Source organism: Dipodomys ordii, unplaced genomic scaffold (assembly GCF_000151885.1).
Source record: "Dipodomys ordii isolate 6190 unplaced genomic scaffold, Dord_2.0 Scaffold61, whole genome shotgun sequence".
NCBI lineage: Eukaryota > Metazoa > Chordata > Mammalia > Rodentia > Heteromyidae > Dipodomys > Dipodomys ordii.
The window spans coordinates 5,112,714-5,184,802 of NW_012267277.1; the positions used below are offsets into that span (position 1 = coordinate 5,112,714).

General features: G+C 37.1%; 1 protein-coding gene across 1 annotated transcript; it reads left to right on the forward strand.

Annotated features, from left to right (window-relative positions):
• Positions 1 to 18,577: 18,577 nt before the first annotated feature.
• On the forward strand, positions 18,578 to 56,770 carry Mysm1 (Myb-like, SWIRM and MPN domains 1). Its single transcript, XM_013022281.1, has 20 exons — positions 18,578 to 18,651; positions 22,517 to 22,592; positions 24,147 to 24,217; positions 25,779 to 25,856; positions 25,953 to 25,976; positions 27,180 to 27,258; positions 30,081 to 30,179; positions 32,321 to 33,081; positions 36,897 to 37,027; positions 38,143 to 38,246; positions 39,835 to 39,912; positions 42,403 to 42,491; positions 45,138 to 45,192; positions 45,587 to 45,637; positions 46,272 to 46,346; positions 46,862 to 47,050; positions 47,833 to 47,965; positions 52,234 to 52,339; positions 52,518 to 52,575; positions 53,756 to 56,770. Exons 1-20 carry the CDS (start codon positions 18,590 to 18,592, stop codon positions 53,912 to 53,914), a joined length of 2,478 nt encoding a protein of 825 aa, XP_012877735.1. The 5' UTR covers positions 18,578 to 18,589; the 3' UTR covers positions 53,915 to 56,770.
• The last annotated feature ends 15,319 nt before the right edge of the window (positions 56,771 to 72,089 follow it).

Genomic DNA, 72,089 nt, shown 5'->3' on the forward strand with positions numbered 1-72,089 from the left:
TGGACAGGCCATAAGCTTACTGACATACCTCAAAAGTCCATGCTGCCTGGAAACATAAATTATCTGTGTGTGGGGGGGGGCATGAACTCAGGACTTTATACCTACTTGGCTTTCTTGCTCATGGCTGGCTTTCTACCACTTGAGCCATACCACCAGTCCAGCATTTTTGCTAGTGATTTGGAGATGGAGTTTAGCAGACTTCCTTTGCCTGGGCTAGCTTTGAACAATGATTCACGTCTCAGCCTCCTGAGAAGCGAGGATTACAGGTTTTAGCTACCAGCACCCAGCTCCAAACAAGTACGTTCTTTTTGGGGGGAGGGGGAGTCCGGTCATGGGGCCTGAACTCTGGGCCTGGGCGCTGTCCCTCAGCTCTTCAGCTCAAGGCTAGCACTCTACTATTTGAGCCACAGCGCTACTTCCGGCCTTATTCTTTTTGCTTATGTGGTGCTGAGGAATCGAACCCAGGACCTCATGCATGCAAGGCAAGCGCTCTACCACTGAGCCACCTTCCCAGCCCTAGACAAGTAAATTCTTCCCTTGAGGATATAAGCAAAATTCTTTAGGGGCCACTTAGTAACTTGTTTCATGCAAGAGGCTTTTCTGCATATTACCTCTTATTTCCTCTTCACCATGCCTTGCAGCTAGCTGAAACAGAGAAACTCAAAGTTGAAGGACTACAACGTCTCATGTATCCCAAATGTCCATGTAATGTTAGCCTTCCACATGCCCTCCACTGTAGATCTCCATGGTCTAGTCTATGAACAGCTCTTCAGGCGTAAGTGCACACTCAGCACCACAATCCCAGCAGCCATTGCTCTTAGCTGGGCTGCGATTTAAAATGTAAGAGCTTACACAGCCAAATTATCCTCAGAGAAAAATAGAGCAAACAGTGTATTACCTTTGCTTTCTCCTCATGAAAAGAGAATTTTAACGTGCTACATAAAACTGCTTGTCCAACATTTTCATGATATATCAGTGTCCAACTCTAGTAGAAAATGTCATCAAGTATTTGAGGTCGATATAATTTGTGGAGGGGAAGGGGAAAAACAAGTCGTTTAAATAAGGATACAGGTGGACCTGTTGCAACAATGAGAAGTACAAGCTGTCATGTCGAAAACAAACTTTACAACTTGGGGCGGGGGAGGATTGGGTAGGGGGGAGGATGGGAAGGGATGGGAAGGATAAACAAAGGAGGAGGCTACAATGCTTGATAAGAAATGTACTCACTATCTTACCCATGTAATTGTAACCCCTCTGTACAGTATTTTCACAATAAAAAAATTAAAAAAAAAGAAAATGTCATCAAGGCTCAGCAGAAAAACACACTACGCTCGGCCGGGCTGCTCTGACCAGGGCCTTCTTCAACCTGCTCCAGTTCCAATCGTCCGTGTCTCAGCAGACAGCCCCTGCATCCCGCGCACTGCTCAAGCCAAAAACCTACAAGTTATTCTTGTTTCCTCCCTCTTTCTCACCCCCACAGCCAATCTGTTACCAAATCCTGTTGATTAGATCTCCAAGATACATCTCTATTTTACTTACTTCTCCCCACTGCCATACAAACACTGGACCCCTGATCTCCCCCATTTACACAATAGTTCCCCTAAATGCCCACACACAAACATCATCCATACATTCACACAGACATGTATACACACATGCACACATACATACATCATCCATACATTCCTACACACATACATCATCCATCTATACCTTCGTACATACATACACAAATACACACACATATATCATCCATCCATACCTTCATACATAAACACACATACACACAAATACATCATTCACACACACACACACACACACACACACACACACACACACACACACACACCATTCAAATGACTATGCAAAACCCAAAGTGATCTCTTAGGATACTATCCTAGGTCATGCCCTTTTTTTTTTTTTTGCCTAAAACCAATAAATGGCTTTCTCTTCCTGGCAGAATGCCGTTAAATATCCTCCCTGTTGCTTTCTGAGATTCCTGGGATCTGCCTTCAGCAGATTCGTTTTGTTTCAGTCTCAACAGTCAGGATTCAACTCTTGCCTGCCCTGGGGTTCTCATTATAACAGGCAACTTAGAAACTCTTTTGCATCTGTCTTTGCTCTGATCCATTTTCTCTGAAGTCACCTTGAAACTGATGAAAGATGGAAGTGATAACTATATTTTAGCAAGACTCACACTGATAGATGAAACATGCTTTGTCGTGGGGGTGGACGACGAGAAGGAGGTCGATGAATGGAGAGAGGAAGAGTAGGCAAATACAGTCATGATAGTCAATGCACATATGTGGAAACAGAAGCGCTTAACTTGAGAGCATGGGTGAGGTTCCGAGAGGTGAGGAGAACAATGGAAGCAGTGACATTGAGCAAGATGCACTGCGCTCATAAACTGACTTGTTGAACTGGAACCCCTCTGTACATATACTTAGAGATAATTTTTAAAACGTTTTTAATAAGAAAGAGTCGAAATGCTGCCTAACCATCTTGAGATGATTATCTATCAGACTGTACCTATAACCTGGAATGTTTAATTTTGCATACTTCTTGGACCTTGCCCCTCTTCTTCCTCTATTTAAACCTAAAGCTCAGATCGATACTTCAAAGATAGACAGAAGTACTTCCTTGGATTCTTCCCATGGTGTACCCAGGCCACATAATACATCTTCTCTACCTGTCCTTTAATACTTTAATATTTGTATTTACTTTTATACTTCCATCTGTCCTTTAATATCTTTAATAGTTCAATGATAAACCTGTTTCCCACTGTTCATCCTTTTATCTAACATGTTGGAGTGAGGAGCTGGGCCTGGCATGTGGAATCCTTAGAGTTGGGTCTCTGGTCTAAAACTCCTACTACACCATCACCTACCATCCTGCAACATTCTTCCCCTGCACTGTCTCTCCTCTCGGCCATTTTACTCTGGTCACCTTCTAGTCTTACTTCAAATGTCAACTTAAATGTCACTTCCTCACAGATAGCTTCAGTGTCTTCCCAAACTGCATTAGTTCCCTGTGGAAGCCAGGGCTCTTTTCTTCTAGATATGAAAAAAATACAACTCCAATTGATTTAGTCCTAATCAAATAAATAAGCAAAAGAAAGTTACTGAATCATGGTACTCAAAAGTCTAGAATTAGTCTTGCTTCAGGCGCAATGTATTCAAATGACAATGTCAGAGCTGGATTGCGACCTCTGTTTGTTCAATCTTATACTCAACAGGTATGCATTATTATAAAATAAATCTAAAAATGATTTAAAGTGTTGAGGAGTGTATATATAAGTTATATGCACATACTACATCACGGTATATAAACAACTCCATCATCTACAGACTTTGGTATCTTAGTGGGACCCTAGAACTAATCTTTTATGGACACAAAGGCACAACTATATTAGAAAATATATCTGTTGCTTTTTAAATAGAACCATATGAAACAAATTAGGTGTGACAGAAGAGTAAAGCTTGAGATTTTAAATAAGGTACTCATGGTAGAACTATGAGGTGACATGAACTAAGATCTGAATGAGGTGGGTGAGTTATCTCAGGGAATATCTGAGATAGAGGGTCTTGCAGGCTGAAGGAATGACCTGTAAAAGGCTTACACAACAGTGGTCCTACCATCTGGAACTAGCAAGAGAGAGAGAGCATCTTGGAGAAAGTGAGATAAGGAGGAGAAATGGAAGAAAAGAGGCCACAGGTAGCCAAAATCCAATCCTAGATGCCTCCATAGGCCATTGTGAAGTTTTGAGCAAAGGAGTTTACAATCTAGCTTAAATTCTAAATTATGGTCTATATATGTTGAAGGAAGGCAGGAATAGAAGAAACTGGTTATGTGGCATTTGCTGACATTTAGACTAGAGTGATAATTGCTTGGTTAGTTGTGAAAAGTGAAGATGATGAGTCACGGTTGGATTCTGGATACACTGAAGCACAGGGGAGTCATCTAACCCTACATTTTGGCTCATGAGTTATTAGCAGAAGCAGGTAAACCACTTCTCCGAGGGAACAGAAATGGCTTTCCGCTTGCCTTTTCACCTGGTTTGCTGGCTGGCATTCACTGTCACTCTGGCAGCCACCTTGGATCATGTCTCAGGGAGTCAACAAGTGACCCATCACAGAATTCTTTTACTAATCCTAGTCTAATAATACATTTTTTTTAAAAGACACTTTTACCAGACTTAGGCCAATTTTCTCTGATGAGGTCTTTGTAAGAAAAGTCAAATTTGGGTCTGGGGAGGTGGCTCAGTGGAGCGCTTGCCTTGCATGCATGAGGCCCTGGGTTCGATTTCTCAGCACCACATAAGCAAAATGAAAAAAGCCGGAAGAGGTGCTGTGGCTCAAGTGGTAGAGTGCTAGCCTTGAGCTGAAGAGCTGAGGGACAGAGCCCAGGCCCAGAGTTCAGGCCCCATGACCAGACCTCCAAAAAAAAGAAAAGAAAAGTCAAATTTACATCATACCTCAGATAATGGACATAAGATGACCTTTACTTCATGCATTCCTGTAGTCTAACAATCTGGGTAAACCCAATGGGGAACGTTTTGATATAGAAACTAAGCCATATAGAAGACACTTAAAAAGTGATAAAACAAAAACAAACACAACTTTGTCTAATCCTTCCCCTAAGAATTTATATCTAACTTTTCATAATAGGCTATTTAATAGTTCAGAAACACTTTTAACTGCAATATATTTAATTCTTGAAACAACAATGATGAGTTAAGTATTATTCTCTACTCTCCTGTGACCATTCAGTGAGTAGTGAGCATATTTCAATATCTTTATGTCCATATCTCTTATATATTCAGTTTAGGACCTGTCGTCCCTTTCAGAGGGTTAACTTGATTAATAAATGAATTAATTAACCAATTCTTGGATAAGTGAAAATATGGGTTTTCATTTAAAGATCAAAAGACTCACTGGACACCATGTTGAAAGTGAACTATACAACTTATGGGTGGGGAAGGGAGGGAAAAACAGAGAGAGTGAGGGAAGGGGTGACATTGATAAATGTCTTTATATGACTTTCATAACCGTAACCCTACTGTAACCCACCTTTTAATAACAATAAAAACATTTAAATAAAATAATTCTTATAAAGGCCAAAAAGCCAAAAGAGTTAAATGACTTGACCCAGATTCCACAGTCCCAAAGTAATAAAGAAAAAAAAATCTATGTCCTCTGAGTTGACACACAGCTTCACATTTTACTAAGACTAAGGGGAAAGAAGATAAAGGCAGAGGAAAGGGAAATAATGCTGGAGGGGAATAAAGAAAGCAAGGAGAAAAGCAATGGTAAGCATCCATCCTACCATCTTCCTGGGATATATGGTTCGAGGATAAGGAAACATGTGATATGGTCTCCTTGCCTCTGGGTGGAGCAGAGCTACATAGTACAGGTCTCAGAATCCACTGCCTATCAGGGCAAGCATTTGAGCCATTCGCCACTTGAACCCCAGATGTCTGCAAGTCCTTTTACCACAGGCAGAATCCTGATAGCAATACTTACTCTGGCTCACAGATACTTTTGAGTTCCAGATCAGCGAGGCATGAGCTGCTTGTGTTTGTTAGAAGCAGAAACAATTGTATGTTTCCAATAAGATGCTACTTCTATGTCTTTAAATTTTATGGCTTTCCACAATATTAGAAGAAGTATTAGAAAAAGTTGTGTATATTTGATTATTGTCACTTCACTGCTTTAGAGTCTAGGTACCCTGTGAGCACTCTCTCTCTCTCTCTCTCTCTCTCTCTCTCTCTCTCTCTCTCTGTATGTTAGTCTTGGTGCACTTGGACTGGAACTTATCCTTGGGATTTTTACTCAAATCTTGTACTGTACCAGTTGAGCCTCTTCCACTTCTGGCTTGTTGGTGGTTAATCAATGATAAGAGTTTCATGGACTTTCTTGTCTGGGCTTCCTTTGGATCTTGATCCTCAGATCTCAGCCTCCTGAATAGCTAGGACTACAGGTGTGAGCCACCAGCACCTGCTCTACCCTGTTCCTTTTATAGTCAGAATGCAGACAGAGTCAGACGATCTCAGATATAAGCACCAATCCCAGGTGAGCCCTTTCCATTCAACAGCAGCATCTTCATTCATTTCATCTCATACCACTCCCTCCTTCTGACATGACAGATGGTAAAATTGAGGTCCAGTGAGCCCAAGAACAACAGTCCCCCTTATCTGTGGTTTCAGTTTCCAGTGGTCAATGGAGGTTCTAAAATGTGAGGTAAAAAATGCAGAAATAAACAATTCATTGGTTTAAAATTGCATGTAGTTCTGTGTGGCATGATAAGCCCTTGTACCTTCTGCTTTACTGTGCCTAGAGGGTGATTCTTCATTTTGTCTTACATGGCAGGCTGTGGATACTACTTCCCTGACAAGTCACTTAGTAGCTGTGTTGGTTCAGGTTGACTGTTCAAGTAATTCTTATTTTAATTAATGATAACCCAAAGCACAAGGATAGTGAAGCTGGAAATTTGGGTATATTAAAGAAAAGCTGCAAAATACTTATTGAATAGAAGAGGTGACACTTTACCATAGGGGTGTGGAGAGGGGTGGTCTAAGGTTCAGTGCTATCCATAACTTAGGGCATCCACTGAGGATACACCTCTCACCGATTGAGGACCACTATTTCCAAAGATACACCAGAAATAAAGGATAAAGCCAGAATTACAGGTTATTTGCTTCTACTCTGCTACCATTCACTCTTTACCCCAGCAAATATCACCTTTTTCACTCTGAGAATCTGCCCGAACCCTTAAGTAAGAACAAACTATTAGCAGACAAAGGAAAATGAAGGCGAAACCTAGGTATAATGGCATATGTCTGGAGTCTCAGCATTCAGGAGCCTGAGGAGGAAGATGGTTGGTTCAAGACCAGCCTGGCTTCTTTGAGAGACCTTGTATCATAAGAAAGAGAAACTCATACTCAAGGAGGAATTCCTGCCATAGAGTAGGGAAGGAGATATCTATAACCTCCCCTGGGAGCCATCTCTGATGGCTCTGTGCCCCCTTCCCATGGCCCAGGCTGCCTTGGCTCCAGGCCAGAATGAAAGATGTAGAGGCCCAAGGGGAAGAAGGAAGGGAGCCCCTGCTCTGGCGCTAATGAGGTGTGACCATTGCACCACAGGCATTGGAGCCTTCCAAGTCTCTGGCTCCTTTTATGCTAGACCCAGACTAAAGCTGAAAAATCCTAGTGGTCATAGTATATTTTCAAAGGCTTAGTTGGATTGGTAAGAAGAATGCCCCAGATGCTTCCCTAAAGCAGTAAGGTCTGTTTCCAAGACATAAAGCTTAGAAGCCAAGAATCTTACCAAATATCGTCTGGGCTGCTTACCAGAAGAAAACACAGAGAGTTCAAGGTGTCAGTTTCTGGGATGGAAACAAGCTTCGGTGAGCGTGAAATTAAATAAAATAAAGGCATGGAAAACTTTGAAAAGATCCCTTCCCACCCTAAATGAAAACCACAGAAATGTATATGAGTTATTCCTTGATGTCCCACTTCTTTTCTTCCAGTGTAAATCCTTTCAAATGGTTAGTGCCATTACAAAAAGCATATGACCTTCCAAATACACCCTTACATAAAAATTATTCTTCCTACCACATTTAACAAAACAATGATTTGTTTAAAAAAGAGAAGTCCTTGGTTTTCTTGTAAATGTGATAAGATATAATCCATGACATGGAGACAAACATACATACAGCACGTTGTGGGGAAAATCCTCTATATTGGAAGCTCTCAAGTCTGTATAAACAAAAGGATGGTAATGTGAGATTTTTGTTGGTGCTGACAGTTACTGGGAATATTCCATTTTACTATACAGAGTTCTGATCTGGATGGTGAAAATTTTCATCCTATGAAATGTCCTGTGTCTAATGTATGTTACTGGGAGTTTTGTCAAAGTGGACAAAAGGGACCTGATCATTTTGATGTACTAAACATTTGAATCTACATGAATGGGAACTGCACATGTACCAAACACTGCACCAAATATTAGAGTCAGTGGCTCAATCAGATCTCTGCCCTCCAGAACTCGGAGAGACGGGAGAAATGAAATTACAGGTATAAACTTTGAGCTACAACTGGTCTCATCTGAAATTGGGGTTTATCTTACAACTAACACCATGTCAAAGCATGACTGGCAGAACTCCTTTTTTAGTGGCACACAAAATAACAGAATAACTTACAATTTGTTACAAGCAAGTTTATGTGTGTGGAATAAGAGTACTATTGTGCAAGACGGAAGAACACAGTGCAGAAACAAGTTTGATATTCTATTTCAAATCTAAAATTACTACCTCTCTCTAGAAAGGAATTTGTAGTTGAAGAACTTAAGTCCTGATAGATGAATAAGAGAGTGAAGTGAGGAATGATTTCACAGAAGCATTTTGCAAAATTTGTTCATAATAATAAAATATATTACAATTTTTATAACTTCAGTTGATAACCATGGATATTACTCAACTGATTCCTAATATCTTTACTTCCTTGAAAATTTTCAAAAGCCTCCTCTTTCAGTCACAGTGAAACTGTACTCACCCGAAGTCCTTACATGACTTTTATTTTCCAGAACCTGAACTTTCACCCAAACATTCTATCATGTCTTGATTGACTGGCTCAATCTCATTACTCAGTCCATGGACCACTGATTCCTAGAAAAGAAAGAGCAATACTTTGGATGAACAGCTTCTCCAATATTCTCAGCTCAGTGTATCTGATACGTTTTCTCTATCAACAATAATGTAATTTCTCCTATTTAAGCCTTCCATATATCTCGTGCATAGATTCATGACATCATTGGATGTCCATGCCTCCTTGTCATTGTTCAAGTTTTCTCCCATTGCCTAGAATGCCCTTTTCTTATCTCTCCACACATTAAACTTCTAAAACCATGTCCAACGCCAGTGTCTGTGCTTATACCTCTGCAGGAAAGTAGAGCTTGAAAGACAGTCCTTAAAGACAGTAATTTATTTTGGAAATGACCTCAAGGATCTTGAGGGAGGACTGAGAAGTATGAGAGAAAGTCAATGCAAATCATTACATTGTCCCCTTCTGTGGGACCATTTAAAGATTTGTGAAAAATGCACTTCAGAATTGTTACTGGTAGATTTATCAGCTCCTGCTCCCTACTGGTCACAGTTGGGATGTTAACACCCTTGCATTTCCAAGTTGTATATAGGTCAGAGAAGTCCTAGTGCAGAAAATGAAAAGTGCACTAGTGCTGTCACATCTGCCTATTTGATTCTGATTGTCATGGCAGTAAAATACAAGGTCAACTGAAAGATGAGGGGCAGTGCACAAGAGGTCACAGAGTTAACTTGACATGTTAAAGCTTCATGGTGCCCAGGCAGCTGTTCTGTTGCTTTGTAATGATCAGTAATTTATATATTGGATATGAACTTCTTAGCAGTGGTGATAAGATTCTGTTCACCCTAGTAGTACTGTACACAACACAATTACTAGCACTAGCATATATTCTTAGGACCAATGGACAGAAACCACAAATTTAAAATGAATGAATCACTTACTGACAGCTACTCCATTTGTCAAGCCGTGGATTCTTCAAGGGAAATCTTATAAATAAAGATATGCAGGTCAAAGGAATTGATTAAAAGAATTGACATAGTAAAAGATCATCTATGATCATGGGGAAAAAGGAATTATTTTAACAAAATTATCAATAATAACTGGTTGAATTTTTTTACAAAGAAACCTAACAAAAGAAATAATTATACGTAGTACTAATAAATATATAAGCATAAGACATTCCAATGAACTCATATTGTTAAAACCTATGTTTAATCAGGAGCTGGTAGCCCACGCTTGTAATCCTACCCACTCAGGAGGCTGAGATCTAAGGATAATGGTTCAAAGCCAGCCTGGGCAGAAAGGTTCACAAGAATCTTCAATTAACCACTGAAAAGCAGGAAGTAGAGCTGTGACTTAAGTGGTAGAGCACTAACCTTACACTAAAAGCTCAGTGACAGTACATGTCATGGTCCTGAGTTCAGGCCCCAGGTCTGCTACACATACATACACACACATACACACACACACACACACACACACACACACACATACACACACACCCTACTCCTTTACAATACTTGAGTCATTTAGAATTTAAAGCTCATATTCCTTCTATGACACCTATGCCCTAAAAATGTGCCTTTGCCTCCTATTTAACTTCCTTTTGCTCATTTATCTCCATCTAGGTGGACTTCATTAGGCACACTCCAGCATGGGGACTTTGCATGAGGTTGTTAACTTCTGCCTAGAATTTGATTTTCGAATATTAGCTTGGCAAATTCTCTCACCTTTTCCAAGATGGTTCAAATGTTACCTTTCCTGTGAGGAATTATCTGGGCTCTCTGTTTAATATCTAAAGCCCCCACTGTCTGAACACTAGTGACTCAGTGATCTTTTTTCACTAGAAATGGGGATCAAAAAAACATGAAAAAACGAATAAGCTGTGTCCCAAAGGATTCAAATATGAAATATGAGACATGCATTTTATTGACTGAATGTTCCCTTACAACAACCGCGAGGGTTTACAGGCAGTTTATAGACCTAGGGAAGAGAGGTTATTGATAGTTACATAACAAAATTTGTGGTGGGGAGGGTAAGTAGTAGAAAAATGAAGAAAGGGGTAACAAGTTTTAAAAGAAATGTTTACACTCCCACCAACAATGTAGTACGGTTCCCTTCTGTCCACATCCCCTCCAGTATCTGTTGTTATTAGAGTTCTTGATTATTGCCATTCTAGCTGGGGTGAGGTGGTATCTCAATGTTATTTTGATTTGCATTTTTTTTATGGCTAGAGAGGTTGAGCATTTCTTCATGTGTCTATTGGCCATCCTTCTCTTTAAGTCTTTAGCCCACTTATTTATTGGGCAGCTGTTTCTTTGAAGATTTGTTTTTGGGGGATTTAATTTTTTAAGTTCCGGGTATATTTTAGATATGAGACCCTTGTCTGTTGTATGGCTAGTGAAGATCTTCTCCCAATCCATGGGCTTTCTGTTGCTCTTGCAAGCTATGTCCTTTGCCATGCAGAAGCTCTGCAATTTCATGCAATCCCATTTGTCCAAACTTTCTTTGATTTGTTGTGTTTCTGGATCTCTATTAAGAAAATTTTGGCCTGTGCCAGGGAGACCTAGGGTTTCTCCTATTCCATCCTGTAATGTTTTCAGAGTGTCTGCTTTGACTCCAAGGTCTTTGATCCATTTGGAGTTGATTCTGGTGTAGGGTGATATATATAAGGATCTAGCTTTAGTTTTCTACAAGTATTTAACTAGTTTTGCCAGCACCATTTACTGAAGAGGCTGTCTTTCTTCTATTCTATTTTTTTAACTCCTTTATTGAAGATTAGATGGCTATAGGTCTTTAGGTAACCACTTTGGAAAGCAGTATGGAGGTTCCTCAAAAGACTCCACATAGAGCTCCCCTATGACCCAGCAATCCCACTTTTGGGCATTTACCCAAATGATCACAAACAAGACCACACTAAAGCTACCAGCACGACTGTATTTATTGCAGCATTATTTACCATAGCTAAGATATGGAACCAACCCAAATGCCTTTCAGTAGATGAATGGTATATGTGGTATATATACACAATGTAATTCTATGCCTCCATCAGAAAGAATGACATTGCCTCATTTGTTAGGAAATGGAAAGACTTGGAAAAATTATATTAAGTGAAGTAAGCCAGGCCCAAAGAAACATAGGTCCCATGGTTTCCCTTATTTGCAATAACTAGTATACGTCTGAGTCAAGCAGAAAAGGTCAGATAAGTTGGTGTTAGGGGAATGAACCCCCAGATAAGTATTCAAATTTTTTTTGTTTTTTCCTTTCATGCAATTGTTTCTAACATATTTATAAGATGATTTCTATGTTGCTTTGTATGTCCCTCCCCCATGGTATAACCCATGCTTTCACTGTATTTGATGTTGGTATAATTTGTGGAGGGGAAGGGAAAAAACAAATCATTTAACTAGGGATACATCTCATTGTAAGAATGAGATGTACAAGTCGCTATGTTGAAAAATGAACTTTACAACTTTGGTGGGGGGTGGAGGGAGTATGGGAAGGGTTGGGAAGGGGAAACCGAGGAGGCAGCAATGCTTGATAAGAACTGTACTCGTGATCTTGTCCATGTAATTGTAACTCCTCTGTACGGTATTCTCACAATAAAAAAAGAAAAAAGAAATGTACTTATTACCTTACTTATGTAACTATAACCCCTCTGTACATCATTTTGGCAATAAAAAATTAATAAATTTAAAAAATGTAAACTCATGACAAGGCTCTCATCCTCAAAATATACTTTCTAGACTCCTAATCCTACTGCATATTTTCTTTTTCTTAGTATTTAAGCCCTTGCACAAATGTATAATTAATCTAGTGTGTGTATTGTTTATTGCCTCAATCATCTATTAGGAAGTCACATCAGCATATAGGACTTTGTCTTTCTTATTCGTCAGCAGATACTAAATATTACATGGAATTGCTTGACTATCTTGAACCTTGGAGATAACAATTGACTTCATAATAGAAGACAAGCCAGTCAAACTGATGGGACATCTGCTAAGGATCAGGAATGGATCACTTAGATACAACCCTGGTATACTGAAAAAGCTCTCCAGCATGCAAGGCCTCAAATAATTACCATCCAGAGTGATGAGTGCTGGGCAGCACATGTTGAGTGGCGTAGGGTCACACAGGAAGGAGGAGAATAGCCAAAGGAACCAATATGAATGCTAATTTTTTTCATAAAGTGTTGCTTGATATTTTAATATTTTCTGAAGATAAGGCATGCTATTTTCCATAATGGCTGCATCAATTTACATTCTCATTGACAAAGTACAAAGATTCCAATGTTTTCATAACCTGCTCAGTATTTATTTTCTGATTTTGACAGTGGCAATCCTAAGGAGATAAGGTATCAGTTGCTTTCAGAATTTTTTTTTGTTATTTGAAAAATCAATTACCTGTATACTTATAACTAAGTTTTCTGTTTTTAATTTTAAAACTTCTGGTCTTATTATTCCCTATTGAGTCACTCATTCAACAAAAATCACTTAGTTGCATACTATGTAACAAGCATTATGCCAGAACATAGATACTGAGAAGCAAAGGCATGTTTTCCAAACTTCTTATTCTCAGAATAATGGGATAGGCAGGCATATCAGCCAATAAAAATAGTGATTAACATGTGGAACAAGAGAATGGAGGTCAACAATGAAAACTGTGGGTCAGACGTGGCCCACATGAGTATTTGATTCAATAGGTTACGTTTTTTTAAGGTTTGAGCTAGTTTTCACAATTAATCTTGATTTCTATCTTTCCTTACAAGGAAAATCAGAACATCTAGCAACTTTGAGCCAGAGTTCCAGAAGGTCAGATATTGTGGCCCATCGAAGATAGTGAGTGAGCCAGAATCCCTTTGCAAATGTGGATGGACTGGGAATGGGAGAAGAGGTAGGGACTCCAGGCATTTTGACTCTGGTTCACACTTAAATAACCAGTGACTACATAGCTATGCAAACTCCAACACTGCCCTACCCTGTTATGATCAATAAATGTCAATTTGTTTGTTCAATAAATGTCTGGCAGATCAATTCAAGAATTTTACTCTTGGGTAAGATTATTTTATAAGCCATTTGACCATTTTGATTTTAGAAATGGAGAAATGAGAATCTATAGTAGTTGAACAACTTGTCCAATGTTGTACTAAGAGAGGTCCAAAATAACTAGCCAATAAATTAAAGGGACAATAGGGAATTAGAACATAGACTAGCACAGTTGGCATTGTTGTTTTGCCTATCCAACATCCTTTCCCTCCTTTCTGAAACCATACACTTACTTTGGTTAAAAGGCACCATTCCTCCTTAGTCCATGTAGTCCTGGTAGAGCTGATTCAAAGTGAGCATGTGTCCCACATTTGGCTCTGCCTACCCACCTGGAGCTCCGCTGGTGGCTGAAAAGTCTGAATGATGCTATTGGTCCCCAAGCTAAGACAGCATAATGATAGATAAGCCATATTTCCAAGCTACCCACTTAACTATTCTGAGCCTGTTAGCACATCTGTAAACAGAGTAACAATTCCAATCTCAAAGGCCTGATGCCTGACTGTAAAGAAATAATATATGTAAAATGCCTGGGCACAGAGTAGGAGCTCATTAATGCAGGCATCACTTTTTTGCTCTTCCAAATAATGTCAGAAGGATGTAGCATTACTGTAATTAAAATGTAAGAGAGGCTTGGCAGACTTTCCTTACAACATACTGAGGACAGCTTTTTCAGTAGCTACCTTATGTGATTTCAGGGAATTGGAGAGGGCAAGGCAAATAAAATGCAGCTTGATTTCCTGGAACAATTCAAGCCATATCCAATTCCTGCCAAGTGTAGCCCATGAATCTATGTCTGCATTCATCTGTTCTCTCACCTCTGTATAGATAGAGCGGTTTTCCTCCCTACATACCAGCTATTGTACTTTTAAAATGCAAACTGCTTTTAATCCCTGGCAGTCATTTAGCCAACAGTTTCAGCTCATAAAGTAATGATAACATTAGGAGCAGTTGTACCACACTTCCTGCTTTTAAAGTACTTTACAAATCTGAACTAATTAGCATGAATGCCAACATGCCAGCTTTTATGGATTAATGTTGCAATTATACTTTGTCTTTTCAATAAAAAACCAGTGATCTTTTCTTCCACTAGAAATGGGGGGATGAGGGACTCAAGAAGTGAGCAAGCTGTCTCCCAAAGGATTCAATACCAATGTAGCTGAAATATGAGACATGCATGTTATTGACTCAGTGTTCCCTTACAACAAAAGTGAGGGTTTAAAGGCAAGGAGCCTTCTGCTAACTTTGTTTTAAGGCCAGCAAAAGGAAGAGAGCAAGGCAAAGGGGATAGCTGCATTTAGGAATTTGTAAACTCATGGGACAAAGCTCTCATCCTTAAAATATACTTTCTACTCATTTCTTGACTTCAGCAACTCAAAAGAACCAGAACATCATCTACTTGTGATTTATTTTTATGCCAAATAGAATGTTATTAGCTCACAGAGCATTGCAGATATATATATATATATATATATATATATATATATATATATATATATCCTATTTTTTCCACTGTAATGTGAAAATACAATGGAATAAGCATAGAGGGCCAGCAAGGCTCACATGTGAATCCCAGATCTGGTACTCATTATCCATGAAACCATAACTCTCTGAGTTTTTAGTTTCCTTCCCTTTAAATTAAGGAGTGATAATGCTTTCTTGGAAGAATTCTTGGTAGGTTCAAAGAAGATACTGCCTTACATATCAAAGAGATCTGGTACTATTGGTCCTCATATGCCCTGTCTGTCCATAAGTAATCTTCCTCCTCTCTCAGAGCACTATAGATATGTTATTCATTTTTAAAATATATAATTATAGATTTAGGGATACAGCCCAGTGGTAGATCATAGTATGAAATAGGACCTGGGTTTGATCCCCAATACAACACACACACACACACACACACACACACACACACACACACACACATTTAAAGGGAATTACACTAAAAATAATAGTACATTTTAATGAGAAAAGCTAAATGTACAGTCATTAGAATATTTCCTGGGCTTAACATGGTATGAAGTTAGAAAGATGCTGAATTAGAGTTTGGTCCTTTGGCTCTTAGTCTTTAGGACAAAAATGAAAAGTGAAGGGACATGGTACATGTACAGCAGTGGGAAGCACGTGTGGGAAGACTGCAGCCTGGCTGGGCCCCTCAATGTGCAGAGTGGCCAGACTTCAAAATTTGTCAAGAATGATATGGCCATCAGCCTGACAAATGATTCCTTGCATCAAGAATTAAAACTGCCATTTGCAACTGGCTATAAAGTGTGATCTGTCGTGTGTGTGTGTGTGTGTGTGTGTGTGTGTGTGTATGTGTGTGTGTGATATCGACAGTACTGAGTTTTGAACTTGGGGCCTTGAACTTGGTAGGCAGGAGTTCTACTATGTGTACCACATTCCCAACACTTTAATGCTTAGATGTTTTTCAGGTTAGGTCTTGAATTTTTACCTGGGCCTGGCCTAGACTACGAATTATTTGCCTACAGCCTTCAGTATAGCTGGGAGGCTAGGCACACACCACTATACCCGACTTATTAGGTAGGATTTTCCTAACTTTGGGGCTGGGCTAGCCAAGAAATTGGTTTTTCAATCTCAACCTACCAAGTAGTTGGGATCATAGGCATGAGCTATTGTGTCTGATACAGTCTTTTATAAAAAGACAAATCACAACATCTGAAGGTTGGCTTTTCTCTGGGTGTGGTGTTAAAACAAAAAGAACTGGATATGTTTCCAATATAATAGCTTCAAGCCATTAATCATGGATTTTTGTGGGTACATATACAACAAATAATTGATATCTCACTATAAGGCCAGTTCTGCTAGAGTCATAGGAATAAAGAAATAAATGTAAAAACAGGATCATGTCATAACATAGGGAGTCTGGCTTATGAGATGGAAAACATTAGAATCTTCCTTCATACTAGAATCAGAAATCTGTGATTGTCCATCCAGTTCCCTTTCCCTAAGACCTGGCATGTAAAAGAACTGACAGCACTTATTACTATGAATTTAGGTGTGTAAGTTTAGTTGTGAATTTATGTGATTTTCCATTTACTTGAATATTTCTGCTCTGCTGAGATTGTCTCCTGTTAACTCTGAAGACAGACAAATACACATATATACATATACGTACACACACTCACCACTGGAAAAATATTTGTCATAGGAAAAATACCACCACTGAAGTTAATTTTGGTTTGAATTTCTGCTCCATTGCTTGCCAGATTTATGTCTGTTGGTAACTCCACAACTCCTCTTGTTAACTTTAAGAAACCACAAGTGGTTAGCTTTTTGGATGTGGCACAGGACTTTACTTTCTTCCACATATATTTCAATGTCTACTGATGCCATGGACAGAGAAATCTTTATTACAGCATTGCAGGAGACACCGTACACATTTTATTTTGAATTACTCTTCTAGGAGGTGCTCTTCTCATTTAATGTGATATATATTTAGATAGTCCTGTCATGGTCCCAATCTCTATTTGCTATATAAAATCAGTGAAAGGCATATCCATTTTTCTCTTCTTTTAACTGTTCAGCCAAGCACAACAAATAAATCCTTGCTCTAAATTAAATTTGACAAGCAGCTTAAAATGCCTTCTTTATGCTGTTTGGGGTTACTATTGGGAGTGGTCATTGGATAAGCCCTTTAACAACAGAAAGCACGCTTCTCCAGGTGGTCTGACAATGGAGTTCATACAACGTTCAGTTTCTGAATACTGGCTCTCTCTCTTTTCAAATCTTGCTCTCCATCTTCTGCTATAATATTCATAGTACTGCCCTGGGAACACAGGTGACTTGGGACAAACAGGAAATTCTGAGAAGTAGGTACATTTTGTTGATTGTTGTGTTTATTAAGAACTTATTATTTGTTAGACACCATGTTGAATGGTCATATAAGAACTAGCTTTGTCTTTCAGGCATTCCCAATCCAATGGAGGAGGCAGACAGGTGAAGCAATAATTACAACAATGCAAATGACATATGCTAAGGTAGAAGTATAGTAAAAGGCAATGTCTAATTTCTTGAAAAGCACACATTTTTTTGGCAGATATGATGGTATTACTCAACAGTCAAAAAGGCATGCAATCTTAGCTCTGTCAACTTGCTGAGCCTCAGTTTTCTTACCTGTGAAATATCTCATATGTACCTACCTTACTAGGGCATTATTGTAAGGGTTCATGGTCATGAAAGTTGTTTTGTTTTGTTGTTGGCCATGGGGCTTGAACTCGGGCTCTGGGCCCTGTCTTTGAGCTCTTTGGCTCAAGGCTAGCTACTGAGCCACAGCGCCACTTCCCAGTTTTCTGATAGTTAATTGGAGATAAAGAGTCTCATAGACTTTCCTGCCTGGGCTGGCTTTGAACCACGATCCTCTGATCTCAGCCTCCTGAGTAGCTAAGATTACAGGTGTGAGCCACTAGCGCCCAGCTATGAAAGTGATTTTTAAATTCTAAGGATCTCTATAAAAATTACAAGTTAAATTCTTATCCTCACATGAATGTTTAAGACTGTTGGAAGAGGCGGAGATCCAGAGTTAGAGAGAGAGGCAGAGGCACAGAGTTAGAGACGGAGGCTGAGACACTGACTTTCAGTCTGCCACCTGCACAGTTCAGGAAAGCAGACCTGGCATGACTTTTGATCTAGAAAGCCATTTGCTGTTTTTCTACATTTTACACAAGAGAAAAGTATTTGCTCAACAACATACGCTTAAGAAGTCCAGTCAGGGCCTCTTTCCTAAGTTTTCCCAGGCCGACCAATTCAAAATAACCAACACTGGCCCCTGGGGGAGGGGGGCGGGGTGTCCACCGGAAGCCCCGCCTCCCTGGCTGGGGCCGGAGCAGGCTCAGCTTCTCGTCTCGAGATACATCCGGTCTCGCGCCTCCAGCTTCTTGATCTCTCGCGAGATCTCTCGGGAGCACGGGCGGGGTCAGGTGCCATCATGGCGGCAGAAGAGGCGGATGTGGATGTCGAAGGGGACGTGGTGGCAGCCGGACACCCCGGGTGAGGCGTAGTGACTGGGTGTGGCCGGGGCGCGCAGGGACGCAGGGGCCGGGAGAGCCGCCAGGGGTGAGCAGGGGTCCTGGGAACGTCGCAGGTGTTCCCGGGGCCGTCGGCGGGGCCTGGGGCTGGGCCCGGAAGTGGCCCGGCGCCTCGCGGCCGCCGGCGTCCCCGCAGCCCGGCGCGCGGGCCCGGGGCCCCGGAGCGCGGCTTTTCGCGTCTTGCCGCCTGCAGTGGAAGCACGAGTCGGTTCCTTTCACGTCCACTCCGTCGCAGAATCCACCGGACCAGGCGCCTTACCGACGGGACCGAAGCGCGGGGACCCTCCTGCCGCCCCTCGCGAGCTCCGGCCCCCGCGGGCCCGTCTTGGCATTCGCTCCTGCCACGGGAGGCGCGTTGTGACCGACGTGAAAGGGGTCAGACTTCAGAGGCGAACAGTTGGAGGTCTTCCTTCTGTCTTTACTGGCCCTACTGCTTCCCCGAGTGACAGGCGCACGGTCTGTCTGAGTCCCACAGCGCTCAGGTGTAAACGGAAAAATAGCATGGATCTTCTCAAGCTCAAGTGAAATCACGGAAGACAGTCCTGCAGGACTGTAGCAAGTCAGGTTGTAGGTGATAATTCTGTATCAGTGTCATTCCTTCCACCATCTCCTCATCACCCCTCCCCCCACCTTTACCGTCAAGTTACTAGTTCGGTTTTTACATGATGCATGTTGAATGTAATTAACTACATTTTCTCACCCTTCCTTCCAGGGCCTGTTATTTTAAATAGAACCTCCTCAGACTCCTTTCTTTTTGAGTAAGGAATTTGTCTCCTTTTGGAAGAGGTCTAGAACTCTCAAGACCTGAGTTCTAAGTGTTGTGTAAAGTTACTTGTAACTGTCAATAACATTAAGTTGAACTTCATGAAGTTCCTAATACTAGATTATTTTTTACCTGTAACTTGGCAGTTTCATATATTACATATCAGACCTAACCATGAAGCATTAAGGAAAAACGATGAATTCTCTCTCTGCCTGGTGGTTCATACCTGTAATCCTAGCTACGCAGGGAACTATGACCTGAGGATCCTTGTTTGATGCCAGCCTTGGCAGAAAAGGCCTTGTGACTCTTTATCTCCAGTTAACTGTCAAAAAGCCATTCTGGAGGGTTTGCTCAAGTAAACTGTTAAAGCACTATAAAAAAATAAGTGAGGGATAATTAAATTTGCATAGTCATTTGAGTCTTTAGATAAAGTCATCCAAAGTTGTGCAGATCAATAAGGAACCTTTCATAATAATAATGTTCTTTTTTTTTTTCTGGTCCGGTCATGGGCCTGAACTCTGGGCCTGAGCACTGTCCCTCAACTCTTCAGCTCAAGGCTAGCACTCTACCACTTGAGCCATAGTGCCACTTCCGGCTTTTTTTTTTCTGGTTATGTGGTGCTGAGGAATTGAACTCAGGGCTTCATGCATGCAAGGCAAGCGCTCTACCACTGAGCCACCTTCCCAGCCCCCTAATGTTCATATTTTTAAAATAGCTTTTGAATCTTAAGTATTTTTTGCATGTTTGATATAATTTTCACAAGTCAGTGAGATAAGTAGTCAGGAATGTATCATTTAGTCTATAAAGAAGTGAATTTGTCTTGGAGACAATGATGATCACCTGATGGCATTAACTATATGCTGCTTCCATAAGTCTATTGTAACTTTTCTGACTGTAGTTTTTCTTTCTTTTTTCATATTGAGCATTAGGTAGTGTTGATGTCATAAAGTGAAATTACAAATATTACTGGTTTCTGATGGTCAGAGCCTTGTTTATACAATTTCAAGGAGCAGCATTTTCATTATGTTCTGGCAAATGATGCCTCATAGTGTTGGATCTACAATAAGTGATTGAGTTTGATTTATGCCCTTTGAGGTGTGTTGATACAGCACAATAGAACATTTGTGGACCTCTTGAGAATTGAGAACATACTACTTGTAAGGTCTTGCTAAGTGTAAGGTACCAAAGTTAAAAGATAGCATTTTACCTTTTCCTTCTACCATTTCATCAACATTCCCAACCTGCCTTTCTAATGTTCCTAGTTCAGTGAGTAGCACCAACATCCATTCAGTCACCCAGAGAACAAACCTGAACTTCAGTCTTTTCCCTAACTTCCATTTCCTGCGTTTTATCAGTTATTAAGGGCTTGCTCATTCTGTCTAACTATTCTCTTATATGTATTCACTCCTCTTGGTTACACTGATTATTCTTTTTTTAAGCAGCTAATGGCAAAGATTATTCTTTAGATATAGGTTACTACCACCTTTCTCACCTTAATCGCTATTACTTTATTACTCCTTGGCCCCTTTTATTATTTCCTGAAGATAGTCTTTCCTGCATGCAAATCTGATCATGATATTCCCTTCATTCTCCAATTGGTTTTGTCATAAAATTCTTCATTACCTACCTACAGAAGACCTTCGTGCTCCATATCCATCTTTTTTGCTCATTTAACAAATGCCCTGAGCATATAACAGTTATAAAAAGCTATGTTCAGAAGTAATTTCTTGTTGAAAAAAGCACATATAAACTATGAATGTCAGATGGAGGTAAATGGAAGGAAGATGAATGGCTTGTCTGTATTGCTTATACTTGCCTAGGAAAACACTAAGACCTGAAATTATGGGACCTCATTGCTAAGTATGGATATACCATAGGATTGCTTTGGAAAAACGTGACAATATTATTGGCAACAGACTGTGGGTTATGAAGGAGGCTTATATTTCAGGCTTATAATATTTCTGGCTGGGGCAATGAAAAAAATAGAAGTGTCATTGGCTAAGACAACTTTCATAACAATGGAAGAATGCTAGATTTGGAAGGAAAGGTGATTTAGGTTTAAACCTGTTAACTTGTGGTACCTATAAAGATTCAGATTGGTGTCCATATGTACATATCAGAGTGTGGATGTTGCTGATCCTTACTAAGGAATAGTAATGAAAAGATTTCTTCAATGAATGTGATATGGTACGAGTCCCACCTTCTATACTCTTGGAAGACTTAGTTATTTCTGCAATGCTTTCCTTCTGCTAATATGTCTTATAACCTGTATTTAACCTTGTCTAGATTAGATTTGACATGTGTTAAAACTTGTGTGCTATAAACAGTTGAAAGACACTACTGCTTTCAGTTGATGGTAGAGAATACCTGTTAGCCCCTCAGTCTGTTGTAACCATTATAGGTCTAATTAAAGGTAAAGGTATATATGTTAATTGATAAGTTTTTGCTCTTTTAGAACTCCAAAATTTTAGTTCTGAGGAAAAAATACTCAGTAATTTGATTCAGAAACTGTAGTTTCATACAGGCAAAAGTAAAATGCTAAATTATGTCATAGATAGAGACCCCTAAAACTTAACTATTCAACCTTTTTTTCATATGAAGTTTACATTGTCATGTATTAGTTCAATAAAATGAATGAGAGAAATAACTAAGATTAATCCTCCAAATAACCCAAATTATTTAAAAAATTTTATGAGATGGTATTAAGACTTCCTTTATTACTTTCTATTTTGATTCTTCTAATTTCATTTTTTCCTTCATTTTGGGGCGGTATTGGAAATGGTAGATGTTATGGCTTAGATACAATTAAAGAATTTAATAACGTTGAATGAATTTATACACACACACACCCCTCCCCCCAAACAGATAAATCTGGATTTTTGGTTCATTTAGGTTATTTTTTTCCTCAGAGTGTAAATGTAAAGTGGGTGTTTCTGTAGTATTAAATCTGCTGAGGAGAGTGTGGAACTATTTTCTTAACATGAACAGCTGGCTAGTTTCTTTGCTATATAAGTTAAAGCCATTTACTAAGACATTATAATTTTTTACTCGTTAATTATTACAGAAATGATGGAAGTGAAGCATCAGTTTTACAAGCTGATCACTATCTTGATTCATGGAGAAATGAGAATGGCCTTATTGTAAGTATTTTGTTAAATATTATTCATTGCCCAAGTTCTTGTTCTCAAAAATTACAGAAGCAGTACTTCACTTTGAAAATATGAGAACTGTCTTTCTTAACTAAAAAATGGTCTGTTAGAGGCTATTTGGAGTCAGGTGGAGTTAGGTACAAATTATTACCACTTCTCAAGTTTGTGAGTCTTAGTTTTTTCAATTTAAGAAATGGGTAATACCACAGAATGTTTTTGTTATTTCACAATTATTTACTGAATACTTACCATGTGCCAGACACGGGGCCAGGTTTAGAGAATACAATTATAATAAAGATAGACATGGCCCTTCTTTCAAGGAGCTTTTATTCTAAAGAAAAGTCAGATGAAAAACCCTACTACAGTTTATGAAGGAAGAAAAAAATCAAAGTATTGACAGAATACTCCGTGTAGGAGGGTAATTAAGATAAAGCTGTGAATGAAGAAAATGTTGAGGAAGTATTTAAGTTTAAAGTCATGGGAAGACTAGGTAGATATGTGAGTGGATGAGAAATAAAATCCGAAGCAGAATAAACAGTAAATGGAACAGCTGTGGTTGAAAGAACTCTAATCTCTGTGTAGAATGTGGTAGAAAAAGACAGTGACAAAGTTGAAAAGTAATGTAAGATCTCTGCCTATGGTTTAGATCATGCCAAAGCATTTTAATTTTTTATAAGTGAACTAAAGCATTGATACATTTCATAAATATTTTTAATACAGATTTAGGCTCATTTTTATAACATGTATCTTGCTTGCTCAATGAATAAATATTAGAAGGGAGGGAAGCAGAAATAAAATTATAAGTACCCTTTAGGAAACATTTGTAGTAATCTTTGTCTTGGTTGGTAGCAGAAAAGATAAAATGGGTAGATTTGAATTATATTTTACAAGTAGAGCTTTATCTTAGATTGGATATCAGAATTGGGGTAAAGGAAAAACACAATTCTATCTTTGTAGATTCACTTAGTGACTATTAATATATTTTGCTAAATTGGAAAAGCTGGGGAAGAAATAGATGGAGACCTGATAATGAGATGTTATGTTAACTTTGAGAAGCCAATTATATATTTAAGTGGAAATTTCAAATGAGTAGTTGATAAAATAGTTGAGAGCCTGGAAAAGCACAATGAGCTGAAAATATGTAACCTTGAGAGTTGATCCATAGATGGATCAATAGGATCCATCCATCCTGTGGATGATCTATAGAGATTGTTGCTGAGGGACACAAGTATTGAGTTTGGGAACTAGGTTAAGTATTTTGTAGAATGTCTGATATCATGTTCTTTTGTACATGATATCAGCCATTTTACCCTGTCATGGGTTAGGAGCATGAACCCTGGAATCCAGAGTATATACCGCTAAGTCAAATCTCTTTCATTAGAAATGCTAGCAGGGAGATGGATGTGTATATGAAATGTTAATGCCTATGTCATAATGTTATTGTGAGAATCAAAGGTACAGGCTGTTAGTATTTGTTATTATATAATTATGTATTTTACTTAACAAAACAAATAAATACATTTAATAAAACTTTTTTTTAAATAGCCTTGGACTCTGGATACCACTATCAGTGAAGAGAACAAAGCTGTAATTGAGAAAATGTTGTTGGAAGAAGAGTATCCTTTAATGATTATGAAGAAAGTAAAAGTTTCAAGGTTTAAAAAAAAAATCTGTCAGGAAGTGGTGCTGTGGCTCAAGTGGTAGAGCACTGGCTTTGAGCTAAAGAGCGTAGGTATAGCTCCCAGGCTCAGAGTTCAAGCCCCATGACCAACCCCAAAAAAAATAAGTGCAAAAGTTACAGAAATAGGTCACTGTAATTACTAGATGAGCTGCATACTGCTGTTATCACATTACCTCTTGATACAGAAGACACCATTGTATTCTTCAGGTTCTGCTTTACTACCAGTTCATCTTTTCAGCCAACTCTTTATGATATAAGAATACTGAGGAGAAATTATAGAATATTTAAGTTAGAACCTAAGTCCACAGTTTCATTCTTAGTTATATAAACTTATATAAGCTAAAACTCAAATATGTCCATTTGCCCAAGGACACAGAATTAGAATTTGCAAAGTTCTCAACTGATTCTCAATTCTTACAATTTATAACTTTTTGGGGGGGAAGAAACATAAGTAAAAAACATAAAACATATATAGCGGAATGAACATTTTTCTTCCAAATTTGTGAATACTTCCCTAAGGTCCAGCCATTTTGCTGCCTCTTGGGATTTCCTTCATCTGTGCTTGCTGTTTGTAATTAACTTCTTGGGACTTGGTTTTCTTACAAGTATGATGAAAGGAATGAACAAAACAATTGAATTTTTGGCGATAGTCTTATAAATACAGATTTATTTTTAACTCTTCTGTTTGTATTTCATAGATTTCTACTCAGTAAGCCGTAATTTCTGTTCTTCCTGTTCCTATTTGTTGCTGTAAATTTTAGAATCTGTAACTTTAATTATTGTAGGTTATCCCTTTTGTGTTTTCTTGTTTGCTAACTTTCCCTAAACATTGCAATTATAATCTAGATTATTGCTTTTCAACAAGAAGCATAAGTATTATAAATTTTCCTAGTAGCTTCACTTAAAATAAGCAAAATTAATTTTAGTTATATAATACATATTTAATTTTAATACTCTTATTTCAATATTTGTCCATATTAGCAGAATGTTTCAGTCTTTGTTTCATACTAAGTATTTGAAACCCAATGTGTATTTTATTTGTATATTACATCTTAGTTCATGCAAGCCAATTTTCAAATGCTCAGAAGTCATACATGTGGCTGGCTAGTAGCCACTTGTTCCTTTTCAGATATGGAAGCAAATAGAATAAGGGTTATATAAATATTTAGTTACATATAAGCATAAGAGATACATAATCAGTTACTTAGTAGAAGCATAGAAGACTAAGATGGTTTTTTTTTTATAATTTTGTCCTCAATACAGTTACTTCTAATGCATAATATAATAAACAGTAAATATTTGTAAACGATTAGTGTCTCAGACTAATATAACAGTATTGTATAGTAGGCTCCTTTGAAGAACTTTGAGAAGAAATTTCTTGGTAGACTTAAATATTAATTTTTACTGAACTCTGAGTTTGGGAATGCCCATGTTATAAATCACATAAGGGCATTATCACCAATAACAATTTTTAAATTTCTTTAATAATTATATAGATATTATTTATCAAAAAAATCACATCCAGGAAAATTCTGGCTTGATCAAAAGGAAGATGATAAAAAATACATGAACAGGTAAAAAATCAATTTATAATACTATTAAAAATATGAGTTGTATTTTTAGAAACTTTTTCACAGGCTTCCTTATTTTTCTTTTTACATGTCATGCAGTCTGCAGAAAACAGCAAAAATCATGTATGTATTTGTTTTATATTTTTAAATCTTTTTGATTGGTTAGAGTTTATGAGAAAATTTTTTAAAATTTATAATTGGCTAGAGGAAAGGTACTCTTGATTGAAAAACAAATGTAAAAACAAAGTGTTTTGTACAGAAGTTGGAATGCATAATTTTATGTTGTTTATTTGCCAAATTCTTTTAATGACCTTTTATAGGGAGTTCATATTACAGAAAAGATGACTAGAGCTATAGGGAAACATTATTAGAAGCGCCTATCTAATATGAATTGGCTTGATTCCTATTGCTCTATCAGCTAATTTTAAATTTTCAACAAAATTAACTTTGATTTGTGGCTTTTAAAAGTTACCCACAGAAGTTGCCAAGTGCTGGTGGCTTATACCTGTATTCCTTGCTACTCAGGAGGCTGAGGAATACAGTGCAAAGCCAGGAAAGTCTGTGAGACTCTTACCTCCAGTTAACCACCAAAAGGCCACAAGTGGAGATGGGGCTCAAGTGGTAGAGTGCCCGTCTTGAGCAAAGGAGCTCAGGTCCTGATTTTAAGTCCTATGACCAGCACACGCACATGCACAAAATTATCTACAGAAATTAACTGTTTTAAAATATCTTTATAATTGGATAAAATTTGACATTATTTACAGTTTGTAGACTTGCAAGTTACGGTCTATTTAAGGGTAGATTTCTAAGTGCTCAGGAGTTTGAACGCTGTGCAGCCTTTGGCATTTACATTTTGCTGAATAAACAAAGTGAATGGAAAGGTAAATGGTGATTTTTTTTTTTTAATGGTTGTTCATTGCTTGAAACACTAACTTACAAAAGAAATAAATGTAATGTCATAGTTCTGACTTCTTTTCTGGCTCAGTATTTATGTAATTTATACAGATGAACCAAAGAGTTATTTGTAGAACAATTTTAAACTTACATGCCTCTGTTACCCCTTGACTTCCTTGGATGGTTTTTAGTGTTATCTTCACTCAAATCATATATTTTGGGGGTTCCTATCATCGTGAGTAGAGATATGTAACAGGGTAAATCTATTCCCCTGGGTAGAGGCTGCAGCATTTTTTTTGTTCTATTTTTTTTTTAATTCACAGACTCAAAAAATATTGATTTTAGCCCATGGCTATCTATAACCTTTAGTTGCATAAATATGGAATGTTCCATTTCAGAAAATTTTTTTGCAATTCCTCTTTTTCCCCTCAGGGTACACTCTCCTACAAAACCAGCCAGTTACTCAGTAAAGTGGACGATAGAAGAAAAAGAACTGTTTGAACAAGGGCTGGTAAATAGAGCAATTTTTAATTTATAGTAAAATGATTCTAGAAGCAAATAATGATACAGTTGTAAGATTAAATTTATTTGTAGAGACCAAGCTTGTAATTACTATTACTCTTACCTTTCATTTTTCACAATTATAGTGTAAGTACAAGGAAATTCTTCTTCACCTATTTCCAAGGCACTAAAATTGGATAGTTTTATGTTTTTGGTAGTGATAAAAATCTGAGAAATTAGCTGTTTCTTTATATGACACCTGAAATAAAAGTACCTGAACTAAAACTATTAAATATTTAGTTGTTTTCTCTGAAAACAGAACAAAACCAAGTAATAACCTGTGTATTTGAACCTGAGTAGTCAGCTGAGTTCTTTTTTCTTCTGACTGTTTGGGATAATGTTGTCCATGTATTTGACTACACGTTTGAAGACCAGTAACTTTTCTTTACTGTATGTGTCTCACTGAGATCTTTTTAAATATACAGAAGTCATATAAGGGGGGAAAACATGGTGTTCTAATTCTGAAAATACTCCTGACTCTGAAAGAAATGTTTAGCAAAATATTCAGATCTTTTTTTCTTTTTGGTGATACTGAGGTTTTAACTCAGAGCTTTGTACTTTCTAGACAGGTGCTTTGCTGATGATGCTTTAGTTATTTTTGAGATAGGGTCTCACATTTTTGCCTGGGCTAGCCTGCACCTTGACCTTCCCATTTATTTTTTTTGATGCAACTGAATGACAAGTGTGTGCTACTACACCCTCTATTGGTTGAAATAGGATCTTGCTAAATTTTTGGCAGGATTGGTCTCAAGTATAGTTCCTCTAGATCTTTTTTCCCTGAATAGGTAGAATAGCAGTTATTAGCCATCATGCTCAGTTTCATTTTTTTAAACTATCATTAATATTTTTTAAACTATCAAGACTGCATTGTATATTTTAGCTGTATGTTACTCAGTATTTTGCTAATTTTGATATTATATTTATTGTATAGAGAGCATAATTACAGATTTGGAATGCAAATTAAAATATTAACTTTTTTTTTTGTTGAACATGAGGCTTGAACTCTGGGCTTCACTGTCCCTCAGCTCTTCATCTCAAGGCGAGCACTCCACTTGAGGCACAGTGCCACTTCTGGTTTTCTGGTGGTTTATTGGAGATAAGAGTCTCATGGACTTTCCTTGCCCGGGCTGGCTTTGAACCGTGATCCTCAGATCTCAGCCTCCTCAGTAGCTAGGATTACAGGTGTGAGCCACCGGTGCCCGGCTAAATATTAACATTTTTATGAATGAGAAATAAAATGCATTTTAAGACTATGATATGTATACTCCTTGATGTTCTTATGTAAAAACAGAATCTATTTTCAGGTTTTTAATCTGTTTGAAAATTTTTTTCTGTGCTCTTGACACTTTTTGTATCAGCACTTTAATACATTGCATGGAGGTCTAACTTTACCAATCTTTTATTTAAGGTTTCTGACAATTTTGCATGAGATCTGTAGTCTTATTTTGACATTCGATAGATATGTCCTTTATGCAAGTGGCTTGTGAATTTAGGGTTTATTTTTTGGTTGTTGTTGATATTGGTGGTAGTTGAAGAGACTTAATTTACATGTTCAAAGTTCAGATGAGGAAGTGGTGCTGTGGCTCAAATGGTAGAGCACTAGCCTTGAGCTGAAGAGCTGAGGGATAGCACCCAGGCCCAGAGTTCAAGTCCATGACTGACAAAAACAACAACAACAACAAATAAAGTTCAGATGACTACCTAAAGTTACCAGATGTTAAGGCTCCCTCACTTTTGAGGTAAACTGTGCCCTCTTCTTCCTGTATCCTTCCAAAGATACGTTATCCATATATAAAGAAATGGGAATTTCTTTACACCGAGATAAGTAGAAATATATGTACAGGAAGGTATTTTAAAATATTTTCTTACACACAAAATCCTCTGAATTACTGGTAATACATCCTTCTACCTTAGCCCATTGATAAAGTTTGCTTAAAGACTGAACCTTTCTGAAGGGCATTTCTTTTTGTTTGGCATAGGACAATCTTACTCTGTTAAACATTTTGGAAAGTTTTTTTTTTTTTTACTCTGTTCCTCCCATTTTCTTTGTGACTATGCCCCTATCATCCCAAGTGATCATATTTACCCAGTTACTCTTGTCTTCAAAAGTGTTTCATGCTGTCCTCTTTCTTACTTTTGTTTACCTCATGATAAAGAGAATTAATTCTTCAGTAAGTTAGTCATCTCTAAAATTGCAAAGGTGACTTTTATAGTTCAGAACTCAATGGGACCCCTGCCATGTTCTCTGTTCTTCCTCAACAGTTTCAGGTGTTAGGAGGTACATTGAAAGGAAGATACCGATAACAATTCTGCTCTATTTCTGAGTCAACTCACTGTGATATTAGCGTATATAGGAGTATCTACTGTGGGACATTCTGTGGATAATATTGAGATATGAATAGAATCTAAGTAGAACAATTGTAATTAGTGCACATCATATTCAGTTGATCCTACAAGTGGCAAATGTAATCTACTTCTCTCTTAGGCACTTGTTTCTTTTAAGAAGATATCTTATATCTAGAACTTTATAATGTTTAGTATGAATTCATACAAAAAGGTATTGTGAGTCATTTTGTTCAATTTTTGGAATTCAAAGTTCAACGAGGAAGGTAAGCTTTGATTTTAAAAGCTGAATCTGTTGATGGGGTTTCATTTTTTGCTTTAGAAAATAGATAAGATGAATTTTTCATTTGTTGTTTTTTGAAATGTGGCAGTTGCTTGAAATATAAGTGAGCTAACTGAAAAGAGTATTTTTCCATTTTGATATCACAGGCTAAATTTGGCCGAAGGTGGACCAAAATTGCAAAGCTAATTGGAAGCCGTACTGTTTTACAAGTGAAGAGTTACGCCAGACAGTACTTTAAAAATAAGGTAAGCAGAATAGAAATAGCCTACTTAATTACAGTAATATTTAAGATAAAATTATGAGTGGAAATATTTATTTAATATAAGCATTTAAATCCTATTGTTGAAATTTTATCAGCCAAACAAATAAGTGGTCAGTGGCATCCTATACAGCAAATAATCTTCCAAAGAGAAGCTCTTAGAAGTCTTATCTTACTGTTTCCTCTGAAAATGTTTTCTTTTAAGTATATATATATTATTGAAACTTCAGAATTTTCTTTTAAGTATATGTATTATTGAAACTTCAGAATAAACTTTTTAGAGCTTAGAGAATATAAATGATAATATGATAATGGAATCTATTTAATGACAAGTTTTTCAATTTTTTTTAAGAATCAAAAACTTTAATTACATTGATTAGAAAGATACAGCTGATTACATTGATTAGAAAGATGTAATTTTCAAGTAATTTGTGCTGATTCAGCTGTGTGATTGGGGGGGTTGGTTGTGGCGCTTGAACTCTGGGTTTGGGTGCTGTCCCTGCACTCTTCAGCTCAAGGCGAGTGCTCTACTGCTTGAGCCACAGCGCCACTTCTGGCTTTCTAGTGGTTTATTGAAGGTAAGAGTTTCACACTTTCCTGCCTAGGCTGGCTTTGAACCATGATCCTCAGATCTCAGCCTCTTAAGTAGCTAGGATTACAGGTGTGAGCCACCCACACCTGGCTCAGCTGTGTGATTTTGATATATGGATTTTTTTTTTTTTTGTGGTTGTAGGGCCTGTGGGGCCTACGTGCTGACCTCAAGCCCTTTTATTCAAATTAGCACTCTACCACTTTGAGCCACAGTTCCACATCTGGTTTTTGAGTGGTTAACTGGAGATAAAAGTCTCACGAGGACTTTTCTGCCTGTGCTGGCTTTGAACCATGATCTTCAGAACTTAGCCTCCTGAGTAGCTAGGATTATAGGCATGAGCCACCAGTGCCTGGTTGATATATGGAATTTTTTTAACATGTTTTATTTGAGTTCTAGGAAAAATTATATAAAACTTGTGAATATCTTAAGTGAAACGTGTTTTAATATAAATGTATTGTATCTTGTATATGAGATAGATCTGGCATAGTGTTAGCTAGGAATAAGTGGTAAGTATTGGAATAGATTCATTATATACCTCAATTTTCAACTACCAAAAGTAGTTTCAAGGTAGCTAAATAAGGTTGAGGTATTAAATAAAAAAAAAAATAAAAGCTTACCTGGTTATTTTTATTACCATGGTCCTCAGTTATATTCAAAGATTAGGGGTAGAGGATATATTTCAGTAGTATAACAGACTTAGTATTTCATGAACCCAAAGCAAAATTTCATCTGAAATTTTAAGATTGTAAACAGGAGACTGCACATAAATGGGAAGGTTGTTAAAGCCTATTGTAAGTTGTATGTGCTAATTTTCTTTTTCCTCCTTTTGCCTTTGTATTTTCTACAAAGTAAGCCAGTTAACCTCAAATGTAAGATCTTAGAACTTGATTTGGTAAAGGATCTATAAATAGTTTCTCACTGAAAGATACCATATCCCTTGCTACCATTTACAAGGCTTATCAGAAACTTTATTATAAAGATTCTTTCTTTTCGTTTCTTTTCTTTTCTTTCTTTCTTTCTGTACAAGACTGGGACTAGAACTTGAACCTGACGTTTTTGCTCATTTGCTGATGGCACTCTACAAACTGAACCACACCTCCAGCTTCAAAATTTTCATTTCAAGTTATATTCAAGGGCAGAGATGTAACTCAGTAATATAGCACACTTCTAACATGGATGAGACCTTTGTTTCAACCCCAACCAACCTATTCACAAACCAAGGGGAAAAGGTCATACCTACTCATTGCCTCTGTAGAAAAATGTTATTTCTATCTATAAGAGGATAAATATTTCTATAATAGGACATATTGAAGATAATTTTGTGCTTTAAAATACAAACTATTATGCTGAAACTGCATTCGTGAACCTGAAAAAGTATGGTTTATTTCTGAATTTAAAACATACTGAAAATATAATGTCAGGTTAAGTATGATTAACATGTAATCAGTTTAATATTTTTATATCTGTTAATATGTGTGCTGGATCATTAAATTTCAAAGTCTTAATATTATGGGGATTTTATTCTGATTCTAAAGGTGAGACTGGGTCTGGAGACAGAAATGTCAACTCAGAAGAGCAACATTAATCTACAGGTTAAAAATGAAGATAAAGGGGCAAAGGAATGGACACTGTCAACTCTCAGGGGGCGTGCTGATCCCAACTTGAATGCTATAAAAATTGAAACATTATCTGATGATGAAGAAGTAGATATCACAGATGAGGTGGATGAATTGATTTCCCTACCACCACAACAGAATTCTAGCAGTGTTCTCTCACTAGACATTGCTGATAGTAAGACGAATGAAACCCATCATGGAGAATTTGTACACCCAGAGTCTGGTCCCTTTTCTAAATCTTCCAAGGAATATCTTCAAAGTGTAAAGCAAGAAGAAATGGAACTATTTTCAGGCTCAGAAATTGCATTACAGACTGGAAAACAGAGCAACAGTGACAAAAGTTCAGTTGAATTAATTGATCAGAAATATAAACAGATTAAAAGCTTTGATGGGCAAGGTGAAAATGAAATGCTAGATGTTGCCAGACAGTGGGTTTCTCTAGAGCCTTGTGAAAGGCAGAAAGATATGAGTGATAATGAAATGCTTTTTCATTCTCCTTGCCAAATGATGGAAGAAAGCCATGAGGAAGAAGAGCTTAAGCCACCAGAACAAGAAATAGAAATAGACAGAAATGTCATTCAAGAAGAAGAAAAACAAGCAATTCCTGAGTTTTTTGAGGGGCGACAAGCTAAAACACCAGAACGTTACTTGAAAATTAGAAATTACATTTTGGATCAGTGGTAAGTATTGCATTTTATTTAGATGCTGTTTTAAAAACCTTACACTCAAGTATTTTAATCAGCTCTATGCAGAATTTAAAATTTTGCAAATGATCCAGAGAGCTTTCATCTTTATTATCACTTCAGTAGTCAAGATTTAAAGTTTGTCATAGTGGACTTTCTAAAATGCTACTGCTAGCATAATCCATCTTAGAGTGTTTGAGCTTGAAACAAAAAGTGACTGATGATTGCTTTAAGAAGCAATTTCTTAGGACAGTGTTGGGAAACTATAAATATATAATAAGTACTGTCCTAGGCAACAGTGTCTTTCCAGGTTTATTCATATGTCTTGACTAAAGAGAAGGAAACATTTGGTGATTAAGGCATGGTGTCATGAAGTTTGTTTAGATTGCAGAACTCGGCTTCATGAGGATACAAGAATTTTCTGATGCATGAAATTTACACTCTAAATTGTTGGTATATTTTACTGGAACTACATGAGAGAGAGGGAGCAAAAGAAGACACTTCTCACCTTATTAACCTGAATACTCTGAAAGTTGAATTTTTCATAATTTATTAATCAAACCATCGTTAAACATTCATAATTACTATTACTCTTTTTTTAAGAATTGTATAAGGCCATCTTTACATAAGGATTCCCATTTCCTTTGCAGGGATTCTGCTTTGTTTCTTGTTTTTTTTTCTTCTGTTATATTAAGAATCTTCCTAGCCAAGTGCAGTGGCGCATGCCTGTGATCCTAGCTACTCAGGAAGCTGAGATCTGGGGATCGTGGTTTGAAGCCAGCCTGGGCAGAAAAGTCTGTGAGACTCTTATCTCCAATAAACTACTAAGAAACAGCTGGAACTGGCACTGTGGCTCAAATGGTAGAGTGCTAGCCGCAAGCACAAAGAGGCTCAGGGACAGCACTCAGGCCATGAGTTCATGCCCTAAGACACGCAATAAAAGAAAAAGAAAAAGAATTTTCCTGTCCTGTTGCATTAGCTTTCTGCTATAATCTCAGACTGTTACCATAAAAAAGCAAAGAACTTGTTAGATCAATCACTGTTAATATCACTTAAACATTTGGCTTTTAAAGATGCCCATATGCTGAAAGAAGAACTTTTGTTCTTGATCTTGATACATGGTCATCTTGTACTGGTTAAACTACTAAAGGTTTGACTACTGGCTAAGGATTGCATCATGATAAAAAAGGAATAACTGCTAATGGTTACTTAGAGACCTCTGAGGTACAATCTGTGTATTTAATGTTATGATTATTAAATTTATTACTTTAAATTTTAGATTCTAAATCAGGCAAAATAATTTACATAGGTACTATAAATTATATGGGAGTAGTTTTGTAAAGCATTACCATAATTCATGAAATCATCTCAGTATTTCTATTTAAACATGCTGATTTAGTAGAACAGTGTGAAAACCAAAAGAAGTGTTCTTCAACAGAATTCAAATCTATTCTCTTAAGAAATAGGGAGGAGAGTGGTGATTTAAAAAAAGGAGAAATGGTCAGGAGTTAAGTTTTAAAAATAAAGAGGCCTGCCAGATTTGTTTGTAGATGAAAGTATCCTTCCATAAAAGCAGACGCAGTAGACTCTTTGTCTAGGGGAATTTTTAAAATTAAAAAAACAGTAAGCAATGCTGTTACTGAATTCTTGCCAAATGCCATGCATTATATTTAAATTTTCTCTAGTCCTCTTGACAACTTTGTCCTCATTTTACAGATGAGGAAAATGAGAGTCACAGGATAAGAGGATAAAGAACTTGTTCCGGGTCACCCTAGGTGAAGGTGATTTCAGAGTCTTTTTTGTTGTTTTTTGTTTTGAGACAAAGTCTCTCTGTACAACCTGGTTGGCCTCACATTATTGTATAATCCAGGCTGGTCTCAAACTTGTGATTTTCTGGCCTGAGTCTTCTAAATGTTGGGAATACTGACATCTACCGCCATAGCCACTGAGTCTGCAGTCTTAATTTGGTACTTCAGTCTTGATTTTGTGTTTTCACAAAATCAGAGCCTTGATGATTCTATCTTGCATCTTCTTTCCTTCCAGATCTTGGTAGTCTTGTCTTCTTAACTCATTCAGGCCTCCTCAAGAGAAATGAAAGGGCTCTGGACACCATCTCTAAAATGTATTTTCTTCTTGTATTCTGTTTCATCTTCTCCATAGAGCTTATTACCACTGAAAATATATTGTCTTCTTATTTTGAGAATACTGGCAACAAGAGGACAGATTTCTGTTTTATTTATTGGTAATTTTCTACTGCCTAGAACAGTGCTTCAAATATAGAAGGCGCTTTGTTATGGAGAAAAGATTATTGAATGTATATATCATCTGTCTTAGATGAATGGACGTCTTGAGAGTACTTATCACTTGTTTGCCATTGTGTAGATTACTGGGTTCTGTTTAAAGCCTTTTGATTTAGATAATCTTTTGGTAAAGTCAGTATACTCATATGATATTGTTTAGTAGACATGTTCTTTCTTGCTTTCCTATTACTGTCTGTACAGTTTGTTTCCTTTTCTCTCAAGACATTCTGAAACTTTTATATGGAAGTTTCTATTTTCTCTGGACTTCATGAGATTTATGATTTTAAATTTGTTCTGTGTTTTGAAAGGCCTAAACACATTAAAAATACTTATTTACAAAAAAAGAAAGGCCTAATTAATCTGTGCCTGTTTTTTATATTCTAGTCCCCTTATTTTTCATTTTAGCACTATTTCAGTCTAGCAATGTAGTATATATTATTCATTGATTATTTGATGGTCTCCCCCACTGGATTAGTTCTGTAAAGTCAGGAACTTGGCCCTATTCTCTAGAACAGTGCTTGGTATACAAGGCACAAATATATATAGAATAAAATATATATCTGAATACTTGTTTAATAGTATTTGTTCTTGAATCCTGTTTCACTCACTTCCTTAAGTAAATGCCTTGTGAACCCACTGGTTCTTTCACTTCTAAAATGAGAGTAATGTATCTTATAAAGTTGTAAAGAAGGTAGTTGTGTAACTCACAATAAGTTACTCACAAACTCGTTTCTAATATTAACTTTTTTATTACTCTAAAACCTTAATTATGTTTCCTAGCATAACTCCTTACATTTATTCAGTAAATACATGTCTTAGGCTCATATATGAGCCTCTTTATTTCCTTCATAGTCTTCATGAGTTTCTTAATTCCACTGGAGTCCCCTGTATACCTGTTTCTGTTTGTTACTGGGAATGAGCACTTAATATTTATTGGTATCATGATTCAAAATGAATGTAAAACTTGCAAACATTTATGAGCTAGCTAAATGTTTGTTTGGCAGAAGTAGAGTAATATGTAAGTAGTAATATTAAGAGTTAGAAACGTGTAGAAGCTGATTATATTGCTCACTGATAGAACACCTAGCGTGTATGAGGCCTAAGATTTGCACCATATGGGAGAAACAGTTGGAAATGTCTGGTATTACATTCTTTCAGACAAATAAACCTTCTGTCCAAAGATTTTGACTTGAGTTTAGATCTGTGAAGTTTCTAAGTTCAAAATCTAGGAAAACTGGAATCTATGGATTTTAACATTGGAAAAAGAATGATACCTGTAAGAGAAAATAGCACAATACATGTACTTGTAAGTTATTTGAGTCATTTAAAGATATCTTATTTCAGAAAAAAAATACACTTGGGTATTAGTATTATATTTACTACACATTTACACATTGAGAGGGGTAAAATAAGGTTTTCTTAAGATTTCTTATATATTAGACGTTTTCCCCAGAACTCTTTTTTGCATGTTTTCATTCATCCAAAATAATTTTACTTCCATCTCTTAATTAGGGAGATATGCAAACCGAAATACTTAAATAAGACCTCAGTACGTCCTGGCCTGAAGAACTGTGGGGATGTTAATTGTATTGGACGGATTCATACATACCTCGAGTTGATAGGAGCAATCAATTTTGGATGTGGTAAAAATAAAAACCCAACAACATTTTTTATCCTGATAGCACCTTTTAATTTCTGTGGCGATTACAATTCAAGTAGATTTAAGTATGTAAAATTCACAATATACCATAGTTTTTTGGAATAGATGTGTTATATTAAGATTTTGCTGTAAAATTTTTTGATTGAACTGTTTCTTTTTTATCTACAGTAAAAATTGAAAGTGTAATTTTAAAAGTGTTTGATCTAAATAGAAACAATTTGGGAACATAGTTCTTTATCAAGTGGAAATACAATTTTAGGAAAAGTAGTGAAAAGTTATCTAATTTGCAAATACAGCTTGAGGCCAGTATAGCACTTAAAATGATTCAGATATTGGGATCATTTTATACAAATATTCTAAAATACAAAAAATTCTGAAATTTGAAATGTTTCTTGTCCCAAGTGTTTTTCATAATGATTACTGAACCTGTGCTGAACTCCCACTGGAAATGGTATCTAGCAATGATTAAATAAAAGGTAATAGTGTAGGAGTCTTACATGTAATAAAAGCACTAAAATATTTTCATTGAAAAAAGTTTTTTTTACCTAAATCAAGTTTGGAGTTGATTAGTATGCAAATTTCAAAATGTATTCTACCCTCTCATTGAATTAACATGACAAGAACTTGTAGAAAGCTTATAGTTATAGTTATGTATAGTCATAAGGTAAATGGAACCTCACCACTCATAGTTAAAGAACAGGATTCTGTGTTTGTTTGTCTATGAAAATGAAGCAACAACTACGAAACTTCCATAACTGAAGAACAGGATTCTGTGATTGTTTGTCTATGAAAGTGAAACAACAACTACAAAACTCGCTGATAGAAATTATTTCATATTACATAGAGAATACACATCTGCCTTGAGGTCTGCCCTTCATTTCAGTGGCCTGGTTTGCCCAATGCCCTGAATATTGAGGCTATTAAATTTTTTTTTTTTTAGAATTATAGCAATGCTTTATTTGAGAAAAGCAGGGTAGCACACCAGATGTATGATCATGAAATAACAGTCACAGGAGTTCAGCTATAGATGTATTATCCTACTTAATGAACATATTTCACAAATGATATATTGTTTTATCTTTTCTTGAATTCCAATAGAACAAGCTGTATATAACAAGCCACAACCAGTTGATAAAGTACGAATCAGAGACAGAAAAGATACAGTAGAAGCTTACCAACTTGCCCAGCGTTTGCAATCTATGGTAAGCAGTCAGCTTTGTTGCTTAATGGTCTTTTCACTGTATTCCTTACTTTAGTAAGGTATGTCATTTTTTTGTGGGGCATGGGGTTTGAACTCTGGGCCTGAACCCTGTCCCTCGGCAATTCAGCTCAAGACTAGCGCTTTACCACTTGAGCCACTGCGCCACTTCTGGTTTTCTGAGTGGTTTATTGGAGATAAAAGAGTCACAGACTTTCCTGTGCAGTCTGGCTTTGAACCATGATCCTCAGATCTCAGCCTCCTGAGTAGCTAGGATTACAGGTGTGAGCCAATGGTGCCCAGCTTGCCTATTTTATTTTTTTGGGGGGGAGGGGTCTAGTCGTGGGGCCTGAACTCTGGGCCTGGGCTGTCCCTCAGCTCTTCAGCTCAAGGCTAGCGCACTACCACTTGAGCTACAGCGCCACTTCCGGCTTTTTTGTTTTTGCTTATGTGGTGCTGAGGAATCGAACCCAGGGCCTCATGCATGCAAGGCAAGCACTCTACCACTGAGCCACCTTCCCAGACCCTTGCCTATTTTTTATATCTGCTTACAAATGACTTTGTTAGAAGGACTGGTTTCTCTTGCACTTTTCTGTGTTCTGTTCCAATTTCTATTTGGTATACAAGACGAAACAAGCTATAGAGCTCTCAAAATTGACTTACAAACCATTTAGAACCATAATGTGTTTCTGACATGGCCTTCAGCTATTCAGTTTGATTTATAAATCTGTCTTTTAAGGCTATATGGTTTATGGTTCAGTTTTCTTTTTCTCTTCCATTTTGGAATAATTGCTCTTTGTGTTTCATATGTTGAAATCAGTGAATTTTAAAATGTTTAAAAATTGGTGAATCATATTTTTAAAATAAAGTTATCCAGTAAGTCTCTTATGAGTTATAAAAAGATCTTGTTAGTTTTGCATGTAGTGTAAGAGAAAGAGAATAAAAGTGTATAGATGGTTGAGTAGCTATTTTTCTAAGTATTTAAAGTATAAATCATTTCTACCTAGATGTGCTTATCTAAAAATGTTTTCAAATAACTAGGTAGTAGAGATACTATGAGTACTATAATGCCCTTTGGCAGTTGGTCCATTTCAAACAATTCAATAATGAGGTTTATAAAACTGACATTAGTAATAGAATCAGTGAATTTTTTATTTGTGCTAACAGTCTCCTGTTAGTCTCCCTTTTAAAGCCAGGAAGTAATTTTGTTTCTGGTTCTCAATATTATTCCTTTTTCTGTATGTCCTTACAAAGTTTTTAGTAGAGAAGGTTGGAGAGAATTCATTTTGCTGATGGTCTATAGTATTTCATGGATGAAACTGAAAATTAAAGAAGAAATGGAAGTAAAATATACAAAATTATCACTAACTTTTAAGAATAAACCCAGCTGTCACTTCCAGGCCTATACCCTGCTTTTTTCTGCAGTCCTTTTCCTCTTAACTTACTCTGATATCAGTAATGTTATTTTGAACATGAATTTCTAAGTTTACATAACGTAATCATTTTAGATAGTCATAGTTTTAAATTTTGTATGTTAATGTGCTGTGATTTCTCCAGGTTAATCTTTTTGCTTTATTTTAAACCTCTTATAGCGTACAAGAAGACGTAGGGTCCGGGACCCCTGGGGAAACTGGTGTGATGCAAAGGACTTAGAAGGACAAACATTTGAGGTAACTTTGACCTTTCACATGAGCCATCATTGAAAAGTATTTTGTTCGGTCAGTGTTTATTGGCAAAATATTTGTATATCTTAATATCATATATATTCCCATGTCAATTTGTCTGTCTGGAATTTATCAGTAAACAATCAAATGGAAGCCATTGGTAGTAAAGGTAACTAGGAACATGCCTCATTTTCTGAACTTTGATTGTCTTAATAATATATGCCAGGCCAAGAAGTTAATGTACCCAGTTCATTTTATTAAATACTTATTAAATAATGTCGATATACCAATTAAAAGATCGTCCTATACATTTGACATCCTGAGCTATAGCTACTAAAATGTTGTTTCTGCCAATAAAAACTGGAGTCCTGGGGCAATTGACATAGCTCAAGTGAAGGAATACTTGCCTAGAAATCAGGAGACCTTGAGTTCAAATTCCAGTACTACAAAAAAATTTAAAACCTAAAGTTATAGGCATAACAAGCAATGAATGTGCTTTTGTGTGTATATAAACATGAGCCCTAAATATGTAACTTGTTGTAGATAACCAGCATAATAAAAAGGAAAGAATATGAATATGTTTACTGGCTTTGTTACTTTGGATGACTATTTGGCCTCACTGAAACTCTTTTTTTTCTCAGTCATAGGACTTGAACTTGTCCTGGATGCTCTCCCTCAGCTCTTCAGCTCAAGGCTAGCTAGTGCTCAACCACTTGAGCCACAGTGCCACTTCCGGTTTTCTGGTGGTTTCTTGGAGATAAGAGTCTCATAGACTTTCCTGCCTGGGCTGGCTTTGAACCACGATCCTCAGATCCTCAGACTCTTGAGTAGCTAAGATTATAGGCGTGAACCACTGATGCCTGGCTTGAATCTCATATTTTAATTTATGAAATGTGGGTAATACCTCCTAAAAGAAATACCTTTTACAAGAAATAAGAGACCAAATATATAAAGGTCCTACAGTTAGGTATTTAATAAGTCTGCATGCACAGGTACTCAATAAATGTTACTCTAAATGTCTTCCCCATTTCCTATTCCCAATCTTCTAGTCATATTAGTACATGCTGTTGGTCATAATAAATTTATATTTCTAGTAGGAGATTAAAAAAAAAAAAAACCTATGGTAAGTTCCAGACTCTGGTCCAAGAATTAAAAGATTCTCTAGCTGGTGGTTCATACCTGTCATCCTAGCTACTCAGGAGGCTGAGTGAGATATAGAAGATCAAGGTTCAAAGCCAGCCCAGGAAAGAAAGTCAATAAGACTCTTATCTCCAGTTAAGTACTAAAAAGTAGAAATGGCTCTGTGGCTCAAAGTGGTAGAGCACTAACCTGGAGCACAAAAGTTCAGAGACAGTGGCCAGGCACTGTTAAATCACATACACACATGAAAAAAGATCCCCTCAAAGAGTGATCAGAAAAGGTTCACAAAAGATAGGTTATCTGATTCACAAGCTCAGCAAAAAGATCATTGAAAAGTAGATGGAAACATTCCAGGTTTAGAGAGTGGCACAAGCCAAGAGGTACATATGAAGAATACTAGATACATTCTGGAAAAGGTGCATGGTTGATTTTGACTAGATTGTAAGAATGGTGATAAAAGGAAATGACTGGATATAAGCATTTACTCATTAACTCTACTATAACACCATGGCATTGTTATTACTATTTTCATTTTAAAGATGAAGAAACTGAAGTGTTAAAAGTTCAGATCTTGTCTGTGGTCATCAGCTAATAAGGAGCAGAACCAGGAATTCTAGCTCTAGAATCTTTATGGTAGTGTTTCTTCTTTGCTGGGGATTTGCTGGTGTTAGGGATTGAGCACAGTGACTCACACATGCTAGGCTCTCTATTACTGTGGAATTTTGTTCTTAACCATTACATTGTTTATCCATTGTGAAAGAAAATTCAACATCTCAGTAACTTGAAATAGGTTAAAAAATATACTTCTGTGATTATGAGTTTTCAAATCTGGATGATAGATTCTATTTATTGACATGGGCAGCTCAAGAGCAGGAACAATACTTTTTTAATGTGGCTATGTAGTTTAATGAGTTAAAATATGCATTATCCAGCCAGGTACTGGGTAGCTCAAACCAATAATTCTAGCTACTCAGGAGGCTGAAATGTAAGGATCTACGTTTGAAACCAGCCCAGCCCAGGCAGCAAAGTCACGTCTCCAATTAGCCACAAATAAATAAATGAATGAATGAATGAGCTAGAAGGCTAGAAGTGGCTCAACTGGCAAAGAGCTAGCCTTGAGTATCAAAGCCCAGAGACAGTGCCCAGGCTCTTGAGTTTAAGCCCAGGACTGTTATCTAGACAGACAGACAGACAGAATTTCCAGTAAATTCTTGCTGTTAGAAGAAGGAAACCCCCTGTGCCAATTTAATCTTTCTTAATTTCATACACTCTTAAATTTGGTTTTAAAGACATATTTATTCCTACTCTTAGTATTTGATATACTCTTTAATTAACTGATGGCTTTTATTTTTTTAGCATCTGTCTGCTGAGGAGTTTGCAAAACGAAGGGAAGAGGAAAAATGTAAGTCTACTAAATCTTCAAAAGCGTCCAGACCAACAAAAAGGTATGGCTTTACATTGTATAAAGGTACTTGATTTTTGTTAGTTTTTTTGTGTGTATGTGCTGGTCCCTGGGGACTTGAACTCAGGGCCTGGGCACTGTCTCTAAGTGTTTTTGCTCAAAGCTAGCACTCTACCACTTGAACCACAGCTTTGCTTTCAGCTATTTGGTGCTTAATTGCAGATAAGAGTCTCACAGACTTTCCTGCCTGTGCTGATTGCAAATCTTGATCCTCAGATCTTAGCCTCCTGAGAATTACAGGTGTGAGCCAACCCAGTATCTGGCCAAGTGTAATTGTTTTTAATTTAATCACATGGTTAGAAAATCTGTGGGAAAATATCCAATAGCTTTATTATATTATTCATATTAAGGAATATCAGTTACTATTTTCTAGTTAGAAAATTTTAAAAAATGGTAAATTTTTTTTTCACTAATTATTAGTTTGGTAAACCTTCCAGCTAAAGTTTAAAGTTCAAGTTTCGTAAACATGGGATCCAACCAATATATTACAAAGAAGTCTTGTTTACAACCAGTGGCCATTCACCTCTGAACTTCTCTCTTTGTACTAATTATACACAGTAGTTGTAGGACTTGTTTTTGAGTGTATATATATTACAAATGTAATTTGTAGAATTAAGGATCATCAAGTAGGTTAAATATCTAAGTTTTCTAGATCTCTCATTTCCTGCAGTTGCCCTATTAAATACACTATAATTTTACTTCTTTTAAAACCAGATGTCTAATACTGCCAATAGAACACTTTGCTAGCAGTTCTGTGTTCCTGCATAAGCCTTGAGTTGCCATTTATAAAATAAAATTAAGTGGTAGCTATGTTTTAAATGCTTCACTTACAGTAACCCATTTAATTTCAGTCCTCTTAAGTAGTTTTACATTATCATTCCCATATTACAGGTGAGAAAATTGAGTAGAAAGAGAGGTTATAGTAACTTACTTATATTAATGTTTATAGTGGTGGAGTTGTGATTTAAGCCAGACAAACCTTAAAAATCCTTATTCCTGGTAATATGTAATCTGATATCTATATACTGCCTTTTCAGAACAATTAAAACTTACACTGTCATGCAAATGAAGTAGGTAGATTATATAAGAAACATAGTTTATCTATATGAATCATCATTTATCTGAATTCCTCATCCGGAATCCACATACTTGATTTTCTCAATCTGTATGTGAGGTTTGCATTTCAAGTCATTCCAGCTTGTCAGAAACAACTTCTCTTTTCTTCTTTTCTCTTCTCTTTCTTTTCCTTTTGTTTCCTTCCTTCTTTCCTCCCTCCCTTACCTGTTCTTTCTCTTTCCTCCTCTCATTCCTTCTTTCTCTATCGATCATTCTCTCCTTCCCTCTTACCTCTTCTCCTGCCTCCTTTCCTCATGCCCTTCCTCTTCTTTCTGACAGCCCTGGGGCTTTGAACTGAAGGCTTTATGCTTTTACTTGGCTTTTTTAGATCATGGTCAACAGTTTTTGCTGCACCTCCATTTTTGGCTGTTTGCTGGTTAATGGAGATAGAATCTTGCAGACTTTGTGTGCCCTGGCTGGCTTCAAGCATCTGTCCTGAAGATCTCAGCCCCTGGAGTAGCTAGGATTACAGACACATGCCACCAGCACCTGGCTTTGTCAGAACCTATTTAAATTCATGTGTACTTTCTCATTCTACAGCCATCACAAACATTGATGTTGGTCATGTTCATGTTTCCTAAGTGCCCAGCCATGTTTTTCAAAGCTGTTTAATATTTTCCCCATCTGTCTTGGCCTTTAGTTTCTTTTTATTCATTTAATTTAAAAACTTTTTGAGCTTCACTTGACATACAATTTGAATGTATATTGTATTTGGGGCCCTGTTTTTGATTCCTGGAATATATTGTCAAGCAAAACAAATGTATCCTCTTCAGTACTAACAGACTCTGGTAAAATGGGACCTAAATATCATACTCTTTGTGTTATATTCTGTTAACATGTTTGTTTCTCTTTCAATGAATATAGCATTAAAAAAAAAAAAACCTTTGCATTATTTGTAATATATTTTGAACCTCAATTCTTTACTAGCCACAGCTTTCTAATGTTTCTTCGGGGTTTACACATGGTTTTGTGTCTAACCTTGGCTAGGTTCCTTTCTTTCTCTTTACATTTTAAAATCAGAGTTTTGTCATAGGACTTTGTGTTATTTCCTGTAGCAGAACATTTTATTATTCCTTCAGCATTTAATGAGTCTTTGCTCTGTGAGGGGCACAATGGCCTATATTGACTGGAGTGTTTTTGAAAACTTTATCTTCCTTGAACTTGCAGATCTCATATCAGATATTGGGTTGAGAATCAATGAATTTTTTTTAAAGTCTGCTTTCTATATAAGTCAAAACTAACTATCGTGTTTCTTTGGGAAAATGTTAAAGGAATTTAAGACAACAGAATTTCTTTCTCAGATTGTCTTCCTTTTTTTCTTTCTTTCTTGCTATTTTTGTGTCAAATCTGAACAGTACTTCTTTCAGAAGGGTTGTATGGAATGTCATGAGAAAGTCTTTTAATTTCAAATACAAAATTTAAGTTTATTGTTGATAACACATGCTCAAATCTGCAAATCAGTATTTTCTTCCTAATCTTATTATATTAAAAATGTTTTTTTTCCCTTTTTCAGCTCATTTGATCCCTTCCAACTGATACCTTGTAATTTTTTCAGTGAAGAAAAGCAGGTACTCTTTATATATCAATGAGTGATCATAAGTGGTATTTCCATCAGACAGAGCATACTTATTTTTTTTTCTGGTGTATAAGCCCATGTGTATATAAAAGGATAAGAGCCCGGAAAAAGAAAAGGCCCTAGGTTTTGACCCCAGTACAAAACAAAAAAAACAGACAGGGACAGGTTTTAATAGCTGGAAAAGAAGGAATTTCTTTGTGCTGGGGTTTGAAGAATAACTAAACAACAACCCCAAGATAGTAAACTCTGCTTGTGTTGTTCCTTGCGTGGTAGTGAGGATTTTGGGGACAGATGAAGGAGAAAGGGTGGATCTCTGCTTAATGAGAACAGAATCTCTGTTTTTATGCTCCCATTTGTTTTTGTTTTGTTTTTTTTTTATATTTCAGGAGCCATTTCAGGTGAAAGTGGCTTCAGAAGCACTTTTAATAATGGATTTGGTAAGGATAATCTATTGTGTTTACTTAGTTATTCTGATTTCTATTCTTGTGTATTTTTATTACAGGCATAAGAGTATGGAAGACTATCCTCTTTTACAAGGAATCTAAACTAAGTCTTTTCTTTTGGAGAAAAGCCAGACAATTGCATGTTTCCATATTTTAGAGAAAATAAATTAATGTGAGTTTTGCAGACTGTTTACCATTATTAACCCTGTTTCTATTTCCTAATATCCCATGTCTGCTGCCTTTTAGATTACTGAAACAATGCACAACACTTGTAATTTGGAGGTTCCTTGTTTGCACTAAACTATCAGTACCTCTAACAGTTGTGTTTGTGGTACTTTTCTGTGGAAGGTTTTTACTTAAAAGATTTAGGCAAGTAATATCTTCATTTTGTAAGTGAAAAGTAGGACTATGGAGTCATTTGGTTCAAACTATTTCAATCATCAGTAAAGATAAACTTTAAATCTAAGTCCCGGTTACTCCAGCAACTAGTTCCCTTCCCATTATACTTTATTATAGACAAGCATGGTTACCATACTTAGACTGTCTATCCTATGATAACATTATTTTTTTTTTTTTGTCAGATGGGTTTGTTCATTTGGTCTAAGTCTATCTCGTATTTTTTTTTTAGCATGCTCATGTTTCTATGGCAGAAGTAATTGGCCTATTAGGAGGAAGATACTTAGAAGCTGATAAGGTGGTTGAAGTAGGTGCTTTCTTTTTAAAAAATGTTTAGTTACTATTATCCTTCTGCTATGACAAATATTTTGTAGAATTCCATGAATATTACCAAAGTAGATGACTTAGGATATATGTGAAAATATGCAAATGTAAAAATTCTCTGAAGTTACATATTTTCTTAATATTCTATATACTAAGCATCTATTGGCTTTTCCTATCAAGGATAGAATACTACTAGGCCTTGGCTTCTGGTTACCTTTGCCAACATAAAACTACAACTAAGAGGCCAAAAACACATGCTAATTCTTACAGTTGAAGTTGGTATGCATTATTCTTGTAATTAATGAATCATTCGTTAAAAGAATCCTTTTTTTTTACCATTTTACGTTGCAATTTTTACCATTTTACGTTACCCTTATTGCTATTACCCAGTTAGAATAGAAAATGCATACTAGCACATAGTCACTTTTGGAATACAGTTGATTTGCAAATAAAACTGATAGGATTTCAGTGTAATAATATAAGGATCAATATTTGTAGGTTTGTGCAGCAGAACCATGTAACAGCTTGAGTACAGGACTGCAGTGTGAGATGGACCCTGTATCACAAACCCAAGCCTCAGAAACCTTAGCGGTAAGAGGCTACAGCGTTATTGGATGGTATCATTCTCATCCTGCATTTGACCCTAATCCTTCCTTACGAGATATTGACACACAAGCTAAATACCAGGTATGCTCATAGGTTTTATTCTGTAAATTATTATGTATACTCCTTCCCTTTCTGAGTGTTGGTGGCTTTTACCTGTAATCCTAGCTACCCAGGAAGCCGAGATCTGAGGATTGTGGTTTGAATCTATCCTGGGCAGGAGTCCATGAGATGCTTATCTCTAACTAGCTACCAAAAAGCCAGAAATGGAGCAGTGACTCAAATAGTAGAGTGCTAGCCTTGAGCACAAAAGCTCAGTGCCCAGGCTCTGAATTCAAGCTCAAGGACCAACATCAGTAAACAAAACAAAATCACATTCCCACTCTGATTTTTTATTAAGTATACTTTGATTATGTTTAACTTTATATTTCCAGTATTTTACAGCTGGGAGATTTAACTTGCCTTTTTTTTTCTTCCCAATTGGTGGGATACATGTTTATCTAAGCATTTGGAAAGTCAGCAGTTTTGTTTATTATAGAAAAGCCATGAATGCAACATGAATAAATTCTTACAGGAACTTAAAAAACTGTTAGGAAGAACTAGGACAGGGATTGAGTGAATAATTAATATAATTGGAAACATTAATATAGTTTGCACTTGGAGAAAAAACTTTTTTTAAAAATTCTGCAACTTGTGTGTTTTTGCTGTAGGTTTCTATTTGTAGTTAAATTAGTTGTTGTTGGGATATGAGGTTCGTAATGTTCCTTTTTGTTTTCTTTTTTCCTATTTGATGTTTAGAATATTGATATGGATAAATAATTGATTTAAATATGTATGCTAAAACTATGCTTTTCTTCTAATTATAGAGTTATTTCTCCAGAGGAGGTGCAAAATTCATTGGAATGATTGTTAGTCCGTATAATCGAAACAATCCTTTACCATACTCCCAGATGACCTGCCTGGTAATAAGTGAGGAAATGAGCCCAGATGGCTCCTATCGTAAGTTTTCAACAGTAACAACCTCTTATCAATCCTAACCTCATTTCTTTGAATCTCAGAAACAACTGTGCAAAGCATTTGATGGGAAGGTGACACTAGATGTGATGCCTAATGCAATCACTTCTCCGTCAGCAAAGGATGAAAATGTAGACAAGCAGTGTGTGTGCTGGACACTGGAAAGACTACAGTAAAAACAAGACAGAATTCCTGTTCTAATGAAAATATTTTTGTAAATGTAGATTGGCTTTCACTGCAATGTCATATAAATGAAAAAAACATAAATGACTCTAGCTTTCCTTCATCTCCCAGTGACATTGGGCTTACTAGAGACTACTTTTGCTTTTTTTTTTTTGGTGCCAGTGCTGGGGCTTGAACCCAGGAACTGGGCACTGCCCCTGAGCTTTTGTACTCAAGACTAGTGCTTTATCATTTGAGCCACATTTCCACTTCCAGATTTCTTCTTTTTTTTTTTTTTGCATTTTATTGGAAATAAGAGTCTCATGGGCTTTCCTCCACAAGCTGTCTTGGAACTGCTATCCTCAGGTCGTGGCCTCCTGAGTAGATAGGATTACCGGCATGAGTCACAGGTGCCAAGCACTAAGGTCTGCTTTTACATGTCTTAATTCCCATTCTAACTTAAGAATAAATTTGATTGGCATAGCTTATCATCCAGCTTGGTTCCTCTTAGGTTATATCTACTCATGATGCAGTCAATTTTGGACAGACTAGGAGACAGACTAGAAGAAGGAATGGAGCATGGATAGAGAAAGAATTGACACTTCTAGGATATTCTTAATGCTACTTCTTGAGTAGGGATTTCCTCTGTACACCTCACTGCAGTTACAATAGTATACTCCTTGTTAAATCATGAGATCTTTATATTTATTATTCTGTTTAACACAGGGTCTAGGATAAAGTGGGTTTGCTTAATAGCTAATTCCTCTTCATTTTGAATTATATTCCTTGGATGCTACATATTTGGTCAACACTTCCCAGCATTACCCACATATCATATTTAGCAAATCTTGTTAAACTAAATACCCAAACACTAACAACGGATAGTCTTTGTAGTGCCTAGTTCACTGCCTTCTATCTAGGATCAGTCAGCCACTATGAGTTTTTACTGTGTGGATAATGGTGGCATTAGCCTTAGTCCAGTATGCCAATCTGAGCACACCACATAATCCTTTGAATTACTATAGTTTTACAAAAAAAATTACAGGAGAAAAATAAATTAAATTGTTTTCTATTTAAATCATTCTTTTTTCTCTCAGTCTTTTAGGTTTTGGTCATAAGCCTCTATTTTGATAGTATCTAATACAGTTGTCACTAGGTACATGTGACTTTAAATTCATTGGAATTAAGTGACCTTTACCATTCAGCTTATTTGATTCAACTTCTGACCAAAGTAAAGTAACAGAGACCATTCTGAAGCAATCACAGAACCTAAGGAAATAAAACAGTGGTATTTAGGAGACAACTTTAGGCAGCAAAGGCAAGTGATTACTGAGATATGGGAGACAAATCAGTTGAGCTTCAAATTACCCCTAATATACTGACTTGAGTTTCCAGATAGGTAAGCATGATAGTCCATGTTTATAACCCAGACCCTCGGGAGGCAGAAGGATAAGGAAGACAGCCAAGATAAAATTAGGGAGACCTTGTTTCAAAAACAGAGTGCTGAAATGTGGCTCAAGTGATGAGAGCATTTGCCTAGTGTGAACAAGGCCCGGGGTTTAATCCCCAGTAATGTGTGTATAGTTTTCAGATAAGGCAGAAGGAGGAGAAACCCAACAAGGGCCCTGCCAACTCTTGAAGACACACAGTTAAGACCAAAGCAGCTAAGTTCCCAGAGAACAAACAGTATATTGTGAAAGATACACCTTCAAGTATACCTTCAAAACCAGCAGATGAGTGTGAAGAAACTAGCCCAGGCAGGGGAAGGAGAGCTACTCCTGGATAGGACACAGCTATTCATTGTTTTTTTTAAAATTTAATTTTATTTTATTTGTGAACATACTGTACAGAGGGGTTACAATTGCATGGGCAGGATAATGCGTATATTTCTTACCAAGCATTGCAGCCTCCTCTTTTGTTTACCCTTCACATCACAGCTATTCATTGGTACTATCATTGTAGAACGTTCTGTTGGGCGCCTGTGTTGAAATGACTTGTCCATTGTTAAAACTGAGTTTTTAAGTTTAATCTTAGGTTCTTTGTTTTGCTTCTCCAAACCTGGTGTAAAGATTGAGGTTTTCCACAAGCTATGAGATGGCATGTGTTACAGTACTTTCACTATACTTGATCTTAGCCAAAAGGCCACGTTCTGTCTTTAAAATATCTTTTATGGTTCAGTGTCCTGAACTTGTATAAGCCAAGAAACATACTTAAGAATTGGTTTTAATTTAATACTATAGTGGATAGAAAGTGTGTACAAAAAGAAATTTTTACTTTAATTCCTCTTTAAAATTTAGTATGTGCTTCTTAATTCCAAATGGGGCTGTATATAGTTTATGTATGTATGTATGTATTATATTTTTCCAATCAACCCTGGCTGAAAATACGTTGTTTACCTCCTTTTTTTCCCATTTTCAGCTTTCATTAAGAAGGGAAGTCACTCAACTATATTCAGATCCCAGCTGAGATATTTTCTAGTTATTTTAACTTGGGCAGATTAATTTACCTCTCTCATCTCTTCTCTTACTTTTGTAAAATGAGAAAAAAAAACTGGTTTACAGGATAGATAGTTATAAAGCTTGTGAGTGAGGAATTGAAGTATTTAGTAAATAATAGGTTTTTCAGTAGGTAGCTGTGATTGTAGGTGGTAATTGCATAGTAGGTAATCAAAGCATGTCAGGTACATTATTGTTATCACCAGAAGAAGTTTACTCAGTAGCCACTTGTGCTACAATGTGTTTGTTATTCTTAAGTTTCTGAAGGGGTGAAGTAAAACAGGAGGGAAGAAGTGAGAAATAAGAGGAAGAAGAGATGATTATCGAAGGGAGCCCTTTTATAGCACATTCCTGGCTTTGCTTGAAAGCCTTATAGAAAAAAGAAAAACAAACCACTAAAGAGGCAGTGTAATATATTGAGAACACATATTCTTTAATTCCAACTGTCTGGGGTTCAAATTTTGCTTCTTATATACAACCATGAACAGATTTATAACCCTTCCATGGTTTGGTGTCCTTATTTAAAAAAAAAAAAAAGGAGGACATAATGGTAGCTGTGTCCTTTAAGTGATTTCACATATGTAAAGTACATCAGGCCTGGTACTGGTAAGCATCATATACTCATTAGTAATGAAGAGTCCGTGGCTTGCTTGGGTGCTCACCCCCCTCCCCTTCCCCTTCCCTTTCCTCTCCTCCTTCCCCTTCCCCTTCTTTCTTCCCCTCCTCCTCCCTCTCCTGGGGTTTTGAACCTCTGACATTTTACTACTTGAGCCATGCAACACACCGTAAGCTTTTTCTTTAGTATTCTGCAGATAACTTTATGTGGGAATGTGAAGGATATGTGGGCATTAGTTAAGGTGGCTCACTATGTGGTATGTGGTACTTTTCCCTTCCTAGCTACATACATGATGTCTATCTACCTCTTGGGACATTCTTTCCTCTAGAGCTTAGGTTTAAAGCTTTTATTTAGGCGTGGTTTCTGCCTCTCCAGGGTTAATGCTGTCTAGACTTAGATTGGTGCCTATAGAAAGGTGGAAAAAGTATGGGCTCAGAAATAAGGCAACACAATAGGATTTAGACTCTAACTCTCACTTGCTGCACATTACTTGGCTGTTTCAGCTTCATTTTCTCATTTGTAAAATAAGAATAATGCCACCTATCATGTTACAGCAATGTAATATGCTTAATAACTTGTGCTTATCACTAGGATGGCAGTATGTTTTGGCTTGCCTAAGACAGTAGCCTTTGGTTCTGGCATGGTTATTAATTGTGTTCTCTTCCATTCAGAAGGTCTCTTGGTCTGAGTGATAAATTATGTGATCATCCTACCTCTTATAGTGCCTTGCGTAGAACTGTCATGAAAGTGGCACTCTTACTTTTCTTCATTATTATTAATAGATCAGCATTAAAATGCTTGATGGACCAAGTACATTCAGCCAGTAAATATTTAATGAATGCCCAGTGTGTTCTAAGTGCTATTCAGCGGGTCTGCCAAACTATGGTTGTAAAAACACTGAGGGGAATTTTAAGTAATTAAAAGGAGAGTGGAGATTTAAGAAATAGTTGAAAAAAATGTGTTTCGTTATGCTTTTCTAGGTTTACCTTACAAATTTGAAGTACAACAGATGTTAGAAGAACCTCAGTGGGGATTAGTGTTTGAAAAGACAAGATGGATAATAGAAAAATACAGGCTCTCCCGCAGGTATGTGTTGTGGTTTGAGATGGCTGCACATCTGCAGTGTTTCTCATTAAATTATGTCTCAGAGAAAACCCAAGTTAGATATAAAATTGTGATGTATGGCACCAGTGATAGTTTATTACACAACTGATTACTTTATAGTATTTGTTTCATCAGTTTGTTTTCATATTTCTTCCTACAGCAGTGTCCCCATGGATAAAATCTTTCGCCGGGATTCTGACCTAACTTGTTTGCAGAAAGTAAGCTGCCTTTATTATAATTGGTTCCATTGTTCACAGAATCCAAAGCTATTTATCTCAATGTGTTTTCCCATGATGCCTTATGCTTTTTGGATACATTTTCTGGGTAGCTCTTTATTGCTTTTTCCTTCCTAAAATTAATTTCTAGAAGATAATTAGTAATGTGTTTTGTTACCCAAGCTTACACTGAAGTAATACTATTTTAGAATAAATTTGTCAGTGTTGACTGAAAAATTTCTTAGCAGATTATTATTGTGCACAGTGGAGATTTTTCTGATTTTATTAAACTGAAAAGCACCATGTTTCCTTGTTAGCCTTAACAATTAATCATTCTTAAGAATGATAGTAAAAATCTTAACATTTAAATGGTCATTTAAAATTTTCTAAAGCAGGAAATAAAGGGTTTAAGTTCTTTTATTTCACTTCTAGTTTTGCTTCTGTAATGACTCATAGCATTTATCTTTGTTGATTTGTTTTTAATAGCAATTAGAAATAGAAAAATTTGAATATATGTTTGGTTCATTGTTTTTCAATTTATTGACTACTGGGACTTGGAACCCAGGGCCTTGTACATAGTGACCAGGCTCACTACTTCAGCCATAGCCCCATAACTTCTTTTTCTGTTTCATTCATGATGTTATTACTTTTATAACAGAACAAAAGATGAAACAGGACTGGATCACATGGCCCTTTATCTTATATCCTCTGAGTTCAGAATGTTTGCATTTCTTAACAGCCCGCCAGCCAGTGTCACTTTGGGGTGTTGATGCTGCCATACTTTTTACAGATAGTCCAGAGGGTTTTAGGAAGATTTACCGTGACTGTGGAGCTCTTATCATCAAAAAAAGACCTGTGTCTTTTAATCTTTCAAGATTATTTTCTTCTGTAAATGTAACTGCTCCTCATCCCCCCAAAAAGTAGAGTGAATAAAGTTGCAAGTTTGTCCAGAGTAGAGAATGTCACATAACAGTTCCACTTTTGTCTCTCTATGTGAAATTGTAAGGGTACTATACTCTGTGTTCCTTAGCAGAGTTTTCATTGTTCCAGCATAGAATTACCGAACACAAGTTAATTTTTAACTGGTGCCTATTTAATTGTCAATGTGTGGTTTAGAAAGCTATAAACAAAACCCTCTTACACTTTCTAGGTAGTTAATTATGAACTTTTTATTCTCTACTAGCTTTTGGAGTGTCTGCGGAAAACCCTGAGCAACATAACCAATTGCTTCATTGCTGAGGAATTTTTAACTCAGATAGAAAATTTGTTCATTTCTGACTACAAAAGCAAGCAAGAAAATGGAATAACTGAAGAGAACTGTACAAAGGAATTGTTAATGTAACTGAAACAAAGTAATTTTGACATGATAGATCCTATTTTCAAAGCTTGTAACCTTGAAATTATTGTAATTTGATTGTGGTACAAATAGCGTTTTTTTTTTTCTCTTCACAAAATTCTCAACTTACCACCTACATCACTTGAAAAGGGAGGAATTAAACTTGTTTTTATACAATGGGTATAGGTGCTATATAAACTAGGGTGCACTGTAAAGGCCTGTCCTTTATTAAGTAACTCAGTAGACTGAAAATTTATGCAAATAGTCTGCCTTACTGTTATATTCAGATTTATCAATGAAGAATCTCTAATTTTTACTTCTTTCCTGAACTAATCATTTATTATTTTCCATTTTGGCATCTCAGATCTCATTAGCAGGACTTTGAATCTTTGTGTATGTTCTGATGAGATTTGTGTTGGCTGTTTTGGGTTGCAAATGAGATATAGTTTGGTAGTCACTGCGATAATTACAAACTGATAAATCTAATAACATACTATAGGGGGGCCAGGAGAGAATCTTAAAAATAGCCAGGGAAGTGTCCCAAAGGAGAGAATTAAGTTACCAATTTTTAATCATAGATATTTGTTCTTTTACAGCAACATTACTATAAGTTATGACATTTTTCTCAGCACTCTAAAAACATTTTTATTGATTTTACACACATGAAATAGTAGCTCTTCTATCTGCTCAGTATTGTAGTAATTAGACCTGGTAACTAATCCTCCAATAGCTTGCTTGTATATGTATATCTACTATAAGAAAAAAAGAGATCAGCTGCAATAAAGTTTAAATAAATAAGAGTTTTAATTTTTAATATTCTACATATTTAACTCATTGTTGTATGCTTTATGAATAGGAAGTGAAAGTCAGCATACTTGTTTTATAGAAAATCCAGCTTTTAGACGATTTCAGCTTTTCAGACATACATTATCAAGTATTCTTTTTTTTTTTTTTTTTGTCTGATACTAAGACTCAAATTCAGTACCTCCTGCCTTTGTTCATGGGCTAGCGCTTTACCAACTGAGCCACACCTCTCAACCCCTCCTATATTTTTGTATTGTTTTACAACTTTTGAAAATGTAAAAACATTTTATGTGATAGCTTACAAATTATAGATTACTGATCTTAGAGAACTGAAAACATTAGAATTTAGTGTATGTTTTTGAACCTGAGAGGATAAGTGGTACTGGATAATTGTGAAGAGACAACAAATCATAAGTTTGATCCACATTTAAGTCCAATTTCCAAATAGAAATAAACGTGCTACCTCTTTTATTAAAATTCCGTAAGTTTTAGTTTATTCCTACTAACCAAAAAACTGATTTATACCCAAGCATTCTTATGAACAGTTTCAGTATATTTCAGTTGGAAGTTATTCTCCATTTCTGCTTTATTTGTTTGTAATCAGTAACCAAAGAAGAGTAAGGCAGTATGGGAGTTTGCGGTTTTAGGTGACCTGGGCTTGTCTCAACCTTGTTACTTGGGGAGATAATAGTTTACTTTCTGTGGGCATCAATTCTTTTGTGTGCCTGAGATTTAAATTACCTTTTACTGTCCTTCCAGGTCTAAAATTTTACCATTCATTCCATTTGTTAATGGAATTTTTTAGTTTGAGATTGTGCAGTTCCCATGTTAACATTTTTTTTTAAAAGAAAATGAGTCGTTTTCCCATGACAACATAGTTTATGAAATTACTTTGAGAGCTGGGAGTATGAGTCTAGATCAGGAATCAAGGAACATAAGCTCTATCATAATTGCATTACCCACTTTGCTGTGTGACCTCTATTCAGTCCAGAACATTGCTGAACTCAGGCTTTTTCCAGTGGAGAAAGGGCTTTAAAATCCCAAAGCTCTACCCTAATTCTGTGACTTTTATTATTGCACCCAACTGTCAAATAGTGAGCTTAATTTCTTTCTTGTACCAGCTTAGGTAATGAAAATTGATTCTAGCACTTCTCCGGTATTAGATTTAGCTCAGTTCCAAACAAATTCAAAATAACATTCAGAAATGGGCTCTCAAGCATCAAGCAAACAAGCAGGATTAAACTGTCTGTCTATGCCCCTCCATTCTAGCCTGAATCATTCTTCTTAAGTCTTTTAAAGCTGTGTTTTCCATTTCTGTAGTTGGTTTGACCATAAATTCAAAGCTGCCTGAACTTTTGTGGGCCTCAAGCAAATCTTGGACTCATTCTATACAGAATTTAAATTATATCTTATGATTCAGTTTGTATAAAAAGAATTCTTAATGTTTTAAATGGAAACATTTCCCTTAAAGATCCATTTTTTCCTCTCATGAAGTTAAATTAAAACATTTTTATGGGCTTTTCATACTACAAGCCTGAGGCACTGTGCCTCATGGGTAAGTTGTCCCTGCTGTGTTCTGACCACCACCACTACCACCCCAGCCCTGCAAGAGCACTGCCATCCCGCTGTTAAAGTCTGACCACTGCAATGTCATCCCTTTGCACTCTGACCAGAATTCTGGAGATTGAGGTTTCTCTGCAGCTGTTTAGTGCTTCCCCAACCTTCTCTATTATGTTCTGCAGTCCCTGCCTCCAGGAGCAGGGGGAGGTCTGTCACCTGCAAACTGTCAAAGGCTCTATTCTGGGCAGAAAGAGGTGGGGCTTAACATACCACCCATGGATGCCTCATGCTCTTTCATTTCCCATGTATTGAGTCCTAACAAGGGAAGTTGGAGGAAGCTGAGCAGTCAGGATCCCTAGGAGTAGTACTCTTATCTGTGCCAACAAAAGAGCCACTATACCTGACCACCTGGTTTGTTGCTACCCATTCACAAGGCAGCAACAACAGATCTTTGGTCTGGTTTTCTCCATGGGAATTGAGTCAGGGTACCCACATTTTTTCCCCTTACACTTTCCTCTGCTAATAATAATTAGAGACTCAATCTAGCATGACACATGGCATCAAGAGAAACTTTTGCAGAAGCACAAAAATAATTATCAAATTTGATCTGAATCCACAGCTTACCAGTACTTTTAATAGTGTTCTTACAAATTAATATATTTTACAATATGACCAGAAAATCACTGTTAAAGAATAATGTAATATACTTAAGTTCATTATGTCCTGGTTGGCCTTTTTTTTAAGGTTTTATGTGTGATATAACCTGAAACTCTGTTTTCTGCTTGTTTTCCATTTGAACCTATAATTACACTTTCTGATATTTTATGAATTGATCTTCTAAGCCACATCAAGTTCCTAGAATTAAGAGGTTATGGACATGATGTCCCCACTAAATCATGTATAACCCAGAGAAGCTATAGATTATGCCATAGCCATAATTGCTACGGATCTAAAATTCAGAAGATAAATTAATCTCAGTATCTAGGTTGTTAATCATTTTCTTCCTTTGGTGTTTTTGAATATATTCAGGAGAGCTTTAATTTCATGAGGGCCTGGTTTGTTTTCTTTGAGGTTTCCTAGTAAATTGACTTGGGATTTTTGAAGTCTGTTAAATGTTTTCACACTTTTGATTCCTGTTTTATAGGTGACCAAACACTTTGGTTTCAGCCTGTTTATATTTCAGCATGTTATAAGTAGATCTGTCAAGTATCTTTAAACTTGTGGATTTGACGTATACAGGACTTTTTGTATATATAAACTTACTAGATACCTACATGATTTGTTGATAAACCAGTTACTGTTATTTTTCCCAGATGTTATCAGTGTTGGATTTTTTTCCTTGGTTTGAAGTTTAAAATATTCTATAACAATACAGTGATTTCAACCATTGTACATTTGTGCATACCATGTTGTATATATCTATTGTTAAAGAATATGGTGAATATCAGTGTTTATAGACTTAAGAAATATCTTACCCCAAAATGATTATGGTCTTTCTTCCATGCTTACTTGTGATATGCCATTATATATCTAACTTTAAGACTTGGGATTTTATCTTAAAAAATTAAGGAGAAACTTGCTAAGGATTACATGAAAATAAATTTTGAAAATAAAATGGGTGATCATTTTGTCTCTAAATTATTAGCAGTGTGCATATTGAATTACAAAAAGAAAAGCATTTATTCATAAAAGAAGGCTATTATTTACCAAGTGAGGGGGGGAAACACAATTTGCTAAGACACTAGGAATCAAGCTGTGATTGAAATGCCTACAGAGAACATTTAAGGATAAAGGATGACTAGAGAGAACAGATCCATCTTTGGAAGAGGTACATGGCAGGGTTTGGTTCATTGGTGTTTGGGGGAAGGTGTTGCACTAAGAAGTGAGGCAAGAAGTGAAAGTCTGAGAGTGCTGAGCATGCTTTGTCCATTGATAGGTATATGAAGATGTTCACTGTGAAGCAGCCAGCATTCAGTCAGCTAAATCAAATTATAGCAAGTATATAAAGTAAGTGGAAATCTCATTAAATTAGCATTAACTTTCTCATCTTTTCTAGTGAGTAAAAAACACATTTAAAAAACAATGTCATATCTTTGGCTTCTACATGTTTCTCAGAACATCTTTCTGGGTTGCCTACTCAGACTGTAAGGTTCTGCAATGGGTCACCAACAACAAGAGAAAGAAACAGCTTTTATGAGCATGTGAAGAGCTGGTCATCCTTTGCATTCTGCAGTATCCATCTGAAGTCATTGACTTGATGCATTTGAGTAGAGCTTTAGGATACTGTTTTTCTAGTTAAGGATGATTTTATTATTTTTTTTTATCATCAATCTTTTGAGAATAGATTCGTAGAGCATTAGTTGCTAGGTCAAGGACTTTGCATGAGATGTTAGTATTTGTGGAGAAACTTCTAAGTCCTTTAAAGGACTTATTTTATTTTTCCTTCATAGTAGCATAAGCATGGTTCCTCTTGTTTATATAGCAAATTTGAACTCAGGTCCCTCAGTAAAAGTAATTTAAGTGACAACATACAATGAAATTCTGAATTTTTATTCCAAGACATTTGCTGGCCATTGATTCCTCTATACAGTTAGAGTTAATCACATGTCTTCCCTAATTTTCAGTGTTTCTGAGTGGTTGGCTTTTCTAAAATAGCATATTTCCAATTGTTTTTATTTCCAGCCTTCTGTAGTGGAGACAGGTGACAAAGAATGGAGAATCGTATCTATTTTAGTTTGGAAGTATACACATCACTTTTGCTAACATTTCTTTGCACAACACTAGTCCTACATAGATTCAGAGGAGATTAAATCAAGTCCTGATTGAGCAGCTCCTATTGAACAAGCTTCCTTGTTCCATAGTCTCTCCAGGAGAGACTATGTTACCCTATGAAAGGGGGGCCCATGAATTAGTGACAACCACTCTGTTCCACATGGCTAAAATTTGGGGGAAAAACTGTCATAAGCACAATGTCCTTATAAATCATGATGCTTGAGACCCTAAGTTCCTTAAGGAAAAGTAGTGAAGGCAGTTTCCTAATGTATTAATTAACATGCCTCAAAACTGGGTGTGATGAATCAGCCTTGTAATTCTAGCTAGAAGGTTGGGAGTGTCATGGCCTGAGCCCAGCTTGGGCAAAAAGAACCAAAAATTTATGGTGGCATGCACCTGTTATAGAAACCAGGGAAGTATAAATAGGATGTTAGTCCAGGGTGGCCCAGCTGAAAGTGAGACTTATAATGAAGGCGGGGCTGGGAAGGTGGCTCAGTGGTAGAGTGCTTGCCTTGCATGCATGAGGCCCTGGGTTCGATTCCTCAGCACCACATAAACGGAAAAAGCCGGAAGTAGCACTGTGGCTTGAGTGGTAGAGCACTAACCTTGAGCTGAAAAGGGACAGTGCCCAGCCCCAGACTGAACTCTGGCCCCATGACTGAGAAAAAAAAAAGGGGGGCAAAGGGGCTGGGACACAGCTCAAGGGATAGAGACTTGCCTAGCAAGCACAGACCCTGAGTTCAATATGCCAAATACTACTACTGATAATAATACCTGTCTCAAAACAAAGAATATTAAAACTGGAAAGACCTTACAAATGTTCAGGTTTAGAGTGCTATATTTTAACATGAGGAAACAAATCTGCAGAAATGTAGCAACTTTTCCAGTCACATAACCAAATTAGAAGCATGGTTATATCTAAAGAGTTCGGCTATTCAGCCCCAGAATTAGTGCACATTTCTTTTGGGGGGTGCTAAATAATTTTCAATTTTATGACATAAAGAACTACCCTAAAGGTTTTATGTGCAATTCCAATGTTCAATATAATTTATGTTTTAATTTAAAATGTAATTTTCTCTTTTAGAATTGCAAGATCTTTCTTATAAATGCCCAGAACATGACTTTTATGGGAAAGTTGAATAAAGAACTACTATTAAAATTAATATAATTAATGATACTCTGCTAACTTTAAGATTAGCTTTATTAGCTTTATCAAAGATTAACAACACCCCAAATACTTCATGTTTGCTTACCTGTCCACAAAGCCACATTTGTTTCAATCATCTTAATGAAATGTTCTTATCTTACAGCCACTAGGGGGTGCACCCTCACAATAAGAGAAGCCTGGAGATCTCTATCCTGACACTAAAAAAGGTTGTGTATATGCGTCCAGATTTATAAGCACTGTAGTACATTTACTCTGTGATCTGGAGTGAGTTTCTTTGTTCCATAGTCTCTCCAAGTTAGCCATCTTTGCTTCACGTTCTTTCATAACTGTCATCTGCCCTTGTATGGATAGATAAGCTCTCGTTGGATCACATGTAGAGCCTGCAATAACCCTAGAAGAGTTTTCTTATTCCTATTTTAAACTTAACTTTAAAGGCTCTAAGTAACGTGACAGCCAGCAGTGGCAGAAACAGAATTCAAATAGATCTAAATGACCAGCTCATTGAACTATGTTACTGCTATCAGAACTGGAAGGAACCTAAGGAATAATTTAGCTCAAGCACACCTTAAGAGAAGAAACTTCATACCCATGATAGGTGACTTGTCCAGTTCACAGGCACAGTAAAGGCCAGATTGTGGTCAAAGTCTACACACTCCCTATCCAGCATTCTTAGATTATTTATACTTCTGGTAATCCCTGCTTTCCCTGAGCAACCAAAGAGATGATGTGCCAAGGCATGACTTGAGTCCAGACAACAGAAGAAATGGTCCTTGTCTTATGGACAGAAACGGCTACATGTGGTTGCCTTCCTCCACGGTATGGCCAAGCTTGGGGGAAGTAAATTCATAAGAAGAGCATCTTACATTTTATAAAAGTTGTCTCCTTGCTTCCATCTCCTCAACACTGCAGCCAGAGGCATTTTTTGATGGAACACAAATCTGTGTAACTTCTCTGATAAAAATGTCAGTGGTTCATGGAGCTTTCTGTACTACTTCCTACATGGAAGCATAGGAGACTCAGATGTGCTCTATTTGTCTCTCCAGTTTCATGTTTTTCCACTTCTTCCAGTGCACACACCCTCACCCTTGCCTTTTGTGCTCCAATCATCCTGAACTAATTGGCAAATCCCATGTACAGCCCCATCCCTAAAGGCTTCTACACATTTCTCCCAGTATTTGGTCCTCTCTCCTGGTCTGACCATTTTCTTCCTTCGATACATACAAACCTTCAAAATTCAATTCAAACATCATTTCATCCTAGAAATCTGCCTTAACTTGTCATCCTTTACTCCAGGTTGGGTTAGGGCTTTTCACTTAGGCTCCTCCAGCACCTTGATATTATATATCTCTCTGAGCCCAGTCACACCAGCTCTTGTTTCTTTACTTATCCAAGAACTATGAGCTGAAGATCATGGCACCTACCCTTTAAACTCTGTACTTCCAGTGCCTAAAATGATACCTACTGTCAATTATAAAGTGCAATGAATGAACAAGTAACTGAGTGAAAGAAAACAATGGAAAACAGAATTTGGACATGAGGGGATGAACTCTGTGATACACAGATGCCACATTTAATTGTTTCTTTATCTGCAGTTTCTGTGGTCTAAGCGTATTAAATGGAAAATTCCTTTCCATTTTTATTAGTTATTGTTCATCTCTCTCTGAGACTAATTCACAGACTTTATCATAGGTATGAATGTATAAGGATTTTAAAAACATATATATATATATATGGTTTAGTACTAGACACAGTTTCAGATGTCTGTCAGGATCTTGGACTGTACAATCCATAGGTAGCACAGAGGGGCGGATGCTACAGTACAAGAAGGGGACAGGAACATGTTTTGAAAAATCAGCATTATAGAGTACAGTCGTTGTGTACTTGCTATAGTTTAGATCTTGGATGTGTCTCAAGGATTATGTATTGGAGACTTGGGCCAACCCATGGCACTACTGGGAGGAAGGGTCTAGTACAGGGGAATTAGTTCTCTGAGTCATGCCCTTGAGTTGAATATTAGGATTCCAGCCTGTCTCTTTTTGTTTCCTGAGTGCAGTGTGGTCGGCACCTTGGCTTTGATACATGTCTCTGTGATGTATTAAAACCCCACTACAGGCGCAAAATGATAGCCAAGCAACCATAGACTGAAACTTCTGAAACCATGAGCCAAAAACAAATCTTTGCTCTTTGTAAATTTATCGCTCTAGGTATTTTATCACAGTGGTGGCTGACTGACAGAATACCTCTGAAAAACAAGTGTTTCTTTACTAACTCAAATACAATGAGAGTTTAAGGAGACATGATTTGGCAAAGGCAGCTTGGTCCAAAAGATGACCTCTTTTGCAGTTTCCTCAAAACACAAAGGCAGGTGAGATTATAACACTATAAGTGTAACTGCATTTTCTAATCAAAAGTACAACATAATGTGTGCAATTGTGAAGTTTCAGCAGCCTTGCCTATTTAAATTTGAAGTATTTTTATTAATACAAGTGAGGAAGTGGGGTGGGGAAACTGTTCTTTTCTGAGGTCATTATATGTGGAGAAAATTATTCAAAAATGAAAACCAGATACCAACATCCCTTTTACGATGTAAAAGGGTGCCTGGTGTTTGGAGGTTGACCAGTAAAACGAGCTCTGAATCTTGAACAAGTGGTTTCTGTATCGGGTGAAAGGACCTGGGAGAGCACCAGCCTCAACCCTGACTGAGTAAGTGGGAATAGGTAGCTGCATGCCCTTCAAGAAACCGCAGTTCTCTTTTGTCATGGCCGCCCAACTTCTCTAATCAGAGGCAAGTAGAGGCCGGTAAGCCATCAAATGGGCTGGCCTGGCTCTCTGGACCCCAGAATGGGGTTCCTTCTCCTCCTTGGATGGAATATATCGACAAAATGACACACACAGCACAAGCTGTGAAGGGCCCAGGGGCTTTCTGTCATTGCTGCAGAAGGAGGTGGAAAGGATCCTCTACAGCAACCTCACCTAAAGAGCCATGGACATGGGATCCAGCACTTGCCTTCACATTTCCATGCAGTATGCAGTTTCTTTTGTGTTTGCAGAGTGGTGAGGCTATGCAGTAGGTGCACTGGATCTCTCTCTGACTGAAAACTTGCTCAGTAGAAGACAGAACAGGATGTGAACTGGCAGAGCCCGGGAGAGCACTCTACTCAAGGCCCCAGGGAGCCATGGCAGGGTGAAGAGGAGATCTCCAGCAGGTTGTGCACACTGGATGTGGCTGAGTCTTGGGCCACAGAATGAGATGCAGAACTGGTCAGAACTCAATAGTGTCAGATGGCATTGTGGAGGGGGTATTTATGTTCCTTGGGAAAAGTGGTTCCAGAAGTCATAAGCCCGTATCATCACATGCTAAAAGGTAGGATCACCTAGGCCACTACGGCTCTGGCTTTTACTTCGCCAGAGATTTCTGTTTAAAGAAAATCTTGTTATTGCAAATAAGGGAAACCATGAGACCTATGTTTCTTTGGGCCTGGCTTATTTCACTGAATATAATTTTTTCCAAGTCTTTCCATTTCCTAGCAAATGGGGCAATATCATTCTTTCTGATGGAGGTATAGAATTCCACTATATCACATTTTCTTGATCCATTCATAGCTATATATATATGACCATGTAAAATGATGTTAAGCAAAATCATAGGGACACAAGATAGGGACACAAATATTTTTTTTTCTTTCTTGCTATTGTTTCTAACATTTATAATGTACCATGTGATTTTTTTGTTATTTCTTTTGTTCCTCCCCCATGGTATAACCCCTGCTTTCACTGTATTTGATGTTGGTGCCCTGCATCTTGTATGTACACTTCTCTAATTCAGGGAGGGGAAGGGAAAAAACAAAATGCTTAAATAAGGATACAAGTTGACCCATTGTAACAATGAGATGTACAAAACGCTATGTTGAAAATGAACTTTACAACTTCATTGTGTGGGGTGGGGGGTAGTTGTGGAGGGAAGGGATGATGGGGGAAAACAAAGGAGGAGGCAACAATCCTCAGTAGGAAATGTACTCATTACCTTGCTCATGTAACTGTAACCCCTCTGTACAGCATTTTTACAATGAAAAAACATACAAAAATCTTGAATAAAAGTCATGTACATAGATTTTTCAAATTGGCTATGAATGGGAGAATGGATAAATGAAAGGTAGTATAATCAAGCAACGGAATACGAATTCAGTAACAAAAAAAGCAGTGAAGTAATAGCATACTCTGCAACTTGGTTAAGCCTTGTATTCAGTGAAGAAACCTGACATGAAAAGCCATGTAATGTATGATTCTCTTTACATGAAATGTTTGGAATAAACCTATGGAAAGAGAAAGTCTATGAATGGTTTCCAGGTTGGAAGAGAGAAGGGAATGGGGGTTGAGTGGTTAGTGGGTATGAGATTTCCTTTTGAGATGGTGAAAATACTCTGGAGTTGGATGGTGGCGATGGTAATATACTTACAAAACATGGAATGTACTAAAACCATACTTGAAACTGGTGACTTTGATGGTGGGTGAATTACATCTCAAAAAATTTAAAAAAAAAAAGGAAGTGGCACTGTGACTCAAAGTGGTAGAGCACTAGCCTTGAGCAAAAAAGCTCAAGGACAACACCCAGGCCCTGATCAGTCACACATGTGCCCAGCAAAGACAGATAAAACTCCCAGAGGAGTTGTGGTAGACTTAGGAGTCAGAGAAATAAAAATATATCACATAAGTAAACTTCCAGATATGCCCATGGTTAATCCCAGATCTGCCCTCTCTGTAAGTTTCCTGGAGCTCTTAATGTCAATAGACAAATTTTCCTGTTTCCCAACTTAGACCTGATTTAGGGACGGTCCTATCTAGATCTTGCTGAGCTAGTTTTGCCATTCATTCTGAGAAGAGACTATTAATCAGAATGATGAAATTGTGTTTTCAAATCTTATTGGTCCTCTACAAGGGACTAATAGTGATTTTAAATGTTAAAGATAGGGAGGGGCCAGGGACTTCTGGGTTTGGTGATAGAAACAGAACACCTAAAAATGAATCCTTTCTGGCCACTATTATTCTGTGGCATCAGTTCTGAAAGGTCCAGGTGTAACTACCTCCACTACTAGATAGGTATGTGACCTTGGGAAACTGTGTCTCAGTGTCTTCCTACCTAAGTGGACTTACGGATATTACCTAACTTAGATTGTTGGAAGCATAAATAAGTCAACACATGCAAAACACATGCAAAAACACTGCTTGGAATGTAGCAAAGCACTCAATAAATATCAGCTACCATTATATTGCTTTTAGCACAGCTATTATTTTCATAGTGATGTTGTTAGTATTCTTATTTAAATGTATTGGTAGCCTTTCAGTGTAGGAAATAGAACCAACTGTAAGTATTTCATACAGAAGAAAATTTAATCTAGGAAATTGAATACATGTGAAATTATTGGAGACCCTTTACATCCTGGGTCTTGGTAAAGGCTGCTAGGAATGGTCACAGGTAATTTTTACTGATAAATTTAGGATGATAGAACTTGTGCGCTAGTAATAGGGCCTGCTGGAGTATTGCTGCTACAGTGACCCCTACTGCTTCAGTTGCCTAACACCGAGAAGTGTAGACGTCAGCGACCTAACTAATCATAAGCCAAGTAAGCTTCTCTTGTGAATGGATGCAGTAGGTCCTAGGAGCCAATTTTGTAGAAGACAAATCCCCACATTCCCACTTGATAGCAAAAAATCCAAAGGGTGAGTTTCTTCATAAGGCACTTCATAGTTTCTTTGCACTTGGGAATAGTAGATGCAGCAGGCTGTTGGTGACTCACATCTGTAATCCTAGCTATTCAGGAGGCTGAGATCTGAGGATCACTTTTTAAAGCCAGCCTAGGCAGGAAACTGTGAAACTCTTATCTCCAATAAATTCCTCAGCAAAAGCCAGAAGTGGTGCTGTGGCTCAAGTGGTAGAGCACTAGCCTTGAGCAAAAAAGCAACTCAGAGACAATGCCAAGGCCCTGACTTTAAGCCCCAAGACTGGCATGCATGCACACACACACACACACACAATCATACAACAGAACAGTAGACACACTTAAGCACTATGTTTATGAACCATTTTAAACAACAAAATCAACAAAAAGCATAGAATGTAAAACCTGTGTGTCATGTCTTTATCTCTGTTTGTTCTTGGGTTGGTGCAGAAATTTATTCCTTCTTTTTCCTCCTGACTTTCCCCAACAAGTGGCTCCTGCCCCTTCTCTTTCCCAACACAATACTATCTCCCATAACATGTTGGACTTAATGCAGGTGCCCACCACTTAGTTACAAAATTGTTTTGTCTTCTTTCCTGATGGCTGTAATCTCTGAGAGTTGAAATAGCTCCTCTCTACCTCCAGGGTCTGACATATCACTGCATCAGTCATACAGGGAGTGCCTGCTGAATGTTGGATGGATGGATGGTAGCCTATTCCAGATGACATGGCCATCAGATGGAGTGACAAGGACTTAGAGAAAAGCTTCTTCTCATATTCTTAATTCTATATCACCTCGTTTGAAAAACAGTTATCCCACCACCCAGATTTTCCAAATAACACCTACTATTTCAGGTGGCTGCATTTGAGAGCTTCCATGGCTAAGGTAAAAAGCTCTGTCTCAGCGAATACAGAAGGTGCTGTGTTGCGCACATGTATGTGTGTGCGTGTGAGCGTGTGTGTGTATGTGTGTGTGTGTGCACGTGCGTGCGTGTGTGTGTGCTGGACTGGATGTTGCAGATCCAGTGAATGGAATCTACATAGTGATTAGGGATAATATTTCAGCACCAGGTTTGGGAGAGTCAGTCAATTACCTAATTGTATTTTCCCCAAGTATTTTAACTTGATGGTCTAGAAAAAGGATTGAGAATTTGATTTCTGTAATTATTTTTTGGAGAGGTCTGCTCAGAATAACAATACCCATCTAACAGTTCTGAGAGTTTATTATAGGTTAGTCTATATTCTAAAGGCTTTACATGTATTATCTAATTTAGCTATCAACAAAACCCTGTAAGGCTGGTCCTATCACTTGCCTTATTTAATAGATGAGAAAACTGAGGCTCAGATGATTAAAGTTTCTCCTGGAAATGGGATTGAGGTGGAACCCCATTACTCATGGAAGTCAGACTAACACCAAGGGTGATAGTACTCTCCACTCTGTCAGCCACGTTCATAATTCTCTGTTGCATTCAATTACCTCTATGTTTTCTTGTTAGTTAGTGACAGGCCCTGTTTTAGGTGCTAGAGACACTAGAGAACAAAGCAGAATCCCTGTTTTCATGCAGCAATACATTCTGAGGACAGAAAAAGCCAGATAATGGATCAAATCATACAGCAAGGATTGGTAAGTGCCATGAACACATGTAGAAGCACAACTTGGAGAATGGATGAAACTGAATTCCGGATAAGTAATATCTCCTACAGGGTTCCCTGGAGATGTAATCTGAGCCAGTATGGATGTGGGAGTGTGGGGAAGTGAGAACAGCAAGACTGGGAAGAAGAGCAGCTGAACCACAGCATGAGAGCCACAGAACTCTCAGTGGATAGTACTGTGATTGTCCGGATTGAGGCAGATAGTGCCAGACCTTGGGAGCCCTAAATTCACCTGTTGCCTAGAGATAGTGAGGCAGTAGTCTGTGGCTAAGGGTAATGCCCAGCAAGGAGCATTTTTTTTTTATTTTGAGTGTGTTTCTCTGTAGCAGATATTCCCTGCCAGGCCTGTCTTATAGAGTTATGAGCTAATGCTAAAGATTATCTGCCTATGCCTCCATTTGCTATCTTCCAAGCTAAAATAACACTACCTTTTTTTCTCAGACATCAGGATGGCATAATGCTGGCAAATGACACCAAAAAAAAGTCAAATAAATTAAATGCACGAAGGTAATCTCTTCTATGGAATAGATCATGGTGCTGTCTCTGCTCTTCGGCAGAGACAAGTCAGCTGAGAAAAAGGAAAAAGAACACAGATGATGCATCCTGTGATCCTATTTGTTTTTTGAAGGGATCTATCTGTATCCAGGTAGAAATATCGGAGGAGTATATCCAGTGTTGACTGTGAGTAAGGAGCAGAGACAAGGCCTAGGATTGCCCTGCTCAGGTGAAGGGTATGTATGCAAGGAGTTGCATTCAGATGGGAGAGGTTTTATGGCTGTGTAAAAGGCAAGGTTGGATGGGGCAGCTTCGCCTTTTAGAGCTCGTTTTCTCTCCAGATTTGCTTTTGATTTGGAATCAATGAGCTTGAGTTTAAATCCTTGCTCCATCACTAACAGCAACAACTTGGAAAGTGAAGGTCAATTACTTGAAGAAAGCAATGCCTCTGAATTCCAGTTTCTTCACCTGTAAAATGGAATTCCAAATATTTATTTTGAAGAGCGCACGCCACAAGATTAGCATGATTGTCACAGATACTTTCATTGCCCTGAGTAGTCACTTGGCCTTCCTTGTACCTCTCAACAAGGAGTGAAGAGTTTGGAGAATGGCTTCGCTGGCTAACATGCATCAGCTCTCTTTCATAGGTAAGTCAATGTCCCTCCTTGTAAATCAGTGGCTCACTCATTTTTAAAAGTTTTCATCAAATGAGTGCATGCACATTGTATAAGTGGAACACACCTAGCACTTTTCCATCCCTTGGTTCTACCATCTACTGGCAACCTATCTCACCAACCATCTCTAGATTTCTAAATAGCATGCTTCTATCACCATTCCCTTTGTATCACATTGACCAAGGTGCCATTCATTGTCTATGTTGATCTGGTCATTTGGCATTTTCTGTCACACCCCTGTCCCCCATCCATCCCATACCCATTGTTTAAGTTTAATTGGGAATAAAGTTCACATAAGAATGGTGTAAATAGATTTAACTTTTATTTCATCAATAATTGCTTTCCAACAGTTTTGCTCATTTGTCTCATGGCCTCCTCTTTTTGTTTCAACATGGAGATATCTCCACAAGCCCTAGCCTGCTTTCCACGCCTACTGCCCCGCTACCATCTGGGGAATTTTCTTATTGTTCTCTTGGCCTGGGTAGAGTCACTACCACCTATTCACTACCACCTACGTATTTTCACTACCATCCTATTTTTTCCTGAAAAAAATGCTTTAAAAAGTAATTTTGGCGTGTGTGTGTAAGTTTTCTCTTTATATTATCCTCTGGATTCTCTTTGAGTTTGCATTTGTCCACTAGTAAGATTGCTTCTTCTAAAGTACTTCACACCTCTGAAGCTCAACAAGTGTGGGTAAAGTGTTACATATTAATTTGTTCATGTAACAAATATGCACCAGAACTAAGCTCCCATCCAAGGCAGGGTTTCTGTCCTCAAGATTGTTTGTCTGTTATTCTTCCCATTGGGGAAGATGCATAAGCAATGATACTTCTCTTAGTAACACTTACCTCAAATGACATATCCCACGTATTTCTTTACCAGGTTTTCTGTCATCTCCCCAGCAATGTAAGTTTTATAAAAGCAAGGATTTTTGTCTTATTCATGGCCACATTTCTAATCACTAGTCTGGTGCCTGACACATACTTTATTTAGTGATGTTCAGATAGGTGAATGAATATTAATATTATAGGGAAAACTTGCATTAGAAAATAGAATCAAAAGAAGAGAAAAACCTGAGGGTCACCTAGCTCAGGACTCTGGAATCAGAACTTCCTAGAATAAGGACTTTCTGAACTGAGCCTAAAAACAAGACTGCATGTTTATTTCTATATTGTTACAAAGTGGCTCTAAGATACATTTAAAATGCTTATAACCATTCTGTATGCTAGCATCCTGTCAGGTCCAGTGACTCTGCCTGGATTTGTTTTGCCTTTTGGATTTTAACACTTCTCCCAGTGATTTGAACTGTGTCTGACATAAGATGGTTCTTAATACATAGATATTGAATGAAGATCATATATCATGTTATAAATTAGTTGGGTGGAAAACCTTTAGGAAATGGTCCTGAGACAGTTTATTGCACCCCATAAATATGTATATATGTATGTATTTATAGGAACACTCATTTTTATATGTGTAAATGTATAAAGTAAAATTGATTTGATGTTTTACCTCCATTCCAAAATTAAATTCTAGATGGACTAAAGGAAAAAAATCCTTAAAAACTTTTACAGAAAGTATGGGATCATATTTTTATGATATCAAAGTAGAGAAAGATCACTTAAGCAGAGTATACCGCATATATCATACCATAAAGACTGATAAAATGGATGCTATCAAATGCAATTTTCTGTTCAATAAAAAGCACCAAAGCCACTTATCACAAGGCACTGGTGAAGCTTTCTTGTCTACCGGACTTTGAAGACCATGTTTGTAGATCTGATAGACTTTGATTCTAAATGATGTGAACCTGCCATTTACTAGCTGTGTGAACTTGCTCAGATCATGTGATTTCTCTGGGCACAAATTTTCTCTTCTGTAAAAAGAAAATACTCTAATTTGGGCGTACTTAGAGATATAATGAATATAAAGCTTTTTATCAGAGTGCATAGTTTACTTTAGGCACCCAGTATACTGAGTATTGCTGCTTAAAGAGCCACACTAACATCACCATATCATAAAAACTGGCTCCCTGAACCAGCTCACGGGTTACTGATATTCCCTCATTGTTGTATATGTGTCAGGCATGGAGAACCTGGGCTTTTAGTGTGCCTGATTTACTCCTGTGCAATGAATTTTTACCTTTTCCTCCATCTTAAAGGAGAGATAATATTTCACATTAATCACAGGGAAAAAATTGACAGTGAAATTCAGTTTGAAAACCCAAGCAGTAATATCATCATCTCCAGCCTCCCACTTGAAGAATTTAAATTTTAGTGAATAATTAAGGCAAATAAGCAAACATTAACCTGAAACCGTGTACCAAAATAAAATCTTTGCCCCTGAAGTTGTTTCCTTGGGTACTTTGTAACAGTGATGAGAAGCTAATACAGCATAGCTTAACCCCTTATCTTTTCTAGCCTCTGCTCCAATACTGTTTTCTTACAGCACAGTTCCCTGTTGCCCTACTTCAGTGAGATAATTCAGGTTTCTAGTAACCCATTTTTCCCTATACTTTATTGTTTTTAAATGCCCACTTTTATGATGATTGCATATGTGTATCACACCTAAGAGAATAGAAGTTTAATCAAGGTTAAAATGATGTTAGTTTTGTTCTTTACTATTTTGTCCCTTGCTATGGTTTTTGTATCTAGCACAGTTTACTAGCTATAGTCAGGGCATGGTTAATACCATGGGTGCATAGGATATTTTTTTATTAGAAATGTATATATTTGGGACTTCTGCCTACTGAATTAGAAGCTTTTAGAGGTTGAGGATGAACTCAGCATAAAAAATACTTTTGTTATCTTTCAGCAATGTACAAAGGAGTTGCCCTTGAACAACGTGAATGCAACGTGTCTTAATCTATGTGAACTCTGCATTTTAAGCCAACTCCATAAATCATTGCTATGTGGTCTGCCCTGTTCTGGTGTGTGGAACTGGTGAGTCAAGAGAGAAGTGTCCAAGATTAGAAACCAGATGACATGGGTTTTAATTCTGTTTCATTAATTAGTAAGGATTGAATTTGAGAAAACCATTCTTTCTGATCCTCCTCAGTTTCTCTTTCAGTAAGTTTGGAGTTAAAAAAATCTGCTTCCAAGTGTATTTGTCAGACTCCAATATAATTAATTGGTAAGGAAACAACAAATTCAATATGACATGTCAAAACCAGCTTTCAAGTAACTTGAGAAACTGTAACCATTGGAGTAAACCAAGACTCAAAACACCCATGCTCTTTATAGAAGGTTTGTACTCCTGTTAGTCAGGGCTCTTAGCTTGGAGTAGAAACTCCTCTGAGCCCGCCAGTCTAAATAAAACCGAGTTCTCTTCTCCAAATG

Excerpts from the sequence above, each read along its gene's own strand:
- Mysm1 (XM_013022281.1), top strand. The coding sequence starts at position 18,590 with ATGGCGGCAGAAGAGGCGGATGTGGATGTCGAAGGGGACGTGGTGGCA. Across the intron at positions 37,028-38,142 it reads AGCAATCAATTTTGGATGTG|AACAAGCTGTATATAACAAG; the intron begins GTAAAAATAAAA and ends GAATTCCAATAG. Across the intron at positions 45,193-45,586 it reads TTTTCAGTGAAGAAAAGCAG|GAGCCATTTCAGGTGAAAGT; the intron begins GTACTCTTTATA and ends TTTATATTTCAG.